Source organism: Centrocercus urophasianus, unplaced genomic scaffold (assembly GCF_019232065.1).
Source record: "Centrocercus urophasianus isolate 14NV4802_14NV808 unplaced genomic scaffold, USGS_Curo_1.0 seq_14, whole genome shotgun sequence".
Classification (NCBI taxonomy): Eukaryota; Metazoa; Chordata; class Aves; order Galliformes; family Phasianidae; genus Centrocercus; species Centrocercus urophasianus.
The window spans coordinates 9,864,541-9,925,488 of record NW_024884586.1 but is presented as its reverse complement, the minus strand read 5'-3'; the positions used below and the strand labels follow the sequence as shown (position 1 = coordinate 9,925,488).

Here is a 60,948-nt window from a genome sequence, read left to right as displayed (position 1 = left end):
AAGTTGTTCTTACGCTAAAAGCATCTGTTTGTGTTGGCTTGGTGGCTTTTCAGGACCGAAACAGCTGCTTCAGTGTTGTATTTTTCAGTTTCGTGTTAATTGAGTTAATCTTCAGTACTGCACATACTTGTTTGGTCAAGACTTATTTCATTCCCTTTTAGGATATCTAAATTATCTGGAAGAATAGTGGGATAGAAAAATTAATGATCTTCAAGTAAATAAGACGCACCTGACTGTCTGCCTGTGACTATGGAGAATCAAATATTGTTTGACATAAGATCAGCTACAGATGATGGATTTCTAACTGAAATATTACATCAGAATGTTCTTGATAGTTCTGAAAACTTCAGTTTGGAAACCACAGTAATTAATAATCCTGTTGAAGAAGGATTGCCATCCAGTCAAGGCAATCAGTTATACGCTATAAATGTGGAAGAGTCTTTGTTGGATCACTTTGAGAATCCTCTTTCCACTGAAAATCAGAATACAATAGCAGTTGAAATATATCCGCATGGAAACAATAGCTGTGACAATGAAGATCTTGAAAAATACAAAGCATTAAATCTTCCAGAAGAAGCTGATTATACGCATTCACCTTACCTGCCTTCAGATGGTGACCATTTCCTTTCTTCTGTAGTGACACAGCATAAAAATGGCAGTGTTCCAACTTCAAGTGTTTTCTCTTCAGCAGGAGCAGTCAATCAAAATGTTGGAGCCGTACCTGTAAGATGCATAAAATAAGTATTTTTGTGTATGCTTCTTTGTAGTTTATAGGTAGAAGATCACCACATTAAAACTTGAGATGGGATCCATGTGATCTTTGAAGTAATGTCATAAATCTTGTACTAGAATGAACTTAGTAGTGCACACAGAAATCAAATTAGTTTGCTTGTGCTATAAATAACATGCAGTGAACGTACAGTTCTGTTTGCTGTTCTTTCTTGCCTGTATTTGGGAGCACTGTTTTTAAATGGCTGGGTATTTTGCTTATTGAGAAAGAAAGTTACCATGCAGTACCTGCTTCAGTTTTATCTATTACTGCTGATAGTAGCAACCATCTGATAGTTGGACAAAATAGAAACATAGTATCATAGAATGGCCTGGGTTGAAAAAGACCACAGTGATCATCCAGTTCCAACCCGCCCCCCGCTATGTGCAGAGTCATCAACCACCAGACCAGGCTGCCCAGAGCCACATCCAGCCTGGCCTTGAATGCCTCCAGGGATGGGGCATCCAGAGCCTCCTTAGGCAACCTGTTCAGTGCCTCACCACCCTCTGAGTGAAAAACTTCCTCCTAACATCTAACCTAAATCTTCCCTGTCTTAATTTTAAACCATTCCACGCTCTTGTTTTTATGCTCCCTTCAAATGTTGTAGTCACAGTGAGGTCTCCCCAGAGACTCTTCTCCATTATGTTAACTTTTGTTCTTTAGTTGTGCAGCTGACATGCATCTTGTCATCTTAGTGTAGTCTGAATGTGTTTGCAATTGATTTATTTGCAATGGTAAACTGTGGCCTGTGTTGTTAAATATCTGTAGAGGAAGTAGTTTTGTAAGTGGCGTGCTTTGAAGGTAGCATCATCTATTAATTAATTACTGCCTATAAAGACGTGCAGCATTAAACTTTCAGTGATGGTCAGGGGACCAAATCCATCTGCTTAATGCGGACTATTCATATTTTGAATACTTAGATGTGCTTGTACCTAAGGAAATCACCTAATTCAGCTTGTGCTCTGTAGGCAGCTTCTGGGGGAATACTGTGTCCTCTGGGAAGCTATTTTGAAATAACTAAGTGCACCGGTTTCTTTCCAATGTAAATATTTTAACAAACGTTGCTACTTTAATGTTCAGAAATTCAAAAAGGCATTAAAACTCACCAAAAATTAACAAAAATCACTTGGTTGAGAATGGGTCCGATGCTTGTTTCTTGCCATATCCCACCAAGGTGCCAGACTGAAAATCAGGTGGCAGCTGTAGAGCATTTCCTGGTGCCATTTCATCTGAAATTGTTTGAAGTCTTCCTTGGCATTAACCTTATGTGTTTTAGCTTGCTTTCTGAATTCAGGTTAAGGTTTACAGAGATCTCTAGCTTCAGAGATTCTTTAAATGCACGTCCAATAGTATCAGTAGTTCTTTAATAATCAAACTCTTCATTCTTTGGAACTATTAGTAAGTTTCAAATCTCTCAAGAACGTATATGATTAGGGTGTAATAATTCCTTTCTTCAAAGTCAAGCTGGGGGTAAAGAAAATGTGTTTGGCTCACTTCTTACTTCTACACAATGGTCTAAAAATGAAATTTGGAATCTCTCAACCATCTCTTTTCCTGTTATCCTTACAGCTTACCACACTGAATCAGTTTCCTTCATCTGCTATGTTTCCTGAAACTATTAGAACAAAATTATAATCATGTTATGAACGCTAATTTTGCTGAATTAAAGCCAGTTGGCTGTTCCTATACTGCTTGTTTATCCCCCTGAACTACTGTCAGTGTTAAGCAGAGGCAGCAGGAAACAGAGATGGAAAGAAATTTGTCTGGTTCAAACAATCTCAGCTCTAACTTCAAACTACAGAATAGTTGGTTTCTATTTGTTTCATTTCTGTTCATTTACTTTATCACGGAAAATTGAAATGTAGGTGTTAGATATGATGCTCTTATAGTTACCAAAGTGTTAGATCTAAAACATAACTGCACACTGAACAGAAGAAGTAAAAGACACTTGTCAATATTATCTGGTAATGCTGGTTGTTCTGCACCATTTATGTGCTTAATTGTAATTTAGAAATACAAATAATTTTCAACTTGAAGATCACTATAAATCAGTTTCTGTTTATCTCTGTGTTCTTGTTTGTTTTTTTTTTTAAAGGAGATGTGTAATATATAAAGTAGTTATAAAACATTCTTTTCTTCAGGCGTTCAGATCATTAATGCCTCCAGCTGAAGATGAGAATAACTGTATTTATTATGATCAGTTTAAAGGAATCCAAAACAGTCCTATGCAGTCAAAAAACTTGCCAGATTGCTTTAATGGTAAGTGCCACAGCTCTGAGTGGGATTATTTATTTGTTTGTTTGTTTGTTTTATTACTTTATTTTAACTCCTCTTACAGGGTTAGAAAAGGGTATGAATGTCTGAATAAAATAATTTCTGGATTTGGGAAGTTGCAGCATGAGCCCCTTCTGATAATGGTCACAGAGCTAAGAAAGTCTGAAAGGAGAAAGTTTTGAAACAGATCAGTGTTTGTTCATGTGTGTTCTTGTTGCTTCAGACACAGAGTTCAGGCGTACTTTTGATTTTCCCTTGCTCTTTATAATGCATTAAGTCTCCCAGCTGTCCTTTGTATGATAGCAGTACAGTTTTCAGTGGAAGCTGACATACACATCAGCCTCGCTAACGTACTCTCATTGCTAAATGACCTTTATCAGGAGGTCACGATTTACCTTTTAGAGGCATCAAACACACATGGAAGCCTGTATTTCCAAAGTCTGCTACAAGAGAATACTAAATATTGTAAGACTGTAACGCTGCGCTGACATCAAAATCTTCTTGATACTGTGAGCCAGCTCCTGGCATTAAAGCCAAGCAAAAGCAAACAGATGCCTTAATAAACAAAACTTTCTTTATTTCATGTACAAGAATGCTTCAGTGGTGTCTACGGCTTGCCTCAGACTAGTGCTTCTGTCTATGATGAAATAGTAAGTATGCATTTGATTTCTAAATTCATGGTATATGCCTGCAATTCAATGAAGATTTTAAGGAGTGCCTGTTAAAGTATAACACTTGTTTTTTCAGACTGAAGTAAGAGATGCAATTAGAAATGTTACGGAGAATCACGAGGACGGAGCAATTTTTCAGAGTTCAAATACTGACGAGTCTAACTGCGAGTTATTAGCACTGCATGGTGTGACAGAGGAATCTGGATATTTACACAGAAATTATTCCAGCCCCCTGGTAATCTATGTCTGGTAACTGATAGAAGAATTACATGCTAAGCAAATGTTAGCTTGCTTGTACCATGCATCCACCAAAATCCCACTTAGTAAGTTTTATGTCAACACTGATTAGACAGTGCTTTGCTCAGACTCAGAGACTAATTTTTATTTAGTCAAAGTGCTGTTTTACATATAAAATGTTATTTTATTACAGTAATATGAAGATTATTTTACAAAGGAACAGTCTTGATTTACAGTCGCATCTGAATAAATGACATGAAACACTGAAGAGAAATTGGGTTTGTTTTGGGTAGGGAATTGAATGTTAGGCCAGCATAGAAGAAAACTAGTTAGAATATGTTACACAAAGCCTCATAGAACAGTTGAGAGAACCAGGAGTGCATCTCACCCTAGGTTGAAGAGCTACAGTATCACAGATTCTTCCAAAACCAAACAAGTTGAAAGGGTCAAAAAGCAGACACCTTTGTGTACAATGATCCATTTGTCTGAGAGACTTCAGTGTGTGATGGTGCAGCTTTATGAAGCATGCTACTCTTACAAAAACTGTTCTGTCTATGCTTAGAGTTACAGTTTCTCAGATGGGAGGCTATCATTATTTACTTCTTCCAGATGGTCTGCCAACTGGAAGGAGGTACTCAAATGCTCTGTATAAAGGATTGTGGCACACAGGATCTAAAAACAATACATCTCATTCCACAGTATGAAGACCAACGTCATTATCTTCAATCTGGTAAAATCAAAGTTATCTCTAGCTTGTCAGATAGCAGACCGTAGTTAACTTGCAAGTGCACGTGTTTAATTTCTTATCAGCAGTGAGCAAAGGTGAGGTGAAGACAGTATAGCTATCACAAGTTATTGTTTCACTTTATTTTGTAGCAATTAAAACAAAATCTAGGCATTTAAATGTTATGAAAATGATGTAATGGACGTGTTGAATGTAATGATAATTTTTAATATACAGATCAACTTCTTTTATGAAAAGGCTTAGCAGAAAGTGCGTGCATACAGTTGCATTTACCCTAGCATACCACGAAGTGTCACTGTTTCACTATAAATGAGGAACATCATTGAGGGCTGTTGGATATCCTCCAGCCTTGGGATTCTAAATGCCCCACAAATGTTTCTGTTCTTCAGTGAACTTGAAATTCCATCCGTTTTTAAAGAAGGTATTTTCTGAGATCTCAAAGCTCATTGTTTATCTATTCAAATATTTAGTGGAACAATACATTTACATCTTAGGAGCAACACTACTTAAGTTTACTTAAATATTTCTTTACCCACATGTAGCTTCCACAGAAACATAAACATTACTTCCTCACTTATCAGTATCTCCTTATTTCAGTGGTGTGTGTCAATCTCGTTGTAAAATCAAAGCCTTTCGTTAGTGGGCACCATACAAGCACTGTTCGTGGTGCCAGTAGATGCTGAATGTTTGAATCTCAGCAGATGCCCTACTTATGGAGCATGTTTATTTCTGTTTATTGGAAGAGTAAATCAGGTACATTCAAATTACAGAAAATGTGCCTATAAAAAACATTCAAGCTCTCATTAATTTGCTGCAACATTAGGGAAGAAAAGTCTGAGGAGAGCACTGATTGTTTGTTTGTTTTACTTTTTATTTGCCCTGTCTTCATTTCATTTTACTGATCTTCCCAGTAAGTAAAGGATGTAGGTCCAGAAGTTGTATCTAAAAGTTTCTTTAAACCTAGATTAATCTTGTCATCTCAGTGAGACTGGTGGAGTAATGCTTATTTTTTTCTACATAGCCTAAGATACTGATTTCCTTAAATGCAGTGCCTCAATGGGGCTTGCACAGAACTCTATTCTTACAGCCATGGGTTTCTTCATAGATTTTCAGCTGTTGTTTCTTTGTCGTTTTTTTAACAGGCTAAATACCTCCTTTCTAGATACTCTGACAGAATTCTGGGAATTCATAAAAGAGCTCAGGATAAACATTTGCTTTGGTCATTTTTCATATCAAAATATTATGTCTATGCAGTTTCTAATTAGATGTACTTGATGTCATAGAGTAAAAGCATCTGTCCACATTCCTAGCTAAAAAACTGGTGAAGAGCTGAGTTCTTCTGTGAAGGAGTTGTTTTGTATTGTCAGTTTTCTTTTTCTAATTGAGAAAAACTTTTCTGAAGAATGAACTGCTAGGTCCTTCTTTGGTACAGCTGTGGAGTAAGTTTGCTCCCCACACTAAACTGAGTAGATAGTGCAAAAAGACACTGTCAGGAAAGATTGTGGATTAGATTTTTGTTTTTTATTAATACAAAAAGTTGAAGCTACCCATTTGCCTGTATGCTTAATTGAGAAAGTTGAATGCATAAATTAAGCTTAATACTTGTGAGCAGTCAGTTAAATGTCATCTTTTCAGATGTGGGCAGCCCTGTAACAGCTGTACTGGGGCAGCTTTTGCCTGTTTCAGGTAACCTGGATTCGAACAAACAAGAGGTAAAGCAGCTTTATTCTTGTCACGTATAAAGCACAGTATAAATTTTCCTTTTCTTAAAATAGGTTCTTGTGTCTAATGGCAGGAGGTAACAATTGTATGTATTTTCTAAATTCATTTTAGCTAGCTTAGGCAGGTCAGTTTTACAATCCTGCGTGCTTCCTGCGTACAAACTCTCCAATTTGAGAATTTTCTTTAAGTAATAACAGAATTTAAAAGTGCAATTCCAATTTTTCAGACTCAAATTTGGTATTTATATAAATTACATTATTTCTGAGAACCATTCTGTAACTCTTTTGAGAGGTGGAAGAAAACACATTGACTTTTACCAGAATGAGAATGTTTTCTTCCAGTAGGATTCCTTGCTCTGTATTTGTTGAGTAGGACCTAATAGTCAGTAAGTCTTTATCATTTTCTCAATTATTATTTGCTAGTGGAGTGATAGAACTGTATTTTAATTTATTTTTAAAAATGAAAACAGAAGACTAAAAATCTTTGTAGGTGTTTGATTTCTCTTGTCATTTCCAACAGAGCTGGTAGCAAAAATCATTGCAAATGTTTACCTGTTAACTTCTGATTTGTGTTAAAGGAATGTAATGTCAGTGCAAACACAGCAGATGGTTTGTGGGTAACAGCCACCCTCGTAAAAGAGGAAATTAAAAACCCAAGAGCCAGATGGAGCAATGAACTATAGAGTCTTTCATCACTAAAAGTAGAGTACTGACAAATTGGTGTCTAAATTTTCTAGAGATGTAGACAGCATTGCAGTTCTCTCTCTGATTTTATCCCCAGCCTGTTGTTCCTTGGATTTCTTCTCTTGCTTTAAATATATTAATTTTCTTCTTCCTTATTGGCAGCTAGGTTGATAACTAGTTAAAATAGCTATTATTTACAAGTACTCACAGCACTTCCTTGTACCTGTTTTACTAGGCTATTATATCATAGAATCATAGAATGGCCTGGGTTGAAAAGGACCACAATGATCATTTAGCTCCAACCCCCTGCTATATGCAAGGCCAACCAGCAGACCAGGCTGCCCAGAGCCACATCCAGCCTGGCCTTGAATGCCTCCAGCGATGGGGCATCGACAGCCTCCTTGGGCAACCTGTTCCAGTGTGACACCACCTTCTGTGTGAAAACCTTCCTCCTAATATCTAACTTAAACTTCCCCTGTCTCAGTTTAATACCATTCCCCCTTGTCCTATCCCTATCCACCCTCGTAAACAGCCGTTCCCCCTCCTGTTTATACGCTCCCTTCAAGTACTGGAAGGCCACAATGAGGTCTCCCTGGATCCTTCTCCAAGCTAAACAAGCCCAGTTTCCTCAACCTTTCCTCATAGGAGAGGTGCTCCTGCCCTCTGGTGGCCCTCCTCTGGACCCTCTCTGTCTGAAGAGAAAATAGATCTGCGTTCCGTTTCGATGGCCTGTAAGCTAATACATTTTATTTAAATTGTTTAGTCTTCAACCAATTAAATGCCATACTGCAGCTGAACGTAATGTACATCATCAAGTCACTAGCCAGTTTTTGTTGATTACTACAATTAAAAGCAACTGAATTTAGAATTATCAGTACACTGAAAACAGTGTGCAAATACTGCAGCACTGGTGGCTGTTCTTGATGCTTTACATTGGAAGAAACGAGTGTCCTGATGTACTGAGCAGTTTCAAAGACAAATGCATGCAGTTTTTACAGCCTTATGCTTCCATGAATTTTATAGCTTTACGTGGCAAACAAAGCATCCTCAGAACATTTTCTTTGTATTGCTTTTTTTAACTCACAGTAGTTTACTTCTAAAATTTAATATAAGCAAGCTGTATATATTTTATCTTGAACAGTTTGAACATGAATACTTACAATCAGTAGCTAGCACTTCCACTTTCCAACCAGAATCGAATCTGCAAGTGGAAATGACTTCAGCTGGGTAAGATGCTTGCAACGCTTAGTCCATTATGAGCTTTGAATTTTATACTGGCAAAGACTCTTAGACATTTTGTGTAATATAGCTGCTTCTCACACAATTTGGCAAGAGTGATTTGTGTACTCATCTTGATAGCCATTATTCCATTTACTGGTGGTCAAGGCTTGCAGGATTTCTTAGGATCAATGCAACTGTGCTGTAAATGTGTCCTAAAAGCATTTAATTTTCGGAGTTAATTGATATGTTTTAAAATATAATTAACATGTGTTTAGCTTGTATTTCTAACAATAATGGGATTCTTTTAATAAACCTTAATTGCAGATGGTTTTTAAATGCAAGGCAGATGCGAGCCCGGTGTGACAGATGAGAGTGTTTTGCAGTTGTGCTGCAGTTACTGGGTTCTGAGTGGTTGCTGACCTGCCCCTAGGAATGACCACTGGTGGATCACAGGGAGGGGGCAGGGAGAATTTTGCAAAGTTTCAAAAATATAGACCAATCCATGATTTGTATATTTATTTTCTTATTTTCTTCCTCTTTCAACCTGTGTAGCCAACCTTTTGGTTCGGGGATTACGAAGTCTAAGAAACCATGTAACTGCACAAAATCTCAGTGTCTTAAACTGTGAGTAATAGCTTAGCAACATTTAATAAATATTAATAGCAGTGTATTTTTGAAAGAATAAACATACAATAAGTGTATTCTAATGAACAAGCTATATGGGGCAAAAATTGCTCACCTGATCTTTAGTTAAAGATCAACGGTTTGTGTCAGCTAGTATCACACGAATTCACAAGTCAGGGTGTAGATGTGGATGACTAACAATTAAAACCATGGAAAATATGAAGAGAACCTAGAAGGCATTGTTCTAGAAAATCATTTATAGAATGAAAATGCTGTATATTGAAGTATCATTTCTCTATCTCACTTCTGTACAGCAATAATCTACATAACTACTGTGCAGAATCTTATTATGTATTTACATGCATACATAAAATGCACACAAGATGCGTACATGAGGATTAAAATTTGATCCATTTGTGGAGTGGGTGTTTTTAAAACAATGTGAAAATGAACGAGAGATAGAGAGAAGGTCTCTGAGTATTCAATCTGGATATGATTGAATAACAGAGGAGGGCTAGGAGCTATGAATTCTGCCTTGAAGTAGAGTAACATTTAAAGCCAGTTAATCTTTTCATTTCTGAAGTTGTGTTTATATGTTGATTGCAGATATTGTGAATGCTTTGCCAGTGGTGACTTTTGCAACAACTGCAATTGCAATAATTGCTACAACAATCCACTTCATGAAACTGAGCGCTTTAAAGCCATTAAGGTAAATAAATAAATAAATATAAAATACTGTATGTACCAATATCAGCTTTGTGTATGAAAAATAGTAGTTTTTTTTCCTCTAGTTACAATCTTTGAAATATGTTATTTTTATACAAAATATCACCAACTGCTGCTGCTATATTTTTTCTTACATAAAAAATAACTTTTTTCTCTTTTAATCTACTTTTAAGGAGCCTGTGATACTTTTGATTACAGCTAGTGGTATATTAATGGAATGATAATTTTCATTCTTGGAACAAAATGTGCAACTCCAAATTTAATTTCAGAAAATGTTTTCACTTGAAGGAAAATTTGTGTCCCAAAGTCAGAATTAGGTTGATGATGTTGGTTGATGAAAAACTCAGCATGAGCTGGCGATGTGCACTTGCAGCCCAGAAGGCCAACTGTATCCTGGGTCACAGCAGAGAAGTGCGACCAGCAGGTTGAGGGAGGTGATTCTGCCCCTCTGCTCAGCTCTCATAAGACTCTACCTGGAGTATTGCTTCCATTCCTGTGTCCTTCAACACAAGGACATGGAGCTGTTGGAACAGGTCCAGAGGATGTTCACGAAGATCATCAGAGGGCTGGAGTACCTCCCCTATGAGGACAGGCTGAGAGAGGAGAGCTGGGGCTCTTCAGTCCAGAGAAGAGAAAGGTCTGTGGGGCATTGTATAGGACCTGAGAGGGCCTACAGGAAAGCTGGGGAGGGACTTTTTAGAAGGCCGTGTAGTAACAGGACAAGGGGAAATGGTTTAAAGCTGGAAGAGGGTAGATTTAAACTAGATATTAGGAAGAAATTCTTTACTGTGAGAGTGGTGAGACACTGGAACAGGTTGTACAGAGATGTTGTGGATGCCCCCTCTGTGTAAACATTCAAGGCCAGACTGCATGGGGCTGTGAGCAACCTGGTCTAGAGAGAGCTGTCCCTGCTTATAGCAGGGGCTGAAACGAGGTGATCTTTTCAACGCAAACCATTCTATGATTCTATGAAATTATCATTTTCTGAATTATTATTTTAATTTGCAGATCCTTGGTAGTTGTCTGTGCTAGTCTTTCTGGTTGACTAAACAACAATGCAAAGCAAAGCTTGTGCTCATCACAACAGCACTGAACCCTTTACTCCTGAGAAGCAGTGAGACTCCACATTTGGAAGCTGATTTTATTAGTGGAATACTGAACAGTACAGGGGCTAACTTTTGAATGTTATCAAACTGCATACTCTGGGCAATTATTTATTTTATACTAATATGTATCTGTTATGTAAGGTTTAAAGTGAAAATGAAACATCTGTATCTACTGATACTCTAAAATAAGGATATGTTGGTAGCTTAGTGTTTCTTGTGTGCACCTATCCAGATCTCTTTTGTATCATTCACATAATCTCTGGACCGTACAAGAAGTTCATTTAATTAGAATTTTGCTGAATCCAACCAGGCAAAGCCTCAGCAGTTTTTGGTATTGATATGCTACAACTGGGTTTTGAATTCAAATGCTCCTCAGCAGTTGAATTGGTGAGGTTGTAGCAGTCCAAGCACTCCTTTCACTGCCGCAGATAGCATCATGATAGTGTGTGAGAGATTTGTCCTTCAGAAAAGCATATCAGTTTCTGTGCCTCTCTTTAATATTGTACATAAAGTACATAGAATCCCTTTAGTCTGACTTATATGGCATGATACAGTGAGATAGTAGGACCTGAAAAAAGCTAATGTCCAGTGGAATAGCCAGTGCTGATTTCTGAGTATCAGCTTTGTATTAGACCATTATATGGTTAATAACTCTGACATGTCTATAGCTATATACGGATGGGTTCATTTTTCTTTTTGTTTCTGGTGAAAGTAGTATCAACAGAGGGACAAAAACAGCCCCAAAAGAATAACAGATGTGTGGGTCATTTACAGAATTACAGGAACAGCAAGGTTGGAGAAGACCTACAAGATCACCCAGTCCATCCATCCACCCATCACCAATAGTTCTCACTAAACCACGTCCCTCAACACAAAGTCCAACCGTTCCTTGAACACCTCCAGGGTCGGTGACTGCACCACTTCTCTGGGCCGCCCATTCCAGTGCCTGACCACTCTTTCAGAAAAGCAGTATTTCCTAACGTCCAACCTAAATCTCCCCTGGCGCAGCTTGAAGCCATTCCCTCCAGTCCTATCACCAGTTGCACAAGAGAAGAGGCTGACCCCAAGCTCACTACAACCTCCCTTCAGGTAGTTATACAGAGCAATAACGTCTTCCCTGAGCCTCCTCTTCTCCAAACTGAACAATCCCAGCTCCTTCAGCCACTCTTCATAAGGCCTGTGCTCCAGACCCCTCACCTGTTTTGTTGCCCTTCTTTGAACCAGGGCCTCAATGTCTTTCTTGCAGTGGAAAGCCCAAAACTGGACACAGTACTGGAGGTGCAGCCTCACCAGAGCTGAGTACAGCGGGACAATCACTTCCCTGTTCCTGCTGGGAACACTGTTTCTGATACAAGCCAGGATGCCATTGACCTTATTGGCCACCTGGGCACACTGCTGGCTTGTGTTCAGCCGAGCATCAATCAATACCCCCAAGTCCATTTCTTCTACACCGTCTTCCAGCCACTCTGCTCTAAGTCTGTAGCGTTGCCTGGGGTTGTTGTGGCCAAAGTGCAGGACCCGGCATTTGGCCTTGTTGAACCTCGTTGCATTGGCTTTAGCTCAGCTCTCCAGCCTGTCCAGATCCCTCTGCAGGGCCTTGCGACCCCCAGGCAGATCAACACTTCCAGCCAACTTGGTGTCACCTGCAAATTTACTGAGAGTGCACTCAATGCCCACATCCAGGTCATCAGTAAAGATATTGAAGAGGACAGGCCCCAGCACTGCCCCCTGCGGAACACCACTCGTGACCGGTCACCAGCTGGAGTTAGGATAGTCCATAAAATCATGGTAGATCCCACTCAGCTCTGAATCCTGGAATCTTTGAATTGTTGCCTTCGCACACTTTGGGAAACTTACGTATGTTTCTCTTATCACCAAATGAAAACAAGAATTTCTTTGCTAAATACTGGGAGTCACTCAGATGCTATAAAACAGTCTTCGAATGTCTCTTAATGTAATGCTTTTTGGTTTAGGTCTGCCTTGATAGAAACCCAGAAGCTTTTCTACCAAAGATTGGACAGAGCAAACTGGGAGATATTAAACCTCATCATAACAAAGGATGTAACTGCAAGCGTTCAGGATGTCTTAAGAATTATTGTGAGTGCTTTGAGGTGAGTCTGTTGGATTTTCCTGTCAGTGGTTATCACATTAACATTCATTGTATTCTATAAACAGTAGTCTTTAGAAAGAATTACTCATCTCTTTGAATAGTTCATCATAAATTTTTTTGAATGCAAGGGAAGCAGTCTCTCTCTTGCCATGTCTTCTCATGACTTCAAGTAATTAATTCTAGCTGAAGTTGATCAGTTAAAATGTTCAGTATTATGAGCTCTCAGCCAGTGCTGTGCTCCAGTTGAAAAGAGGAATGTATTTCTGCCTACTCAGATAGTCTTTGCTCAAACCACGAGTTTATGGGGGCATTGATTTGTCCAATATACAGAGCAGAGAGAATCATCATTCTCCAAAAAGGATTCCTGCAAGGAACAAACTTGTTTCCTTACATTGATACTGATGGTCTCTCTCTGGGAGTATCCAAGACACGTGCATCTAGAATAAGTCCTGGAGATTTACCTCTAGTTGTTGCTTAGCTTATATTGCATTCAAGTTTTATACATTTTTATTCTAAGTATTCTATATTTGCCAGGCAAAGATTGCATGTTCCTCTATTTGCAAATGCATTGGTTGCAAAAATTATGAAGAAAGTCCAGGTAAAAAAACCCAGCTGACCACACTAAACTGCGTGGATATTGGAAATAATGATGAAAATAACCCATTTTTGACAACAACATTTGAAACTTCACCAAAATTGGAGAAAGACAGGTGAATATTTGGAAATAGATAATACATTGATCTGACTTCATTAATTTTTCAGTTAGCTGTTATTCATTTATTTTAACCTGCTCAGTTTGGAAAAAGGCCTTCAAGATAATTGAGTCCAACCGAAACATAACCAAACTACCCTAACTCTAACAGCCCTCTGCTGAATCGTGTCCCTGAGCACCACATCCAAAAGGATTTTAATTTGTAATGGGTTATTATTCACTAATGAATTTCTATTGTATTTATCTAAGAAATGGTGACTAAAATGACAGACAGTTTATATAAAAGAAGTCACAAAGTTTTTGCCCTTCTAAGTAAATAAAAAATATCTAAGGGGGAGGCTGTTCCTATCCTTTAGGAATATAATATGAAGAGTTCAGGGATATGAGTTCTGCTTAAAAAACAGCACTTATTTTTGTACTGTTCACGTACTCAGTTCTCTTCATGCCCTGCCTCCCATTTATTTCTTACAAAACTGCTCCTAGAAGTATGTTAAAAGGTTTGTGGATTTCATTTAAGGAGCATGTTTATACCGCTCCTCCTTCCATCTCTTCGTCCTTTGGCTCGCTACTTGTCAATTTGACTTTGGCCGTTTGCTTGCAATGTTTTTCAAGAAGACCATATTATCCTAATGTTATACTTAGTAATGCAGTTGTATTTTTGGTTGGTTGTTTTTAGTCATTGACTTAATAAAGAAAAACACCTGTTAATAAAAGTTCAAATTAATTAAAGCACCTTTTTTTTTTTTATCTTATTGAGATTTATTCTGGGCTTTTAAATTCTCAGTTTGCATTCAGTATTTTCTTTGCATTAACCACTGCCTTGAAATTCTTATGCCAATTCTGTTTTAAAAGCATTCTGATGATCTCTTTTGAAAATATTTGAATAATTTCTGCTGTGGGTAATATGCTGATTGGATAGATGGTTCCAATGGAGTGAGTGTTGCTATTAATGTAGTGCAAGGAGTTACGGTGTTAACAACTGGTAGTTTCAAGAGCTTTTTTCAAAGAAATGTTGGTAAGGTGCCATTCCGAGAACCCTTGAGAGTCTTGATTCTACTTCTTTCAACAGCAGTAATCTGATACAGTTAGTACCTCCTAGATTCTGACTAAGACTTTCTTTGTACATGATGTAGGATCTGACTGTGGCTGGCTTAACTAAAAGCTGTTTATTGTATAACCTTTCCCTGCTACACTTACTGGTCAGCATTTGTAGAGATCAACTCTGTGGTGTGAACACAGTCTTCCATGTGATTAATTAGAAAAATTCAGAAGCAAACCATTGGAAGTAAAAACTATTCAGTGTAAAATGGAGATTTCTACAGAGATGCGCCTCACTGTAACAGAGCAGCTGGTCTGAGTCAGCTCTGTGCATTCCAGCTCTTGGATAGGAGGTTTGCAGTTTGTCTTTTAAATTATTTTCTGTATTTAAAATGCATATATTTTATCCTAGTTTCTTTTTCCATGTCAGGGAACCAGCTGTATCTGTTTCTTTGGAAGATGTGAAAGCAACATGTGCTTGTCTTCTGGTGCAAGCTGAAGAGGCAGAAAAAGGAGGTTACTCTGTCCGTGTAGCTGAACGCATGATCATGGAGGAATTTGGGAGGTGTTTATCCGAGATCCTACATGTGCAATTAAAAGACTGAAAGTTGAATAATGTTCAGTGCATTATAAAGTCAATGAGTAGTAATACTGATATACTGTCATAGTCTAAATGATCTTACCTTGAATTTTCATAGGACTAATTTCACTGACCTCAGCTGCATTCTTTCTGAATTATGCTGATGTAAGTGAAACTTGGGGTTTTCTGGGCCAATTGTTCAGTCTTTACATAGACTGCAGTTTAAAGTAAATTTAACTTAGGATGAATTTGTTGAATGTTTATGTGAGTGCAGAGCCAGTAAGCACTGAGAAAGAAGTTGCTATCTTAGTTTGGTTGTTACTGGTTGTGAAACAGTTCGACTTCCAGCGATGGCTGGCAAATCTGCTGATTTAGCTTTGTGTCTTCTCTGATTTGGCAACTTATTTCTCTCATTGCTGCCATATCATTATGATTGCTGCCATGTCGTTTAGATGATATATAAAAATTATATAAAAATATATGAAATTATATAAAAATTAATGCTCTTTAATTTTGGATGTTTTGTGCTGGTTTAATATTTGCTTGGATATTTTTGGCTTTAAGCTCGAAAGAATAAAGATATTCTCTGTGTGTGTTGATTCATAATTCTTGGTAGGATAGCAGATATGATTGCATGTTATTTAAAAATGTATTTAATAAGAGGTTGGGCTTTTTAAATGAATGGTAGTTTATATATGAATGGATTGGATTATACATCTTTGTTTTTAACAACTGCTGCAGGGGATTGCTGAAGGTTGCTGGAGAAAATGGGTTCTCAAAGTGCTCCTAATGGGACATGGTATCATCTCAATGTATCACTCCTTCCTTGATCCTTCACTTCCTAAGACCATTCCCTTTTATTTTAGAGTTAATATCTACATAATGGCATTGTCTTAAAATGTTTGTTCCCAGAGAGTTACTATGGGGTCATGAAATCAGAAGAGCACGCACAGCTATAGAGTCAACAGACTCTAAATAAATAAGTGGAGAAATAAAATACATTAAAAGTAGGGGAGATGAGTGGTGGGGAAGGTAAGAAATTCTACAGCCAAATGTAAAAGGTAGAAGAGCAAGCTGGGGAGAGGTACAAATGTAGTGCAAATAGAAAAGTAAGGAAAATGAGTTAGATAAGACTTGACCTACAGCTTTCAGCAGCACCCTTAGGCAAGAGCTGTCTCTAATTTTTCTTAATATATTTTTTAAAAAGAATGAGCAAGCCCATGGGTTCATAACTCCATGAACTGATTACATTTTAACCCTGCAGATAAAAAAAAAAGTCTAGATCTTTTTGAAACTGCCAACATCTTTAGCCTCATTGAAAATAGCAAGAAATCTTCCTTTTTTTTTTTTCTTTTTTTTTTAATTCCTTTTTTTCCCTTTCTTTTCTTTTTTTTTTTTTTTTAAGATGGATAAAGTTGAGATTATTTAATGGCTACAACTGCAAACTTATTTAAAGCAAACATTCTCATCAAACATCTTTTTTCTATTTTAGTTTTTAACAACGGATATGTCAGAGTACTTCAAAGGCTTGGTAAACTGTTGTCAAGATTTCCAGTGCAGGGGCTTGGGGGAGGGGGGAAGGGGAGGAGGATGCAGTGGAGTGATAACTGAAGTTATGGCAAAGAATTGTATGGATTTTGATACACTGGGTAAAAAGTCCTGTGAACAGCAAAAATATGCAGTCTTGCTTTCCATTTTCATAAAGGAATTTGAGGATAGTATTCAAAAGTGCAAGACAAAAATAATATTTTGGTTTATTTGCAACTTCGTTTTCAGCCAACATCAATACACTATTTGCAAATTCTTGAGAGGAATGTTTAGAATTGCAATCCAAGATCTGATCATGTCTCCTTACCAGACTTCTATAAGCTCTCTCTTACCAGAGAGAAATATCCTTTGCTTTGCAGTCAGGCCTTATTCATGTCATTCTTTTGGCTTTATGTACATTTGTGAACAACTTTTTCAAGGGTGAAGCACAGGAAGAGTGGAAAAAAAAAAAAAAAAGATCTTTTTCATCAAAAATCTGACAAACACCTTGAGAACACACTTAGAATTGCAGCCACCACCATCAAACCAGACTGATGTTAGTTTTATTGCTTTTTTTTATACATTTTAATTTAAAAAAAAAACATTAAAATAAGTTTGTTACTTATATGCATTAACCATATTACATTTATTTTATGAAGGCTACTCTGAAAGTAATGCTTTCTGTTTTGTTCTATTGGCCCACAGTGCCAGAGGTGGATGTTGGTGGTGTGGCTCGAGAGGTTGAACCTTCCTGCCAACATTCTGTTACATCTTGTTGCTGAGAGACAGGTGGCAGCAGAGGGGCAGTCTGACAAAATGGTGTCTGACATCGAAGTGTACATGAAGCAAAGGTATGGAATTGGTTTCCTCCACATGGAAAAAACTGAAATTCATCAATGCTTGCTGAATGTCTATGCTGATGAAACAGTGATGTGAGCACAGGGAGGTGGTGAATGGTGTGCTTCAGCAGTGGCAACAGCAGCAGTGGCTCATCTCTGCTGGTGCAGATTGTTACAAACATGGGCATGTGGGCTCTTGTTCACTGCTGGTGAAAATGCATACCTAATGGTGGTGAGTGTACTGAAAAACAGTTTTGTAGCTGCGAATTTGCTCTAGTCGTGCGATTTTACTCTTTACATTGTTTGTCATTTCCATGGCAATAATTAAGAGGCATTACTTTCAGACCAACCTTTGCAGAATGCGGCAACCTTTGCAGATGAGTTCAGTGTGGCCAGGCAAGCCAAAAGGCTGGACACTCACAATGTAATGTAATGTCAGTGGGAAGATGGTCCAGCATTGCGTTTAGAAGTAGCCCTTTTATGTAGAAATAATTGCATAATTTAAGCATGTTTGATGGGGACAGTAAATTAGGTGTGTGGCACAGGAGTTTGGGTATCTGTGTTTTGGCATATTCAGGGAATTTTCAAAATGAGAGATAGTATATTATGCTGTATTTGTCTTGCATTAATCTCATACTTTACAGCTTTTATTAGTCATCAGTGGCACCCGGAAAAATATTTCCTCTCCTTTACATGTCATTCTTAGAACCTCTCAATGCTTAATACTGCTATATGCTGAGGAAAGATGCAAGCAGAGTGTATTCCCTTTCCAGAGATACAAATTCTCCTGTTTAACTGTGCATGCTCAGATTGATTGCTTTGGTATCATGAATGAATTTTCAACCACATAAGATACAGAATTCACTGGGAATTTTGAAAATTTTCTTTTATAACGTAGATCTACGTAGGACCATCTGTGAAATTTTTCATGTTCCGCCAGTTCCAAAACTTATCTGTTGTTGATGCTCTCAGTCTCTGATTCTTTCTGTATCACAGTTTTGTTTTGAATCGCTTGAGTTGTGTGTGAAATGTACAACAAACTGCTGGGAAGTGTTTGGGGAATGTAAAGCAGATGTTCTGTGGGCCCTTTGAAACTGTACACATCATCAACAAGGGACCGTGTCTGAAGATACACCTCTCTGTGCCTACAATCCACACCAGCAATGTGCGTAGTGCCTCAGCATGGAGAGCTCTTGGGACTAATAAAATGATCTGCTTGTTGCTTGGCAAGTCTGTAGTGATGAGGTAAATACAAAGTCAAACCAGGAATTCAAATAAGTGAGCCAAGATCAACATGGTTTGTAGGTGGGCATAGGTATGTCTGAGAAGTAGCACAGGAGGGAGCAAAACCTGAGTTTAAGGACACCTCCTGGGTGAAGGCGGAGGCTTCTCACAGCACTGGGATCCTCAGTGTGGTCAGCACAACAGGTATATTGTGCTGCTCCGGGTTGATTTGGTTAGGCAAAGATCTGTTCAGTAGGAAACAAATAGACAGCGTGTCCCCATTTTATACTCACCATCATTCCTTCTTCCTCCACTTCTTCCATCCTTGTTTGATAGTTTCAACCTTGCTGGTGACTGCAGTAAATCAGCCCGTGCTTTTTAACAATATTTTCATTTTTCACTCAAAGGGACTTCCTGGTTCTACATTTTCAGTGTTTTACATCTAAAAACTTCTCACGTTATTCTATTAGGTTAGCTCAGATTGTGGCTGGGCCTTTCCCTTATCTGCAGTATGTGGCAGTTTCTCACACTTCTACCCTACTGGGCTAAAGCTGGCTAAAGTTTGGGCATCTGTACCTTAACAAGTAATGAGTATTACTGAAAGTGACAAACTTCGAACACATATAAAATAATTAGATGAATTACGTGATGTTTTACTGCACTGACAATGTTAGCAATCTTACTGTACAATAAAACTCATAATTTGTCATAATTTGACTTCTGCCTTTAGGTGAATTTTCTTTGGTTTGGTTTTTTTGGTTTGTTTTTTTTTTTTAGTTTTTTTTCAAGATTATTTTTCTAAAGGCAGAAATAACTGTGATACCTGTTGCAATTAGGCTTTATGTGTATGGTCAGTATTTTGGGCATGTCTGTATTTCTGGTATGTGGCAAAACAACATTAAGTCAGCTCATTCTGTTGAGCTGCATGTCATCAGTAGGTCAGGATGCATGGAGACCATCTGTATCCTTTTCCAAATGTTGCAGCATGGCAACCTGCTGTGGCATACTTTTTTGTTTAGTTATTATCATTCCTTTTAACAATCACAGTCAGTAACTAATGAAGCTGTATCAGACCTGCCCTTTGAGATGTGCTAGTAGTTAGATGTTCCTAATAAAGTGAACAGCACAGAGCTCTGTGCTTTGTGGCTAAGGAGAAACATGAGGACTTCGGAGAACTAAGTTCTGTTAGCTCTGCTGCAGGCTTCCTGGCAGAACCTGAAAGAGATTTGCTGAACTTCCATGGCCTTGTTTCAAGGAAAAGGACCTTCTCGAATTGGAATTCTTGTCCATTCTATATAACAAGATGACTTACGCTTTTCCTGCAATCTTCCAGTTGTTTCAGGCTCAGTCCATAAAACATCTAGCCCATTTACTTAAACGGGATCTTAGTCAGGTCTTTACAACAAGCTAGAAGCAGCAGATCCTGAGCAAGTACCTAACACAATGGGGCTCTGAACTGAGCCCTCTACTGTAGCAGAAATTACAGAAATACTGCTAATATTTTAGGGAGAGCAAAAGGTATATGGTGAATTTGCCAAACCCTGTAGCTTACCCTATAAGCATACCCCCAAAATGATGCTTTCATATATCTTCTTTATAGTGTGGATGTTTGCCAGTCAGTATTACTCACTTCAGAGACCAAATGTGACTCATTATTGAATTACTACAATCTGTGCTGATGTAGAAGCACCCCTGACACATCTTGTTGTGAGCCATTTTTTCAGAGTAATTGCATTAGTAATAGCCGATTACACAGCAATCTTGTGTTCCTACAAAATTAAGGTAATTACTGTAGCTAGAAACACATCCCTCTGTATTCTGTCCTGGCAAGGAAGCTGGTAAAAGGCAGTGCAACGTTTCAATTCTTTGTAACAAGAGAAACATGAAGCTGTAATTACATTATTGGTGTGGGGGAGGGGAAGTTTTTACATTTGAAAGGAGCATGGAAACAAAACTGTGATTTGAAGCTGCGCATTCCTATTCCATAAAGGAAAAAAAAAATCTTTTGTATTTAGGCTTCCAGTATGGAAGAAATGTATTTGAAATACATGAATGAAGTTGTGTTCTCTGTTTCGAAAGGCACAGATGTTTGCCTTTGAAGTAGATTTATTGTGCAAGAGATGTATTCTTCTTTGATCTGGATGGTCCAGCAAACCTGATATGGATTTATTGTTATATTGAATTAAATAGTTATTAATTTGTTCATATGGCAAACCTCATGAATACTGGGGTCAGCTTCTAATTAGTCTATGTGCAACAGAATTTAATTTGTGCTACAGCTTTCACCTTTTCTTGTGTCTTGGGGGAAAATATGATATTTCACATTCATGCAGTATTAGGTGTTTAATGTATCAGCTGAGGAAAAGCAGACAAACCATCCTCTGTAAGCTTCGTTAAGTAATCTAGAAAGGGTATTAGTCTTTTCACAGCTATTATGCAGCATCAAAATTCATAGACAGAAGGTGCCACTTGGCACCCACAGCTTGTGTTTGGGTTTGAGCAGGTGAAAGGGTGTTGCCTGATGCAAGTTTGCAAATTTTACTTTCTGCTGCCTTACTGTACCATATTTGAATTGCTGAGTGCAAGCTGATAGCCTTGGAGTAGAAAGAATTGCTCATCTGTTTTCCTGCATTATAGGATGTGTAAAACTGATAAGAATAACATAGTGCTCCAAATTGTTTTGATTATGAAGGTAAAGCCCACCAACTACATATGGATTGTTCTGTCAACACAGCAGATGGAAAAAGCATCAATTTAAGCTAAATTCATTTGATGCAAGTGTTGTATGTAGTTGTCACCTATTAGCAATGCTTATGGTGAAAGAAGTGGCTCTTTTGAAATGATCAGAAATCACACGGAATCAGAGTAGCTACTTCAGAAACATTTTTTTCATAAAGAGTTATGATGAAAGAAAATACTGCGTTTCTCTGGTGCAGGGCTTCTCCCAACAGGACTGGGGAAACAGAAAACAACTACATTGTGAAGCTGTTCCTATTTAGTGTTTATTCTTCCCCATTTTCATATTGCTCTTCCAGCCTTACTTCATCACTGCATACATTTTCTCTTGTGCCTGTTTCAGAAGCCTATTAAGATTTACATACTGTCAAAAGCAGAAACAGGCAATTCTTGAGAATACTGACCGCAGTGAATATAATCATCATCATCAGAGGTTGCTGCAGGTCTGCCGTGATTTGGAAACTGTCCATGCTACTGCAGATATAATTAAGGAAAAGGTACACATTGTTGTCAGAGTCCAGTAATAACGTTCAAATTGTTAATACAGCTTAGTTAGTCACTATTCTTTGTAAAATTCAGAGTGGCAGCAAATATTTCCATTTTCCAGACTTTTCTGAATTAAGGGGAATGCTGTTCTGTCTCTAGGAGTAAGATTGTTATTGATCTTTCTTTTTTTTCCCAATTACATGTACATATATACATAATGTGCACACACACGTGTGTATGCATCTTATGCAGAAATTATTTTTTCTGTCTTCAGTAGAAATGTATAGACAGATCTTTTTGTCACTTCTAGGTTTTATCATTTCTCCTTCATTTAAGAAATACTTGGGTTTCTTTAGAGCTTGAAACTACTTTTTACTGAGCATCTGTCTTGTAGAACTGCTTTGTTCAGTTCTGCAACTTTCACATAACTGTTCTTTGCTCTAAGTGCATATGAGCACATTTAACAGCTGTCTTCTTCATCAGAGCAAGAGATATAGAGTAAATGTAAATGGGGAGAGCTGGGAAGTGACCTCTCATCTATAAGCTGGGAGAGGTACAGGCAGTGGCAAGCTCTGGCTGCCCAGGAAATGGTGATACTTAACTGCTCCCTTCTTTTTGAAAATTTGAGTTAATATGACGTGTGCCTCGCTCCCTTAGGAATGGCATGGGCCCATATTTATATTCAAGGCCATGCTGGATGTGGCTCTGGGCAGCCTGGTCTGGTGGTTGGTGACCCTGCACACAGCAGGGGGGTTGAAACTAGATGATCCTTGTCATCCTTTTCAACCCTAGCCATTCTATGATTCTATATGGGCTGTTGAAATAATTTCTTCCATGGAGCCGTCCTTGCAATTGGAGCTACTAGCGAGATTTTCAGAGCTATACGTGGCATCTTGAATGTGCTCTTTTCTGCATTATAGTACTAGGATAAGCAATGAGGAAAAGTTTTCCTTTCTGATGCAGTCAGTTTTAAGCAATCAAGTGAAATTGGTGGGAGCGTTTCACTCAATTTCAGTTAGTTATGAAAGCCAGTGATACTATGCAGGGACTTGCTCATACCCTGCTTTGTCCCTCTGCACTTCACCCACTTCCATGACTTTGTCTCTTTCGGGGATAGTCTTGTATTTGTATAGTGTCATTCATTGTTTCCTTCAGTTCAGTGAAATGCTTTACTAGAGTATGGCTGTATTGTATAGGTGGCATCAACAAACTTCATTGAATGCAGAATTGTGACAGCCTATTTATCAGGCAGCAACATCAGACTATATAATCCTGGATAATTTCTTAACTTCACATGGAAGTAAATGGATTACACAGCGGTACATGGATTTAACTTTGCATGAGGCAGCTGCCCTGTGTTAATATAATGAGTGAGAAACTAAGTTGATTTTTCAATAGGTAAATAATAAGATCTACCATTTGTATAGAAAGGTCAGAAGCAGCTTTCTTGAGATGTTCGTGTTTTTCTAGATCTCAGGCAAGAATATAGCATGTTTTTAGGAAGGTTCATGAAATTGGCAGCAACAAAATCTTTTAAATATCTACTCAGATTTCTAAACTCTGTTTTAATGAAGCTGGAAAAGAAAGTATGCACTACAAATTCAGTTGTATTAAAATATCTGAAATATGATTTGGTAGATGGCTCTTCTGACAGTTAACGTTTCTAGCAATTTCTTGAGTAAGGGGCAAACACATTGTATCTGTGTTGAACTAACCTCTAAAGATAATGCAATCATTTCCGTGTGTCATGTCGTAGAAGATTCATAGCATTTGCTGTGAGAGTCACATCTGTATCTCCAGGGAGACACCTCGTTGTCTTTGGCAGACTGGTACAGGAGAGTGATAGGCTCGGACACAGGGAGAAGCTAAATACAGTTCATGAAGTTAGACGAATATTGCAGCATCACATGTGACAAGTTTTGGAAAGAGCTTCTCTAAGAGCCAAAAAAATGCTTATGTTTCTCTGCTTTCCACAGACAACTAAGGAAATTATAAATAATTTAAAAGCTTGTATATACCTTTATGTCATATCTTCCATATAACATAAGGAAAGAAAACAAGATGAGTTGTATTAGTAAGCATTTAGTTTTATTAACTTTCAAGTGTAAGTTTAATGAACTTACATCTTGAAACAAGATGATATAAAGCATGCACATCCTTAAAGAGACTTACATTGTGACATCTGCAGTATTAACATTCAGTTAAAGTATTTATTATTGTTTCTCAGAATGAGATGTTCGTAGTAAATAAAGGAAAGCTTTGTTTTGGTCCAAGTAAAGCCCATGCTTTGGGCTTTAAATTTTCTGATTTTCAGAATGTTCAGTGGTGTTGAACACAGCCTAAAGTTAAAGGAAAAAAAAAAAAAAAAAAACAGACAACACAAGGTCATATATATTATCTGGATATTCTGTAGGAAGCAAAATTTGGTATCTATGATTCATTTTCATAACCCATTCTAGCTGCACTGAAGATGAGATCTACTCTCTGATCTATTCTCAGACCTATTATTTGAGGATTCAGGTATTGGGTTTGGGTCCTGTACCTGTACTACAGCAGCTGTAGATACACATCTGTCAGTTTTAAAAGCCTAGAATATTGTTCTTGCTCATATAGAAAGTATGTGCTTAGCTAGACCTATAATAGGGTATTGAAAGCTTAACCTTGACTTAATCTTGAATGTTTTTCAAAGGCTTAACTGAACTGTGGCATTTTTCTCCACAACAGCAACCCAATGGTGAGGAAAGGGTTTTACCTATGCATAAAATCGCTTTTTTGTTACTTGTGGTCTATTTTCCATTAACTTTCTGTATAATCAATGAATATACAGATGTTAGAATTAAGAGATATCCAGGAAAGCTAGGCTAAGTAAGATTACTACAACAGGAACATAATAAATGGAAAATGCTTACCAATGTCATAGGCTTGCACCATTCTCCACAGAGAGCAATCTCCAGAAGAGACCTTCCTCAGTGGCAGTCAGCACTTAAACGGGGTCTAGGAGAGGTGCAGCCAGGCTCCATGCCTTCCAGTAGCACAGGTGAACTACCTTCACCTGTGCTCCCGTGGCTGACTGATTGCTTGCCTCAGGTGGTCAAACGGGTTCAAGTGTGATTCAGCAGTTCCCATACACTTTCCAACAATATCACCATGATCTAAATCACTAAAACTGCAGTTGTGTTCATTCTCTATGGTTGGCTGAACTGTTGCTGGGAAAACCCATTCTCTTTAGAGCTTTGTTTCCGCCACTAATTTTCTGGTAATATTTCTACAATCACTATTCTAGGAAGACCTTGAAGTGAAACTCTCCATCTTTCCTTTTTTCTTATCCCCAGATGTCTTCCTGCTATAGTCTTTTTCCTTTTTGGCTCTGAATGTGCACAAAACTGCTGCTGGCCTTTTCTCAACTCTGTTTATGCAGAAAGACCACCAGTGTTCTTTTTGTTTTCTCCAATAAATAGTTGAATTCTTAGAATACCAGTGGTTTTGGAGAGAGGGCAGTGCTGTGTGCTTGGTTTAAATTGTAAAAGGCAACAGGAACAAAATCATTCTTAGCACTTGGAAAAATCCTGACCTCAATCTACTTTTTCCTAAATTTAAGTCAGCGTATCAAACCAGGAAACAACGTCTGCAGCGTAAATTCTGTGGAGTTAGAAATACCCAGTTCCTCAAGATTTTGCTTTTGCTATGATAGAAATCAACAGAGAAATAGCTACAGGTAATACACTTGTAAATTATAAATGTTTTTCTTCAGAAATTACTTTTTAAAAATGCGCTGAAGTCCTCCAGGTTAAGCTTGTAATACTGTTCATCCTTTTCAGAGGTGTATCTCCTGCCATCTAGTGATAAATGAGAGAGAAAGAAAATTCAGAAAAATGGTTCCATCAGCAGCTGCATGCAGTCCAAAGCAACAGGTACAAATTTACCATATACATGAGGAAAACCAGACCTAGGCAGAGGAATACTTGTGCAGCTCCTACCGAACATAGATGTTGACTTTAAAAGGCAAGGCACTGGCCCTCGCTTAGTTTCTCTGTATAGCATAGTCAGACAGATCATTTTACACTGCCCTTTTCAAGCATCTGTACATTCTGCACAGTGCCTATAGGAAGTGTAGATACAGAGAAGAAAGAATGGGAGAACTCAAATTACTTGGAAAAAAAAATTTGGTCTGTAAACCTGATCAGCTTCATGGTTTGTTGTGGTTAGAACTAGAAGATGTCTGTCTTAAATGTCGGAGTTTCTTACTCTCCAAGTACCACTGTCACTTGTGTATTGTACAAGAGAGATAAAAAAAATTAAGAACATATCTCCCAAAATCATACAATGAGCGACAGTTACAACATCCACCACAATTGGTTATTGATGACTCATTCTCATCTTCAGTATACAATGGTTTTGGTCAGTACTTTTTCTGGTGTGATTAGGAGAAGAGTCTTAGTCTGCACACTCTATTTAGATTGCAGATGAGGTCAACATATCCGTTTGTATGATTGTATCTTCTGGCTAATTTAGATTTGGAAAGAAGTGATGTGATCATGGAACAGAAATTCCTTCTTGAGGGAATAATCCAGTGACTTAAATTAAAACAAATTTACTTCAGATCTATTGTGCATGCATCTCTGAAATATTTTGATTTCACATCAAATCACTTCAAAATAATTCTAATACTATCTTAGCCTAGAATGAAACTCCTAAATCCAGACGGACAGAAATTCAGAAATTACAAATCATAGGGCACATAGCATTACAGCAAAAAACTCTTGGACCATCAATCACTCTTTGAATTGTTCACTAAATACTGTACATATACTCTGGAAGTCAAAAGAGTAGATCAACGGCAGTCCTCAATCTCTAGAGCAAATGTCACCTGAGTAATATCTGAAGATACTGAGTAGGTGTGCTATAGAGCCTCTCTTCTTCAAGTACCTCATTAATTCAAATGTCTTGTTTTTAAAGATATTTTTAGAAGGGCTGCCTACTCAGTGACATTCTGTTGGCAAACAGAAGCCAACTTCACAGTCCTCTCACTTATTACTCACAAGCATTTGTCTTTTTCTGTTTTTTTAGTATAAAGAGATGATTGCTTACTGTGAAGATTCTTCTAAATTTCAACAAAGCAAAACACCGATTTGCTAGCTGGCTTTAAAAGTAATCAGAACAGGCATTTCAAACCTTGTAATAAAATGCATCATTCAGTTTGCATGTAGAAAGGTAAATCACTGTTTATATTTGGGAGGTTGAATACAATCAGAAAGATAAACAGCATATTTCAGCCCAATGCCATCAAATTACCACAAAAATTAAGTATATTTTAATTCTGCAATTAGTACTGTGTGGTTTGTTCATGAGAGGCATTGTAAAATGAATATATATCTGAGTAAAATATGATAGCATAAACATCTGCTAAAACAACTTATGTATAATGCAAATACGCTTACAAGAAGTTTCTTATGGCAACTGCCCAATATAGGATATTGATCTGCATTATTTCATTTGTCATAGCTGTCATGCCATAAGCAATCTGTTTAACATGCTTTGATTTTCAGTGACATTTGAAAAAATCCATTAACAAATTTTTAACTTCTTAGTCCAAATCAGCATATAGCTTCATTGTCCACAGAACAGGTTTTGAATATAACTTACAGCGTCCTTTGAGATATAGAATTGATTGTGGGCCCCAATTTCTCACTATGGTTTTACCCTGTAAGTTATAGAAAGAAACTGGCTGTTATTTCACAAGAAGCAAACCCTCTTATACAATAAAGACACCTTTAACACTGTTTACCTTTGGAGCACACCCGATTTCAACAATAAGAAAAACCATGAAGATGATACAAGCAAAAAGCACAACAGCTTTAGTTTTCTGAAAGAAAACAAACGCAATATTAGCTATTTTTTTCTTTCCTGCTGCAGTAAGCATAATGAAACAGTGACTATTATAAACATCTGCATGCATGCACTCTAAACTTCTTACCATTCTACCACGACTTCTGTCAGTCTCTTCTATCATCCGAATAGTCAATGATCTGCTTTGTTACTTTTTCACATACGAAGAGCTCAGTAGCTGACAATGATAAAATGTACAAATCTCAGTTCAGTCGGTCATGGTCCTTTACAGGTGCCTGTCTTGCAGGCAATAATGTATGCATGCAGATTCGTTGTGAGAATTAGGTATAAAGTATTTACCACCTTTTGTGATTAAGACTAGAAATTATGTCAGCCTCTTTTATACCAGAGTAGTTAATGACAGTTGGCCCCAGGAGATCTGGAAACAACCTGTACCTAAAAGCAAAACAAAAACAAAAAAAACAACCACAAGTTGACTAAATGTCAAGCATTCTTAGTAGGTGGTGCATACATGAAACTGCAATATTCAGTCCTCTTTTCTACTACACAAAACAAGTAACTAACGTAGTTTTTTCTTTTTCCTGACTCCACTACCAATGTAATTTTCTGTCACATTCTTCCTGTTTTCATTTATTTTATAAGTTTTGTGATGTCATAGAATTCATGTATTTGTAAAAATTTTATTTTACTTTCATGATCTTCTCATTAGATCATGAATTTATTATTATTTTTGTTTTTATTCTTTTATTGTTCCCTAGCTCATTACATAGGAGTATGTCTTCACTTTTTTGGTCTTCCTCTTTCAGGCCTTTACTCATTTGATTGCAAAAGCAATGACTGTATGCATTTATGTGATTACACTAACTGTAGTATTCACAAAGAAAGAGTTTTTTTGGTTTTTTTTTCTGTTTAAAGTTTTTCTTTTTAAAATGATGTGGTGATGTAGGGGAAATGCAAGTCAAAGCTTGAACCAGTGATTGAGCACCTGGTGGGAAGGCAGGGCCAAAGCTGGGGAGCTCAGCTGCATGTAATGCAATGCACCTGTGTGACCAGAAGGGTGGGGGAGGGGAGCCAGGATCCACCCCTTCCCAGACCTCATTTAAGAGTTGGTGGTGGAGGCAGGGGGATCACTGAAAATTTCTGCCTGCTGGAGGCTGCCTCAGGGTAAGTAGTTGCTTTGTTTCTGTGTGCTGGCTGTTGTATTTGAGCAAGTCCTCACTTGTTGCAGCCTGTGACTTTGCTGCTCTGCTGTTATTGCAGTGTTTTCCACTGTGTTACAGCATTATATATGTAAGGAAGTAAAGATTAACTTTTTATCCTTACAGATCTTTCCAAAATTAAAATGTGTTTCTACCACAAAATAAAAGGTTTTGTCTATATCTGTATATGAAAATCAAGCTAAGAACTATACCAAAAAATTTTGCCAGAGTAAAAGAAAACTAAACCGTAAGGGAGATAAAGTATTTAAAAGATTCTTGCTTTTCTGTATTTGGTAACATTAGAAACACAGCTTGAAAGGATGAGATTTGAGTATGATTGCTCAAATGTGTGCACTTCTGTGTCACTGACTGCTGCCCTCTGGGACTGGCTGTTCAGTCAGTTTTTGGTTCACCTCGGTCTGCTCATCCAGCCCATGCTCCAACAGTTTCTCTACGGGCATCTTTTGGGGTACGGCGTCAAAGGCCTTGCAGAAGTCTGGAGAGACAATGTCCTCTGGTCCCCACTCATACATCGGGTTGGTGATTTCATTGCAGAGGTTTATCAAGGTGTGAGTTCCCCTTGGTGGATCCACGATGACTACTTCTAAAGATTTTTGCTCTCCTGTGCCTGGAAACGATTTTGGGAACGAGCTGTTCCATCACCTTCCCAAGGTTCAAAATGAGGCTTCTGTAACTATAGAAAATAGAGTTGCTTCATTTTGTTTTATTTTCATATTTCGGGGGGGGGAAAAAGTACTGAAAGTTAGAGACCATCACTGCAGAACAATTAAGGTCTAATTGTTAACATTCGACATCTTTTTATGATGTGAATGTGACAGGAACTTAGGAAATTTAAAAGAGGAAAAGTCATGTCCCCAGGTGAAAACTGTGGGTCATTTTGGCTAACTGTAATGATTTAGAATTCGGGGAGCTGGATTATAGGCAAGAAACATCACTGTGGCTGCTGAGCAGTTCTTTGTTTAAAACAAAACAAACAACAACAACAAAAAAACCTGAGGGTGATATTTTATAAACAAGTCCTTGAAGGGATGAAGTCTGACATCTGACTTTCCTATGTTATGGGTGATTAAAAAAAAAAAAAAGTTGCAGGTGGCTTTTTGTGTATGCTGCTACTTCTTATGAGAGAGATAATGTCAACTTGGAAGCAGGTGTTACTTGTGTTCTCCAGAAACACTGGAGAATATTTTGCATAAATTTACTGTGAGCTGGATCATTAAAACTAGAGACAATTCACAGCTGTGGAGATTAACTCTCTTTTAACCCAAACCGCTTTCTCAAATCGGGAAGATATCTACTCTGTCCATATTCTACTTTGCTATGTGTTGAATCAAAATGAGGCAAAATCAACTTTCCTATTCATTCTGGCTAGACTCAGACCCCTCTTAAACTAGCAAGATTTTCACTGGTATCAGTTCTGATGAAGGCCTCTGATTTGCAAACTGTATTGGTTGTATTGGCTGTCATGGTTTTCCCTGAAGGCTTGTCTTTATGAAGTATCACGTTGGCTAAGATATTTGATATTTGGTTTTAGAATAGACTTTTGACATTTATGGCTGTGGAGAAGATGGTAAAGTATAATTTGGTGTGTTTTCTTTACATGAAGGATCTAGAATACCTTGCCAAGTCTATTTCTTTTTAGTTTGCTTTCTTGTAAGCGTAATTCATATTTGCAGTGGCTGCAACAATACTTTGATTACAGTTGGCAATAAACCACTTTATTTGATCTCTAGGCTACCATATCCTGAAAATAGGATAGTTTGTGATTTCTTCTTCATTAACTATCTCTTCCTTACTGTTTAGCCATGCACTACACTTTTCTTTGCCCTTCTCTGTAAGTACAGAGAATGCTTTCTCTGCTTGTTCAAATCTTCTTTGCTAGATTTGAACTCTTCTTCACTGCAACCACCTTGATAATCATATCTGCATGATGAACAAATATGAATTTACACACATGTGCCCACCTGATCAAGATTTGAGGCACTTACGTTGTATGAATACCTTCCCCTTGTTTGTGCAAATTTGCTCTTGAGGGTTTATTACAATGCCTGTTAATGTTTACTTGCAACTGTTTTCCTGTGTATGAGCAGGCAAAGGTCTCACTGCTATAGTGTTCAGCCCTTTAAATGCTTCAGTGAGGTACTGCAGAAAGTCTCCTCTCCTTCACCAAGAGTCTTTAATAGGTGTCCTTCTGTACCACAGGTCCCTTCATCTTCCTTTGCAAGCTCTAAACAAGTTTCCCACTTGCTTCCTCCTGAGTTGCAGGAGGGGATAGAGACTGTTGTTACAGTCTGCTTTTTTCTTTCCTGTCTTTTCTGAAGTAAACAAAAGGAATCTGTAGCAATTTGACCAAGGAAACTTCCATAATGTCATTTCAGTGGTTGCTTTGATCATTTATTAATAATTTAATCTTATTCACATCCACACATTAATGCTAACTTAACTGTAAAAGAGACTTGGCAGGTTTTTCCCCTGTACCTGTGTACAAATCATTTTTTCCCTTATTCAGTTTATTCTTCTTTCTTAGGGCTGAATTGACTGGATTTTGATTATCTGTATAGTAAATACAAAAGGGACATCAGGTGTGTTATGATAAAGGAAGATGGAACTTTCTAGATTGGTTTCTGTGAACTAGCTATTTCAGAACATCTGTATTGTGGTGACCATTCAGGACAGTAAGCACTCTAATGGCGTTAATAATGTAGCACAATATGAAATGTATTCACTGCTCTGAAGAAAGATGTGGCATTTGTCTATTCTGAATATATTAGCGTATAATACATGCTGATATATGACCTGAGGGCACCCATAGCCCCTTTAATCTCTGTCAGAAATGTCACATTTTGAATGAACTCAGCAAAGCTATAAGCTACATGAAAAATATTAAACCATCTTGAGTTTGTATGGCCATAATGAGGAATAATAAATAGACAGCTCTGCCCATTTGGATTCATCTGCTTGTGGCGCTGATTTCTAGGGGCTTATTCCTCCATAGCACACTGCAGGGCTGTGCCAAAATCATTGGACTGAGAAGCAAATCTAATTGACTTATGAGGAACAGATGTCTCTGAACAGCATTTCATTGCACTATGCGGATGAAACTTTAGTACCACAGAAAGTCAAGATTTGTTCAGTGTTGAGCCCAGAGTGCAGAGCCCAACACCTCCTGAGAATTGGGCTGCTTTCAATACCTGGGGGAACACTTTACCTAGGAGGAGCTTTTCAGCTGAAGCTCTCACACAGGCATTTGCTAAATCTGTGTTGCTGTCATTGCAAAGCCTGCTTGACACTGACTTTAAAATGCATTTATCTCACTTTGTCTCAGACTGCTTCATCCCTCCAAGTTTGGCAGTGTGGACTGTTAGCTGAACCTAGTTATCATCACTGTACCTGCTCTGCCTCTCTTTCTTAGATATTACAAAATTTTGCCCTTTTTGGTGTGGAAACTGCATCTCTCTACCTTCTTGTCATCCTTAGCTCCCAGCTGCTTTCATGGGAAAGTTAGCTTCACTCCTGATTTGCTGGAAAGCTGCAATGTGACAGGACTGAGAATTTTAACTGCACTTCACCCTGAGAGTGTTCCCATATGACAGAAAAATTAATCCTTATTAATGGTCTGCTACTTTGCTACATAGGAAAGTGCTTATACAGACTGGATGCCAGCTGTAGCAAATTGACTTGATGGGTCAGGAGATTGGTGCTTTCTGCAGTCCTTGAAAGTAAATCCTTTAACCTTACTGTACTAGTTTGCCTGCTTATTGTCCAGTATTGGTGTCTACTCTATACTGACCTGTCCAAAAGCAGTTTATTCATGCTGCAACTGGCAAATCAGCCTGGTTGTTCAAACTCAAATGCTGGACACCACATGTAATCTATTTTCCCTCTGTTCAGTTGTATAGAAGCCACTGCATTCTTACCTCTTCTACAGGAAGAGGCACGGATTTATTTTAATACTTAAAATTCTTGATTTATGGGTCAGTGAGTCTGGAGGAGGGGAAAAACAGCAAAGTTAGAAGATGATTAAATTTTACCAAAGAAAAGATATGATTAGATAGAAACAGTATACGTGAACTCTTAAAGAACAGGAGGAAAAAAAAAATGCAGAAAGCCTTGTGGAAAAGGAGACTAGCTGCTGTCCTGTTGTATGCTTAAGTGAGAATCTTCTTGTGCCAAGCAAAAAAGAAAGTGCTGTGAGGCAAGGTAGTGTAATTTGTTTTGTGGCTTTCTTCCCATTTCCCCCCCCAGATCTGCTTCTTTCTTGAGAGATGACAAGCATAAAATCCACATCATTACATAGACTTTTTCTTCAGACAGTGAACTCCTATGTGAATAGGGGATGATTTATGAATTGATTCCCAATGGTAAAGAGTCTTTGAAAAGCAGTCATTAACCATGAATTAGATAGCTAGAAGATGAGTGAGCTACTAATCATGTGATCCAGTCACTGGCTTATCACAGGTAATTGATGCAGTCATTCAACATCATTTAGCCAAGGTTAAGAGGCCTGGTTCTGATACTTGCAGCTGAGATAATCTCTAATCGTGCAGATGGTGCCTTGACTTCAGAGGAAGGGGTTTGCACAACTGGCCTCAGAAGAAGTGAATGATCTATGCTGATAAAACTTAGGTTCATAATTTTTTGTTTCCCTCAAATCACAGAATCACAGAACAGCCCAAGTTGGAAGGGACCACAAGGATCATGGAGTCCAACCCCCCAGACAGGGCCACCCAAAATCCCAACCATCCCAACCCTATGTCTGATAGAATGCTATGCTGTCAACAGTTCCATTGCTAGCAATTGAATGGAAGAGTTAAAGATCCAAATTCCCACACACCTACTGATCTAGACTAAATTTTAAATTGCAAGAATATTTTTTCTTACCATTTTTGTCTGTAAAACCTAGTAATAAAATTGCTTCCCCTCATAATAGTTGCTGAAGAGCATGATTAAAAATGAAGCGTCACTTTGTGTGGTTCATAACCCCATATATATGCATACCTTCATTTCCTAGAAATTCATTTTTTCCCATCTAACACCAATGTGGTTTTGGAGTCCACAGACTTACATAATGTTTCAGTAAAAAATTTCTGAAATGTTCATTATGGAATTCAGAGCTGCTTTTTTTTTTTTTTTTTTTTTTTCTTAATTATCAGACAGACCTATTTCCACTGCCTCAAAACCTGTGTCTTAATTTATGATTTGGAATGCTCAGATTTGCCCTAAGATCAATTGAATGTTTATCTGTACATGTATTTGTGCACATTGGATTTTTTTCTAGTGATTTTGAACACTAAGTATGCTCATTTTTTTTTTTTCTGTGAGAAGGAAGATAACACAAATATAGCATTTTATACAAGTGTTTTGTTACTTCTATTTGTAATTAATTTTTGTAAAAATTTATAGGCAACTTTAGAGACCAAATTGTTCCATGCCTCCTCTTTTCCTAGGCAAGGAGTTGAAAACACCTTCACCAGGTAGCTCAGTGGTGGTTGAACAGCAGTCTGGGAGTCTGCAGGGAGTGCAGTCTGCATCTGGTCTGTCTCGTATTCCATTTGTATGTCAGTCTTATTTCCATACTTGTGGTACTCTTGTTACTGGGGTTTTTTTACTCTCTTTTTGCAGGCGTTCATGTTTTTCATACCTTTGCAATATGCCATCCACGTATTTTTATTTAGTTCAGTGTGCTTTGAACACTGTGACAATAAAGCTTTGTTGTAATATCGCAGTCTCCAAATCCTCCGGCAGGCCATCACTTACCAGATAGTTGTAGGGCAAAATGGTTCCCAGAAACTGAAGTTCTCTTTTGTGCTGTTGTTAGTGTCTGTGTTGGTCAACCACAAGGGTAAATCCAGAAATCCTTTGTGTGGAGAGCAGCAAATCACAGAATCACAGCTGTTTGGCTCTAATCGAGTATGATTGCATCCAGCTGACCAAGTTGTGAGATATGCAAAAGAGGAAAGCAGCTGCAAGTAACAACTTTGCCAAAGCTGTGCCCAGTGATCTCTTCAGAAAGTTGCGGCTGCTCTCTCAATGTCCTGCACTTCAGTTTTTTGAATGAACACAAAATACATTTTCAGTGTTGCATAATTTTTTTTTTTTTTTTCTGTTGAAATCCTGCTTCAGCAGTCCTGAGAGTTGTACTCCTGCCCACTTACATCTTTCTTCCTAGCAGCTGTGAGTGTTACCCCCCCCGGAGCTCCACACAGACTGCTTTACACTGGTCTTTCAGAGGAGTCCACCTCTAAAAGAGAGTTGCCTCCAGAGAAATATTGATATTTACAGCTCTGGGCTGTTGCAAACATCCAAACATCCATAAAGATCGTCATCTCTTTGGGGGATGTTTCTTGAATCCTGAAAATAATTTATTTTTTTTCCTGTATAATTTTTTTTTTTTTTTTTTTACTGTAGCATATGTAAACCAGTTATCTGATCAGCAAGATAGTGTAGCTCTCTGTATTCACGTGCAGGCACTTAATGACAGATTTAAAAGAAAGCTTATTTACAATGAGAGATTTTCACTCTGAAGTTTTGGAAGCTGCTGTGTTGCTTCTTAACTGGACTATTTTTGCAAGCAGCAACTATACTGCCCTCTGAATATTACTCGAATCTTCCCTATGCATACTGTAAAATGCAAGTTTTCCTCCTCACTGAAGCATAGGTAAAGCATTCTTGTTTTCATTGTCTTTCAGCCAATGATGTTTTCAGTTTTTGTCACTCTAATACAAATGTAATTTAATAACAATATTCAGTCAAATACAGCTGGTGCATTTTGTGCTGTTAGCAAGTACAGAATGTTTTGTTTGTACTTGCAATTCCAAGTAAATCAGCCATTTATATTGATTAAAATGTTAAATAAGCAAGTTTCTTTTTCAAGTAGAGCAACACTTCCACCTTGCGGCCATCTAATCTTCTGTTTCATTTGGAAGCGCAGGACTTCCAAACAGTGCAGTCTGCCCAGCTGTCAGCCTTCTGTGCATTCAGGTGAAAGCGTGTATTAAAGCACAAAAATTATGGCACTTAAACGTTTTGCATGGAACACCCTAATGTGTTCTGTATAGTCTAAAACTCAAACCATTTATTCAAAACAGGGAGGAAAAAAAGCTGTAAACCTTGACCCTGCAAATACTTAAACCTTTTATTCTGGAAACCCCTCTCGCAGAACAGCTTGGGTTGGAAAGGACCTGGAGGACCATCAGGTTCCAACCCCCCTGCTACAGGCAGGGTTGCCAACCACCAGATCGAGTACTGGATCAGATTGCCCGGGGCCTGTCCTAGCTGGCTTTAAACACCTCCAGGGACAGGGCATCCACAGTCTCACCGGGCAGACTGTTACAGCACTTCTCCACTGACAGATCTCTTCTTTGCTGGCTTGTGTTAAGTTTTTCATGGGCCAGGACTCCTAGGTCCTCAGCATTGCTGCTCTCAAGGAGTTCTTCTCCCAGTCTGTATCCATACCTGGGATTACTGTGACCCAAGTGCACAACCTCACACTTTGCTTTGTTGAACCTCATTAGGTTCAGATGGGTCTGAGAAAGGCAGAAATAAAATTATTGTCCCATACCTGAGAATGCTTTTTGGTGGTGAAGAATTTATTGACTAGTTTCTTACAGGGCTTGAGAAATCTATAATTAGGTGTGAGTTTTAACTTTAATAGGTGCAAGTCTTTATGTTTTTATTACAAATGCAAATGAAGGCTCAGCAAAAAAAGTATTTTTCCCAAATTCTGTAGCATAAGAGCATCGTTCTCAGTGGATGTATTTCAAGCCTGTTCAAAGATGTGATTCCACTTTGAATTTACAAAAGGCAAAATGTCTTAAAATATATATGCATAATTTTTTCTGTAAGGGGCATCAGCCTTTTCGTGACTGAGGAGAAGACTAGTGCCTATGCATAATAGCTATTACAGGTCACAGAAAAAGTCTATTAAATCTGCTTTTTCTGCTCAATAAAGAACACCTGGCTTGCCAATGTTGTCATAAATACAGTTTACTGGTAATTAGTGTGCATTATGCTAATAGGCAACTGGAGTGGGGAGAAGGATATCAAAACAGTGATTGACACAACAAATTTGTAATGTTTAACTAAAGTTAATTTGGAAATAAATGTTGAGTGCTGTAACCAGGGATAAGATACTCTATGATGTGTGGTGGAAAAGGGGTTCAAACGAAAATGCTGCAAAAGACAAAGAAAATGTAAATATTTTGGGAGAAAAAGAAACAGTTTGCACTACATAAACCTAATTAAGATTTAATGGACATGGGGATATTTCTAAACATACAGAATGGTATGATTTCTTTAACAGATTGAATCAGATGGTTTTGAAGGCACAAAATGAAAAGATTTCATGGGTAATCTGCATTGCAGCAGGCAGGAAGGAGGAGAATTGTTTAGGGAACGAGAATGGCTATAGGTTTTATTTTGAAATCATATTAATTCTAAGCTATGAGATCTTAAAAATGAGATTTTATTATAACACTGCTCCACTGGATGTGTCAGATCTTAACTGATATACATAAACCTATCTGAAAGTCATCAGTACTGCTTTACTAAGTTTTGGTAGGCCAGGATTTGTCACATATATGCTGACTTTATAGAAGTGTATTTTTAAATATTAAATAAATGCATAACTAGCATGAAGGCCAAGCAGGCACAACTTTGAAAAACTGCGTTTTGGAAAGTAATAATAAAAAAAAAATATAATAAAAACTGTAATCCTGAGCTTTAAAATCATGATGATTTTTCCTCCTTGCTTTTGCTTATTCTTAAGTCTTTGGGCCGAGGTTCCTTCAGCATTTGCCGAAGCTAGCAAAAATGCCTGTTGTTCTGAATTCAGTCAGGGCCCATGCTTTTGGCTAGCTGAGAGCAGAAGATGATACAGCTCTTCACTTAGCACAACTGCCCTCTTCAGTTTAAGTACCTGAAGTTGCTTTAAGGAATCCTAAAAGAAGCTGCCTAGCATGAGTGTCCCCCAAATACTCATTTCTGTATACAAAAGAAGTGCATGCAGCTCTTGCACAAAGCTTTGGAGTCTACACTGTGAATGGTTTTAGTAGCAGTGAAGATCAGCTAGTGTGAAATCCACCCCAAAAATGCTGGTTCCTAAATCTTTGATCTTTCAGAACAGGGGTGCTTAGTAAAGCAGGATATAATCCCCCATAACCGAAATAAGACTAAAGGGCAATCATAGGAACTTATAGCAATGTAAGTGATCCTCACTCCTCACCGAATTAAGTATCAGAGTTGTTATTATATGCATTACAAATTTAAAAGTAAATGATAGGACACAAAATAGTGACAGAAAAAGAGCTGCAATTTACTGATGAACTTCACCAATTGGTGAAATTTCATTTGTTCTGCTGATAACGCTTAGCTCTCAACTTCCTTTCAAGCATCACGTCTGCCTTAGAAATCCCTTGAGGTAATTTATATCCTGGGTAAATTACAAACTATTCCCTGGTGCCCATTTCTGACTTGCTTTTTTTTTTTTTTTTTTTTTTTTTTTTTGTCCTATTCTCTGAAATTATATAAAACTAATCCATAGCTTTTGCTGTGAGTTATTAACATGTTACTTCATGTACTGTCTCACCTCGTTATCTCCTTGTCTTGTCTGAAAAGCAGCTAAGTAATTGAAAATTGTCTGAAAGTACAGCCACGAAATTGTCAGAGTTCTTTGTGAGCTGTCACGAGGTTCTCCATTAGCTTGGGAAGTCAGTGTGCTGGTCATATGAAACAGGGCTGTAGTTTGCTTTCAACTATTGCAACGTTAAACTTGAGAGCAGAGTTATGTCAATTCCTGTATAAAGCTTCCTCATTATTCTGAGTCCCTATCTAATTTTTGTATGCTAATTTTGCAGTCTGACCTTTACATGAGTAGACAGGTGGGAAAATGCATGTACCCTGTCAGCTGCTTAATGGTTTCCTAATCTGAATAGACTGTTCTGTATCAAGTGCACCATCTGGAAATACCCTTCTGCATTGAGCTGCTCTGCATTTAAACAAATATCGGTGAGACTGTCTGACAAGTGAAGCACTATATTAAAGCTATACCTTTTTTGTCTGAAGGAAGTCTTAATTCCTGTATCATTTTTAGCCAAAAAAAGTGGATTTTCCAAGTTTCTTTCGTAAACTGACGCTAGCTGCTATGCAAATGACGAATCCCTGCTTTAATTAAGCCCTGAATCGCAGTTGCAAGGGTTGTATTACAGCTCTGTACGCACACAAGTTGATTATACACTAAGGAGCAATCCAGTTAGCCTTTCTGAGCCAGTAGGTTCATTTGGAGCAATTGTTTTTGAGGGGCTTCTAAATGTAACTGCTTCTGCAGCATGGCCTCTGCAATGCCTTCTAGTACCACAGTTACACTGTGAAGTGCGCAGAGAAGTACTCCTTCTTCTGGAGTGGGGTTCTAAAATGTTACGTGATCATTTTATTAGGTAATCATTAATTCCTGGGTTACAGTACGGAATAAATTCATTAGGCACTGCAACTGTGATGGTTAAAGCTATAATGTCCCATTGTACCAATCTCTTCAGCTAATGAGTCACGGCCTCTTTAGTCTCTCTGCTTGTAATTGTTTCCTGCAGCTGAAGACCCTCACCACATTTCTCGACTGCTTTTCTGGTTCTAGAGTACCCTTCTTTTTTCAGTGCAGTGACCAGAAGTACAGCTGGTGTCAAAGATGGAATGGTAGGATAGTGATGTTTTTGAGTTTTTGCCTGCTTTCATTATAATTCCTAGCATTCCATTTGCCTTTGTAAATACTGCTGGGGTTTAGAATGACGTTTTTAGAGAACCATGCACAATGAGTCTAAGCTGTTTTTCTGGAGATAATTTAGACCGTGATTATGTGTATGCGAAATTAGAATTGTTTTCCTCTGTGCATATTACTTTGCTTGCATCAGCATTTAATTTCATCTTCCATTTTATTATCCAGTTGTTCAGAATCATGCGAGCCTCCTGTTCATTTTCAGTATTAAATTTGTATGCCAAATAATTTCATTGCATTAGCAAACATTGCAACAAAGTTTTACTTGTTTTTTAGACCTTGGCGTTTGTCTTTAGTGCAGACCAAAGGTTGATCTAATCCTCAATGGAAGTGAGATATGATACAGGGGAATGTGCAAGTGAATGAAATGTAGACAAAATGGTTAGGAGTTGGTTTGGGGTTTTTTGTTTTAAATTTTTGATTGAAACAAATCTTTCTGCCTTCTCTTTGCTGTGATGAAACAAATGGCTTTCAAATCATAGTTTAAAGGGCATTTTTAATTAGGTATTTTTTTGAGAGTCTGATTATGGAGATGTCATTCCAGCTGTCTGCAAAATTTATGTCTGAGTTGTGGAAATGTAAGCCATGCTTTAAATAAAAGAAGAGCAATAAAATAAGACTTACTGAAGTTGGCTGCAAAGAATACTTGTTTACAGTTCTGGCCCTTTGTATTTCCAAAGGCCAAAGCTCTGGAGAATGAAGAAATACTTCTAAAACTCCACATCTCTCTGTATTTTGGAGTATTATTACCAAAATATGTTTGAATGTGAGCACGTGGATTGCTTTGGGCAGCTAAAAGACAGCTTTTGTGGATATACGTATATAAATTTGTAATAGGTGCACTTAACTGTTTAGTGTGATGTGTAAGATCTTGTGGACCTCCTTGCCCAGACAATTCTGGAAATTTTAAAAGGGACCTAATCCTATGAGTCTTCAGCATTTCAAGTAATCTGTGCATTTAGAACTTCAAGTAGACATTCGTACAAAATCATTCCAAATTTCATGAGCTTGGTGCTGAAAGTTCCTCTTGATTTTAGTAAACCATGGTTCAAATTTATGACTGGAAATAAGGAAATTACTAGCAAAAATGAATTTTGAAGTGCTGAACAATGCTAATGTACACAAATTAGAGTTCACTGTATTGTTTTCATGTTTTGGAATCTCGTAAGTTTACCAGATAGTGTAGGGGGAAAAAAGCCTTCCCCGAAAGCCTTCCCCAAAAGCCTATTGAATGTGATGGAAAATACTTCGTATGCTTCCAAAGGTGTGTATCAGACACTGAATCATAGTCGGAGTGATTATTGGAGGAAGAGCAAAGATGGACTGACAGGGCAAAATGGCCTTGTGGTTTCGCGTTAGTCGCTAATGGCTTGGCATCTAGAACATACTCAGCTATGCTAAAAGTGAAAAACAGATTATGTAATAATGTTCTGCAACGTTTCTGTCAGTCCGTGTGCTCCAGAAAACAGCATTATGAAAGGATGATATTTCACTGTGCTAAGTAGAATGTCAAAGTCAAATGTGAAGAACCTTTATAAGACTCTTTGTACTCTAAAAGTTTTCCTCAATTCTGCTGTGCCATTTACACTTTATGGGCCTCACATCCTGGTCCTGCTACATCAAAACTCTTTGGAGGAATTAAACATGTCTTCAGGTGCTTTGCTAGACTCAAATTAAGGCACTTCATAACATGTAATTTTAATTCTGGAGTAGCCAGTAGAACCTCTTCGTTAAAGTGTACAGACCCAGTATTTGTGATGGCATAGGAATAGGAAAACTAAACACGTAGCTTGTGTAAACCAAGATACATTTATATTGTGTAAAAGTAAGCTTCAGCCTCTGGACTGGTTTATTACAGATGAATAATATGAAATACAACAGGAACATGAGCTCATTTCATGTCTGTAAGCAGGTGAACAGGAAGAAAGATTTCCATGAAGTATAGAAGTACAAGATGTGACCTAAAAAGACTGTATGACGGTAACAGTCTGAAACTGAACTTTTCCTGTGTTGCAGTAAGCTAAGATGTTCCATATGTAGTATTTATGTTCTATTTTATGAGTAGAGATGCAGCATAATCTTTTCGTTTAGCCTGGGTTTTGTATGTGAATTATCGTGTGCTTGTTAAAGGGAAACAGAACAAAGACGTTGCTGTTTATTTTTATTTTATCATTTACCTACCAAGCCAAAACTTTACACCATAACATTGCAGGAGAGAAAAACAAAACCAAAGAGGCAGAACATCATTTACCATTTCTCAGATTAATGAAAACAATACGTCTCATCTTCTGTTCTTCTGGATCTTTTGTTTAGAATTGAATCAGATTTGCACTACAACAGAATAAAAATATTTTCTTCTTCAAGACTGGTTTGTTTCCTCTGGTGAAGATAAATTGTCAAGTGCTCCCACCTCTTCGAAGAAGGAAAACAATGAATTAGCAGATGTGTAAGTATGCATAATAACATTGTCAAGTAAATCATAAGATCCAGTTGCAGTAGTACACATTTTTAAAAATATTTCCTGTTAACTGTAAGTGGCAAATCTTTGCACTTTTGATAGGTTACTTTCTGAACTTCTTATTTCTTTTAAATGTTAACAGCCTGTTAAATATTGTAATGTTACTAAAAAAAAAAAAAAAAAATTACATTGACAGATGACACTACTGATATCAAGCTTCAAAGGTTTTAATATTAGTGACAGCCACATGCTGTTCTACTTCCAGATTTACATGGGCAAGACTTTAAAACCGGAGGGAGTAATTTTCAAGAAAAATGGCTGAAGCCACTTTTTGTGATCTCTAAGGCATTTCTTATAGAGATAATACCTGAAACAGTCACTTCATCTTGTAGATAGGTAGAAATTTGTATGTAATCTGAGTATCACCATTCCCTGATGCTGAATTCCATGAGTGTGTTCACACACCACCTTCAAAGGAACATACCTACTTGAATATATTTAATGTGGTAAGGTGACATTTGAGGGAAAAGGTTAAAGCATCTCCACCACAGAGGTGTAGTATCAAAGTATGTTTTTCACCTCCAAAATTCACAAATCTGATTTGGTGTAAAAGTTTGTACTAGGTTTTGGCAATACCTGTTAGGTATTAGGTTAGGGGACAGTGTGACAATATTCTGTCTTTTATAACCTGGGAATACAAGAACTATCTCAAAGAAAAGCCATTTTTATATGTTCTGGAGATACCATTTTCCTGTATTCCAAGGACAGATAACAGTACAATCTTTTCTGAATAAAAGAAGGTGTTTGGCATTACTGTGCTAAATAGGGAATTGATAGTTACAGTTATTCTACACTTTTTTTTCTCATTCGTCCCAGGGAAGAAATAATTTGTATTTCTATGAGATGCATTTTATTTTCTTGCCCAACAGCTCAGTAGGTCTTAGCCTATTCACCACAGTGGACTCTCACACTCTGCATGTTTTGAATTCTTTTCTTTTTTATCCAGTTATTGCTTTTGCTTTCCTAGGCTCAGACAGCAAGGTATGGAGATAAATGTCTAGGGCTCCTTTTCAGTGCTAAACAAGCTCTTTATTTATCCACAGTGAATATACGTGCTAATAATGTTCTTTAAACATACGTATATATTTGAATTCTCTCAGGCCTTTAGCACTAGCTGTAAAGAGTTTTTGTAACAAAGGCAGATTTGATTAAGTAAGCATTGGGTTGTTGTTTTTAATAGTGAAAATTATTTTGGTTTGGTGAATGCAAATCATTTAGAAAATTATGCCAGAGTGCCTAGAATTTTATTTCCTAGGCATACAGAAATTTCATAGGTCTATTGAATGTCTTTTTTTATAATGAAAATGATATATAACACCTTGTTTTTTCTTACTATTCCACATCATATTCTTACTATTCCACACCATATGCACACGACAAAATTGCTTATAATTTGTTGTATTCAAAGGGAAGAGTATAGAAGTTATTGTTGTATTCAAAGGGAAGAGTATAGAAGTTATAGATGGCCTGCTTCCTGAAACAGAGAATTCTGCAATCACTTGCAAAGAAAATATCTTTTTTCTCCTCATTATGTTCTTTGCAAATATACGTTAACTTTTAAAATATTTCCTAGATGGTTTTAGGATGGCAGAAGACATTTTAAAAAATGTAGTTGTCTTTCTTTGTGTGGAAGTTTTTTTTGAGAAATTTATGAAGAAACCAAGAATTGTGATTAAAATGAACAAAATCAGAAGCAGACAGAATTCTGCTTTACCTAATGATATAATGAAACTGCTGTTCTGACAAGATCAGCTGTGAGCTCAGTTTTACAAACCTTGCCAGAGTTCTGTGACTTCCTATACTTTTGCCAGCAGCATTTTGAGCTGTTTGCTAACATGCAGCTTAGTGTTTTTGCAGGTTTATGATGTGGCTTTTTTGGAGAATGCAAGGAAAAAGGGAGATGCATTTCTTCATTGCTAGCAAGTCTATCTGAATTTCAGCCAACTGCTCTTGGAGGTAAACTGAGCCTTTCTTTAATTTGTTACTAAATGGTTTTAATAACTCGTGTATTGTCAGATCGTATTTACTTTGTTTTCAACTAGCTGTGAGCTGGCTCCGTAACATTTTAACAGTAACTTATTATTTTCACAGTGCTGGGAGTAATCAAGTAGTACTAGAAACCTCTTGTGCTGGGTATCCATTCGCCTGCATTTTGACAGGACTGCTTGTACTCATGAAGTCAGATGTATTCCTAGATATGTTAAAGGAGAACTGACTTCCTCTCCCTTCCTCCCCCTCTTGCTCCCAGAAATACAGGCAAATCTACTGCAGACTTGTACATGCAAGACTAGTCCTGAATGTCACAGGAGGAAGGCCAACAGAAACAGATCTTCCGTGCTTCTGCTAAAAGTAACTGGATTTAAAAGTCATTCACTTACCTTTGAGATGCAAGTAAGTCAAAAATTCGATTATTGTGCGCACAATGTTTTCGTCAGCCAGTGGTCTTCCAAGATTTCCTAAAAAAAATAAATTGGTCATTACTGAATATGGCGTAAGTGTATCTATTAATTGCATGTAACACTGTGACTAAATTCGTAAGGATCCTGGAAAGACAATCTAGGAAAAAAAAAATCCTTAAAATGGAACATCACTTTTCATGGAAGAGCAAAGCAACTTTCAGGTATGCAGCTGCAGTTCTCAAAATGGAAATTGCACACTTTGTGTGCCATTGCTGCAGAGGAACTACTTTGACAGCTTAATGGTCATGATTCTTGAGGCCAGTGAGCCTCAATTGTAGAGGAGAGTTATCCTTCGTTCTCAACTCCCTCTTTTGTGTCTGCTAGCTTGAGATGAAAGGGAAGGGTCAATGTAGCAAATTCATCAGTTTTACAAAACAGTTAAAAGTTCTGCATGAGGTCTGACATTGTTCCCAATGAGATGTTAAGTGATACAGAAGTGATTTGTAGTCCTAACAACTGGGTCTGGGGCTTATCTAAAAGCTCAGAAAGATGTGCTTTTGTATATGTATAACAAGTACTATTTACTCTCTTTAATCTTGTGCAAGTTGGCTTTTTGATACTTCTTAAAATGCTCCAATAATCAAGTGTTCTCAAAGCTTGTTGTTTACTTGGGAAAATGAGTTATATGTTGTGTGTATTAAAAACAAACAAACAAAAACCTAAAAAGTGGCGACATCTTGCTTTTTATCAACGAGGTGGAAGCTTGTTCCATATTAGAGAACAAATTGTAGTAATTTTGCAGAGTGTTTTACTTCTCTACGTATAGAAGAGATGGGTAGCAGAATCTGACTCACAGTCCATTATCACACTGGTGAAAATACTGTCCCTTGATGTTATCAGTGAGCACATGTTTCATCTCAGAAAATAGTCTGAAAGGCAGGTTTTGCAGCTGGTGAGTGCTGGGGGAATTCTTCCATGACCGTAGAAATGAGTCATTTCTGTAGTGACGTGCAGATCAGAGGGAGCTGTACAGCCCACATGAAAAATATTGATGGGAAATCGTAAAGCAAGAAAGTTTCTGATATAGTCAGCATTTAAGGATCTGTGTGGAAGTTTGTGTTTAGATGTCTTAGCTTCCAGCCTTTGGATGGACAGAAACATGTTAACTCTTATGTAATTAACACTTGTGTTTTCATTTGAAATTCTTAATTTCATTTTATTCTGATCTCATTTGTTATGGATTTTTATGATGATAAATATGACCATACTAGTCATCACATTTTATTTGTCATCTGATAATTATTGCATATATATATATATATTAGGGACTTGAGAATACACACATTCCACTGAGTATATATGACTGATTTTGTATAGCCAATTACTTGCAGACTCTAGCAACAAAACAGTTGTTTGTTTGTTTGTTTTGTAGCTTAAGGTTTTTCCTTAAATGTTCTCATAGATTTTGGTAGGGTTTGGGGGCTGGTTTTTTTTTTTTTTTTTTTTTTAGTCTAATATTATGTGACTTATACAGTTTATAAGCTCAAGTTTATCAGGAGAGCTTGCAGCATTTCTTGAAGAGAAAAACATCTAAAATACGGTTAATAACAGAGGCAGTTATATGTATTTTTAGGTCCCACCCAGACAGGTTTGGTTATGTTTTCTTGTAAGTTTGGGCAAGCAGCAGTTCCGTAGAGTTCCAAAATTGTTAAATATCATATAATTCAGTGAAGGAGCTGGCAGTTTATTCACAAATGGCAGCATTGCCTTGTGCACCATTCTGTTAGATTGCAAATGCTGCCTGCCTTTATTATCGTTTCTGATTGGCGAAGTATTACCTTTGTACCGATGTTGAGGAAATACTTCTTGTTTGGGTGTTGTTGTTTTAAAATATAACTACAAACCAGCACTAAACTGGCAGTCGTTTTGGAAACACAAAAACTGAGGTAAATATTAATTTAAGTTTACTTTAATTGACTTGCCTTAGCTTTTGGGCAAAGCCGGTTCTCTAGCTTTAGTAAAACAATGCAAATTGCTTAAATACAGAAACATTGTGAAACTTAACTTGGAGAGTGTATTTTAAATGATTGACAATCTTCTAACATAAGCAGTGCCATACAGTTTTAATTCAGTTGGTTTCAGCTCTGTAATATCAGAATCAAAAAATATTTGCCTGTTTCTGTTGATTTCCCTACTGGAAAGAATGATCTCACTTCTTAGACAAAAATGAGCTCTTGATTGTCTGGGGTGAAGTCTGACATACTGAACTGTGTATGCAGAAAGAAAAAGCAATGTATTTAAAGTGTAATAAATCATACTGCTTTTAAAGTAATACAATTATGGCACTTTTCCCAAGGCAACAGAGAGTTTAAGCACACTTGCAGTCTGAGTGGGTGAAATTTAAATTTTCTTGCTCACCAGTACTTAGTGGGATATCTGCAAAAGTGCAGGAGTAGCCTTATATCTAAGCAGTTAACTTAGATCAATGACAGTAAATAAATTAAGACATCTTAAAAAATCAACAGTACTAACTTTCAGAATTTAATTACCTGCTTTTATATCCTCATCAGGCTGTATTTCACGTTTACCAGTGAAACCATGTTTGTCATTAAAAGATCTGTGGTTATCTACTGCATCTGACAAATAAATTAGAAATCAGAGGAGTTAATTGACTTGGCAGCAACCTTTACCTCTCATGGACTTTAATGAAAAGATCACAATGAACACTTTTGTTAGATGCTTATGTACAAAAAAAATAATGTCACTAAAATAACCTTTCTTCCACATTTGTGGTTACGATTTTTATCATTTTCAGACTCTGTCCTGCATTACATGTACATACTTGTCAAACCTGTCACTGAATTCAATGGAAGGTCTAAGTAAAACATAAGTTTGTACATTTGGGTGTAATCTGGAAGGCTGTTTTTGCTATCCTTTCTCCTGCTATTAGAAAGTGTTGCTGAGGTGTTTACGTAAAGAATAAGCTGCAGATAAATTTTTGAAGATTATTCATGTAAACTATCTTACATGCCCCTGGTGCCTCTTCTCTCCCCCTTGCAATGGGCATTTCCTTTATCATTAAAAGGTGATCAATACGACCTGCAACAAAGGATGATTCCTATTACCCAGTCTTAGATAAACGGCATTTGAAAAGCACATTTCCATATTTGTCAGTTTGGTTAGATCTGCTGTGGGGCATAAATTTGCAATGCCAATTAACACACTTAAGATGCGTTAATCAGTTTTATGTATCCTTTTATGTGGTCTGTATATGGAGAGTTACAGTAGGTGCTGCAGCATTGGTCATGTGTCACTGAGACTGAGAATATACAAACATTGGTAAAAAGTGTAATTACATTAACCAGAAATAATGATGAAAGACAGATATTTGAGACAGCTTAGCACTGTATTTCCATTTTGCTTACAATGTACATGCATTTTCTTACAGATGCACACACAGCATCTATCTTTTTTCTTATAATCCAATGATCTTTCATCTTTGTGAACCAGTATGTGTGGCTGTATTTTGGATAGTATGTACCTGGTGTCACACAATGAAGTGTTACGGTTACAGCCATGACTTTGCACTTTGTTACTGTTTTAATTTGTTTGGATTATTATTATTTTTTTTTAATAGTAGTATATTAAAGCCATTTTCAAACAGATTTTAACTGAAATCTGAAATAAGTTGAGTAATGCCAGAATTTCACATTCTGTCACTCTTCCTCTGACATCTGGGATGCTATGATGTCTTGTAACACTTCCAGGAAAAAGGGAAAAAAGGTAAAATGAAGTATTTGCTATATGGAAATTACAGATCAGTAGCACAAAGAGTGCCTTAGATGTGCATCTGTGTATAAAGTCTCACAGCATGACTCTTCTTCTGAAAACAATTGTTGCCTAAGGCAACTCAGCTCTGTAATAGGCACGTAATAAGTATCTGAACAAGCATTCAGTCTTTGCAAGCTCAGTGTAGTAGTCAGAGAAGTGAGTAGCACACAACAAACAAAAAGTTTTACAAGAAGAAACTTCTGAGTTTTGAAATAGTACGAGAAAGAGCGCTTGACTTACGTGGCCCAAGTAGGTAACCAGCACTGTTCAAAGTCCAGCCCCTTTTTTCTTTTGCCTCAAAGAAAGAAAAATGCAAGTGGATTAGTGCTTGAGCTATGCTCTGAAGGCAAGAAGGCAAACAGCACCCAAATGGATGCTCTCTTACCAGAAGTGTCTTCTGAAGGTTTGAAATACAAGAAATATGGTGAAAAATAAATAATATAATAATATCAAAGCATTTACTACTGCTAGCTCCTGCCTCCTCTAGTGGTTTTGTTGTTGAAATCCATGTACTGCAAATATTTCCCATCATATAATTGAAACTGCAAATCACAGTTTGGAGGTAACAATTTTAACTTTGCATTTTAAGTTTGCTTCCTGATAATCATTTAGCAAACAGCAAAATTTTAATTGCTTGAGTTTACGTGACAGTTTCTGTAAAAGGTCCGTATCTGACCTTTTCTGAGTCAGACAGGGATGGGTACCCATTGAATTCTGCTCTAGACCTTTGTTTCTTATTCTTTGTGACTTGGGAGCTATTATTCAAAAGCCTGGTATTTAAGTAATTAACAGCCCCAAATGTATGAGTGCTACATCTTGTCTCACTGCTGTATCTCTAAACACAGGGTATATCATGAAAGAGCTCACTGTCGCTTGTCAGCTTTGGCACGGATGCTGCCCAGTGGAAAGGACCCTCACGGGAGATGAATACTTACAGACAAAACCAGTCCGAATGTTTCTGACAGGGCGGCACAAAGGATTAAAGACAGAAACAGGAAACCCGCACACCTCTGCATCTGAAAAGAAACCGCGCCAGGGTAAGCTTCAAGTCGCTCGCTGCCTGGCTTCTAGCTTGGATCCGCATAGCAGGTGAGCAAACTGGCCACTGATGAGGGGTGAGGATGAGCCTTCGTCCCGCGGGGCCCGATTCCCTCTGGGGAGCGGTGGGACAAGGCTGAGAGGTGGGAAGGGACTGAGTACCTTGAGCTGGGGCACAACGGTGTCTCACAGGGAGCTGGCAGGTGGCGAGATGGCTGTCCCACGGCTGATGCCGGAATGTCCCACGGATGCTGAGATGTCCCGATGGCTGCTCCCCGTGGGCACTCACTGCATGGCCCCGGTGCACGGACACGGCTCTGCACACCCTCCCCTCGTCCCCTCCGCTCTTTATGGGCTGCGGAGCCCCCCCACTCTCCGCCTCCCGTGGGTCATTTTACCTCACCAACCCACTGCATTAGGAAGGGCAAAAATTATAGCAATTCAATTAGAGGCTTTTGGAAGCACGACGCAGGCTGCAGAGAGATAACTGTCCGGGCAATTAGCCATAATTAGGGTGGCCCTGGGCTAGCTGGCAGTGAGAGGAGCTCTGTCCTGGGCAGTCTGGCATGTGCTGCAGCGTGCTTATCAGTGGAGACCAAGCAGACGTAGCTGAATTCAGCTCGCTTTTCACTGAATCGGCTATGGAAGCAGAACTAAATACAAACAACTATGTGTGATGCCCGCCAGCAAGATTTGCACTGTTTGGGCATTGCATTTGGGAAGGCAAAAGACTTTACGCACTCCCCATCCCACGGTCCCTTAAAATGCCTTTGACTCGCATGCCTTTGCCCCAGCATCACAGCAAATAGAGCTAAAGATTCTCAGTCATTGTACTTTCTTGCTGCTTTGTACTTCTTTGCTAGTTTTGGAGTGGGTCAGAAATATGTTTGTTTGTTCATTGCCTAGGCTGCAATACAGCAATGTTTTGTATCTGAGATATCACTTTTTTTCTTGTCCTTAAGGTCTTGCGTGAAGGATAGTAATGAAGCTCTCCCCAGTGACGAGGCATGCCTCAGCATTTTAATTACAGCCTGTGAGATTTCAGTTGTTTATCTTATTTGTGCTTATAGCCAGTGTATGTATGAGCAAAACCAAATTACGAGGCAAAGATCCCAACGTCATTTCCCAGTGTCAGGGAATATACCCTGCCAAGTCATATTTTTTCAGTGTAAGTCCCCTCAACTCTTCTTTCAGTATGAAGAGCCTAAGAGGTGTTGTACAGAATGTTATACTTCCAGCTCCTTTTTCTGAAGATGCTTAATATTCTTTGCAAACTTTTATAGTGTGTGTGTGAACTTGGATATAGAGTAAAGGCTGCTAGCAGGTAATACAATATCCTATCTTCTACTAGTTTAGAAGCAAATAGCATTTTTTACTTAATGTAATGTTCATATTACTGGCTAATGGCAGAAGCTGTGTCTTGTAGCTTTGTTTTCCAACTTCTTTTGTCTGAAGCCACAGCATTGCGATTATCTGATCATCACTGAATTCCAGATCTAAAACTGCTTGAATGAAGTTTATTTTATACAGTTGTTAAACGCTAATGTACATAAATGGGAAGCAAGAAATTTGCTTTGTTGTTTTGTATTATTTGTTGAGGATGTTCTGTCAGCTGTCACATTAGCCTTTTAATTCAGTATAGATAGATCTGGAAAACAGCACTGTATTTTTTTTGTGAAGAGTTGTTTTTCTTTATCAAAACTGTACTTCTGAATGAAATTTCTTAGCTTTCTTGACATCTCAGAAATCTTTGAAACTTGAAGCATCTCTGAGACACAAAGTGTTTTCTCTGTGTTATTCGAGCGTAATTACAGAAATTATTAAAGCGAAGTCAGAATTTGCATTCAAGCAGTATTATAAAAATGTATGAATTCTGTTATCTTTGACTACTGTTTGTTAGTTCAAGATCCGGTGAAAAGTACTTGAAACAATGTGTGTTAACCTGTGTTTTTTATTCCAACTTTGCATCACAATTCTTGCATCTTGTCAAATTTCAGGGGCAAATGACCTCTTCATCTTCACTAGAGTCAGATGGAAAAGGAAGCCTCTTTGTTTACTCAAGCGTTTAATCCATCATTTGCCCATTATACATTTTGTGTCAATCTATCTTTAGGTTAGTGTCAATTAAACAATTTTATCAGTCCTTCCTACAATTGATGTTCTCATTCCCACAATTTTCCCTGTTTTTTTTTTTCTTCTTTAAGAATTCTAAACCTTGCTGCTTAGAGAGAAGAATTAGAATTTAGTCTGAAGCCTGTCTTTTCTTGCTTAGCTTCCAAAATGGCCTTCTGCTCAGCTACATGGTTTATTTTCCCATTGAGATGGCTCTTCAGCATGCAGATTCCTCCACTGATGTATTTGTTGGTTTCATTTTGCGAAGAAGTGTTAAATCCTAAGATAGTATGTGTTGAACAGCAAGAATTTTTTTCTAGATGCAATGGATATGGTAATATGATTTATTTTATTTTTCATTGGCAAAAACCATAAGCAGCTATGAATGAGTGTTTATATAATGTTCTGGAAAAACACTAAAAAAAAAGAGTGGATTTGAGGTATGTTTTGGCAGGAGCTGGAGATACAGTAGCTTCCTTCCCTGTAGAGCTTGCTGAGAGATAATAAGTGAAAAAGGAAGAAATCATTCTGCTATTTCTTTATTGAAGCTGTACAGCCTGGATAAAGGATATAGTAAATAAGACACTAGAACTATTCACAGAGTGATGATCAGTTTCATGAAAAATGAGTTTTTCTTCCCAGGTGGTATCAAGTGTGACCATACTGTTAAAGATCATCTTCAGATATGTATGCAAAATCTCTAATTTTATATAAGCAATGAAAATGAATTCTAAACTTGAGAGATCAGTTACAAGACAAAATTGTTTCCCATATGGTGGTGTAATTCCAGCAAAACTTTGATGTTACAGGAAAAAAAATGCTTTATTAGGGGGAGGCCATCATCCAACTAACAAGAATTGATTCTTTTAAGAGCTGTGGAGATGTCTATCTCTGAGTCTATTTCAGTATGTACTAGTGGGCCACTGACTTGCAGTGCCACCAACAACTTGAGTTTTCTGTTTTTTTCTGCACTGGAAACTATTGTAGATTTTTCAGATTGGTGTTTTAACTCTGAGTACACAAGTGTACCATAGGTGAGTATGGAGGTCACAAGTGCAAGGCTTCAAAGGACTAAATCTAATTCTGAATGGGAAAGACATTTCTTTCCAGTCGAGTATAGACACTGACAGCTTTGGGTATCTAGGAGCAATGAAGAATTCCAGATGCCAACAAGACTGAACAGCTTCAGTGATCTAAAAATGTAATGATAGTTTGCTGGTAAATAAAGGCCGTGTCACAGAGCAGCAGTATTACCCCACTCTTTGATACCTTAGCTGCTTGTTATTAACCTAACAAGGCAGAAGCTGATGACATTGCATTTAACCTGAAAGTCATGTAGATCACACAACTGTATCATTTTTAAGGTAGCTTACTCTTTAAGTCTTTGAGAAACCTCTGGATTATTTTGCTCCTTCATTGTCTGGATGACGTGCTGCATGATATGGTTTAGTGCTAGTGGTGGCAATGGTGATGAGGAGACAGTTGGACTGGATGATCTTATAGGTCGTTTCCAACCTTGTGATTCTATGATTCTATGTGTAGAATTTGCTGCTGCTTTAATGAATATGGAACTGAAAATATGGTGGGGGGGTTTCTTTGTGGCTTTTTTTTTTTCCCTTAGGAAAAAGGTAGTAATAAGTGAAAGGTCATTTTCTTCATCCTTCCAGAGCTTTTACTATTGTTTTTCTCCCACTTTTCCAATTTGTAATTCCTGAAAAATGTAGGCAATTTTCACTGAGAGTATCTTTTACCCATTTTACCACCTGCAGCTCAGTGTCAAATAGAACTAAATATTATAGATATCTTCTGTATGAAGGGCCATTTTCTGTTCTGAATTACACTGATGTCAACTAATAATTTCCTGTTTTTACATCAATCAGTGTGTTAATAGGGCTATTATTCACACTACATATATCAATACAACAAAATTATCACATATTATATCTTTTAAAATGTTTTTTACTTCAGGATGCACATTGATTTTAGGCCACTTGTGTATTTAAGAAACAAACAATAGAATAAAAGGTTTGGAGGAATATTCTCAAAAAATATATGTTGCATGTTATTTTACATTATTACATTATTGCAATATTGCATATTGCTATACACTCAACAATACTGTGTAAAATCTTGATTGATGATTCTTAAACTTAAAGGGAAATCAAATATTTGTCAGATTTTAGGGTTAGCCAACAGCTTCAAACCATTTGAGAACAGGTTGCCAGCCAATGCAATTACGTAAGCTTAATTTCCTAAAGATGGCAGACTGAAATAGAAGCTATCTCGATGAGAGTTTATCTAATAACCTGTGAAAAGCCCTGAGATTCTGAAATAGAAATTCTAAGAAAATACCATTTGTCAGGGTTTCTGGTTCTCTTAGTTAGTGGATCAATACCTGTTGCACATCCTACTGTATTTTCTAGTCTCCTGCATCCCCAGATTACTGCTAGTTGGGTGAAGAGGCTGTATGTAGTAGAGCCTCTGCTCCACCACTGTCATTTATAGGGCCCCTCAAGGAAGGGAATGTTTTCAGAGACACTCCCTCTCAGTTTGTAAAAAATAAAATCTTGCATATGTTGCAAGTAACATTAGATCCTTATCTGACAACAGCATTATAACTGTCAGAATTTCTGCAGTGGCTTTGAAATCTCTTAAAATTTACAAAAAAAATTTTCCAGAAGTGGAAAGGATTTGGCACATTTGGTCTAACACAAGGAAATGTTAGCTGAACAGGGAGTTCAGCTCCCACATCTTCTCAGTGGAAAAAGAAATAGGGAAACAGTAATGCTCTGATTTCTCTCCTCTAAGTCTTTTCCCTGTCACACCTGAAAACCTTCAAAACACCAAACCAACCCCAAAGTTTCCCAAGCCAAAATCATTTTATCTCAGGCTTAAAACAATTCTCAGTGAGCCCACTTTCAAATGTAGCATTTCAGTTCTGATAGAAGTAACAAATCTTACGGTCTGTTGAGATACGTGGTTCAGAAGAGATCAGGCAAAGCTGAAATTTGCTTTAAAATGATCTTTGTTCTCATTTCTGACTCAGGAGGAGGCAAAACTTCTGTTACATTTGTTAGGATATATGCTGAGATCCTGATGTGTGCTGAGCACTCAACATTTCTGATTCTCAGTGGGAACACAAATGCTTAATAGCTTCCAAGATCCTAGCTTCCATCAAAACTTTTGACATATAGTTGGACATATTGGCCTTTTTTTTTTTTTAATTTGAAGATTGAATGTGGAGCAAGGGGGAGAAATGTCAGTATCTCTGTGCTGCATGTGCCATTTTCCATGGCTTTGCAGAATAAAAATGCCAATGATAGCACAGCATAGATTAAATAAGATACCCATGCAATGGTTTCCAATCGCTGAAAATGAATGTTTATGAATTCAATAAGGGGGAAAAAAAAAAAAGCTGCTTACTTTCTGTTTGAGTACATGGCTTTTTGTCTTTTGTGGGCACGAATAATGCTTATTCTTTGCAGCGGCTACAGAGGGAGCCCGTGCTCTTAATTTAGATCATTGCTCAGCCAGCGTGGGGTAGGCGAAGCTTATTTGCTTGGGAGAAATTAACAGAAGGCTGAAAGTTTGAGGCAAACCAAAACCACTAAGCAAAGGCTATTAAGGTGCAAACAGTCTGTTAAAATGGTGTATTAGAAAAAGGCACATGAACAAATTCCCCAACAAATCTCTTAAACAGCCCTAGCAAGACTGTAGTAAATTATGGTCCAGATCAGACTGAATTTTCCATCGCACTAACTTAATTTGCTTAGCACTGCCTCCTACCCAAGTTTTCTTATTACAGGAAAAAATGCATTTGAGAGTCTGAGATAATCACGTTCCCCAAGAAAACTCTAGAGAATAAAGAAGTATAGGACATACAGGGTAGGATTCAGCTTCTTAGCCTGAGGAACTTACTTATATATGAGTTAGATATCAAGCTCCTACGATAGGTGGAGAGGAAATCAATACGGTCAAGAGTGACACCACTTAAGCTAATATAACCATCTATTTGTGGTTGCAGTGACCCATTTGGCTAACTATCCATCAATTGCAATAAAATGCTTGACATGTAGCTCACCTTTAGGGGCCTAAATTAATGTCAGATAATTGCAGCCACAAATGATATTCCTCTAAACAATAAGAAAATTGATTATTATCCCTGTCTAATGGGAATAAGTAGGACTGGATTAATCTGCAAGAAAAAAATCTGCCGAGGGTGGCTATTAGGAAAGGCTTAATAGCTATATGGTAGAAAAGGACTCTTAAAAACCTAGTATTAGGGGATTTAAGTGGGGGCTTCTATAGAGAGCAGATTGAGGGAAGGTGTCATGTATAATGCAGGCCTACTTAATACTTCAGAAGTGAAGCATTTCAAATAGACAGTCTCTCCAGTCTGCCTGTATGCCTATCTGTGTGAACAAGACCTGTGCACAGCACATTTCTTACAAGTGTTTCCGGCCTATTTATGCTACGACATGATCTGCATTTGTTACTGCTGCAATTGATCCCAGCACATGCAGCATCTTTACTTGCCAGCTTCCCTTACTTGCCTTCTTAATCTCCTTTACTCTTCCTTTGTCATTCTTTTGCACTGCTGTAGAACCAATGCCCCTTTTCATACTCTCTGTCCTTGTCTCGTTTTATCTGTACTTTCTTTAGTCTGCTTTCCTGAAGGAAAATAGTTTATCAGCATCATTTTGCTGTCTTCTTTTTTCGTTTTGCCTCAGAGCATTTTGGAAAATGCTAGAAATGAAGAATGCCGCCAACCTTAAGTCATAATCCGTAACAAATCAGCTTTAATTAACTTAATACTTCCTGAACTATTGAATTTCTTTTGATTTTCGTAGGTTGATACAGTAATTAAATTGAAAACAAGCTGAAGAAGTTGTCTAGATCAGCTTCTGTAGGTAGCACATCCTCTGAGCTCTAACCTCAGAGCCTTACCTGAGTTCTGAGTGTTGCCAAAGGTGGAAAGTCCCCAACCTTTGTGGGACCCTGCTCCAGTGTTTGGCTGTGCTCAAGAGGACTTTTTTTCCAATTTGCTTTTAGATTTATTAGAATTTTCTATGTTGCAATATCCTATCATTGTACATGTCCTAAACTGTTTGTAGCTGCAACAGGAGAAAGTCAGGTCACTGCTAGTGCTCTTTGACACAGAGTTCGTATGAAACAGAATGCATAGCCTCCATTAAGCTCCTCTTGTCTTGAGATAAATCGCAGAATCACAGAATCACCCGGGTTGGAAGGGACCTCAAGGATCATGTAGTTCCAACCCCCCTGCCTAGCAGGGCCACCAAACACACACATTCAGATCAGGTTGCCCAGGACCCCGTCCAACCTGGCCTTGAACACATCCAAGGACGGGGCATCCACAACCTCCCTGGGCAGCCCGTTCCAGGGCCTAACCACTCTCCTTGTAAAGAACTTCCCCCTAACATCCAACCTCAATCTTCCCTCCTTCAACTTGGATCCATTTCCCCTAGTCCTGCTGTTGTCAGCCCTTTTGAAGAGTTTACTCCCCTCGTGGGTGTAGGTTCCCTTCAGGTATTGATAGGCTGCAATGAGGTCACCCCGCAGCCTTCTCTTCTCCAGGCTGAACAAGCCCAACTCCCTCAGCCTGTCCTCATAGGGGAGGTTGATAAATGTCAACAACAACAACAACAACAACAAAAAAAAGAAAAAGAGAAAAAGAAAAAAAAAGAAAAAGCAAATACAGTGTTTTTGTTTTGTTTTTTGTATTAGTTGGTACCTGAATCTGTACCATAAAAGAAGTCAATGGGTTTAACATTTGAGCACTTTTTGCCTTATGCTATTTGAACATCAGCAATTATAACCTGACATTCTAAGAACCATGACTATTTTATATGTGACTGTGAATTAGCAGTCATTTAGTGAAAACAGCAGCTGTATTTTGGAATAGTGATGCTGAGACAAAATCTATTCCAAAATTTATTCAGGATTTCTCAGAACCATCTGTCATCCTGTTCAGCATTATGCCCTATGCCTAATCACTGTAAATTGAAAAATAGAGCCTCCTAGCTGCAGAATAAGATCTACGTATTTAATTGAACGGATTGTTGAAGATTTTATTCTGAATATAATACAAGTTTAAAAAAAAACAAAGATCAAGGCACTATCCAGCCATGGTTATGGGAGTTGGTTGCATTTTACCAGAAGTCTCGCAAGCAGTAACCAGCTGCACATGCAACTCAGTATTTGACTCTTAGATTCTAAATGCATATTTCTAGTTTGCTTATCATTGCTATTAAAATTGCAGAAGGTGTAGCTTAAACATCTGCTAATGTTATAATAAACAGGAAGGTAATTACATTTGTAGTTCTTCCTTATCTTTTGTCAAAAAATGTCCATCTGTCCTTCCATTCAATACTGCATATTTACAATTTCTTGTACTTACAACGGAGCTGTGTAAGACAAGAAGATTTTCTTAGCTAGCAGTGTTGAGAAGTATTGTTTGCTTAATCAGCCCTTGGCTCTCGATGAGAAGTTCTTGCAAAGAAGAGGCCAACAGAAGCAGATGTTTTTTAATGAAAGCAACTCCATTTTATTCTGTCACTTACAGAGCAATTAAGTGCTACCGATCCAATCAAATACAATGAATATTCAGTACCTCTTTAACATTATCAGCCATGTTATTGAACCAACTGAAAGCATGCCCCTGTGGCACACAAGGATTATAAATAAATCCTCATTATATCCTTTCTTTAAAACTTTTGATAAAGACATGTTGTAAGGGCATATACAATTTTCCAAGGACTGTATTTTTATAGTCTAATACTTAAGTAGACATATTTCCTCGTATACAATTAAAGACTACTCGTATAATGCACAGAACAATTTCCAGTGATCTTTCCTCCAATCTGTTTCCAAAATTCTCACTATTAATATCTCTCAGGATTATATAGTGAGAGTTCTCCAGTACTTAATTTAAGCCCACAGAGGAGTCCTGAAGAAATCTTATGTGTTCTTATGAGAGTAAATATATCCTTTCACTTTCTTTTGAATTCCACCTGATCCTTTCAGTAGTATCTGGTCTCTTTTCCAAGGGCTATGCAGTAACAAAGGTCTATTTTTTTATTAGCAGTGCAGGCGGGCAGACCATGATGGTCCATTTTCTCTTACTGAGTCAGGAAAAAACATATTCTCTTTGCTTTGGCCTGCTGGTTCTAACAGATTTGTTCGGTTTACTTTGTTATTATCATCCTAAGAAATAAAAGTGAAGAAGCCTTCTAGCTGCTTCAAATTGGAGTAGTAGATGTCAACCTTTTAGTATCAAGTAAGAAAGAGTTTCATGGTTTCTACTTGTTTCTGCTCTCCATTGCCAAAGAAATGGGGAAATTTAGATCTTATGAGGGTCTTCTCTCATCAAAAGAAAAATAGGAAAGGAGCAAACCAGACGGATAATCGGAGAATCTGGAGATTTTGTTGTACCTGAGGGATTAGTGGCCTCCCATGGGGACAAAAGGCTCTGATCACTTGTATACATAGAACAGAAATTATTTATGCACTTCCTTGGTTCGGCTACACTTGCAATGTTTGATTAAACTTTATGTTTTAGGCAAACTTCCATAGTTTTCATACAGTTAAATATCAGTATGTTTATACATTTTTACAGTTAATAGCAGTACGTCTCCTTTATTTCTCTATTGAAGTTGCAAGAAAATAAAGGAAAGCTTCTTTGTGACCTGTAGGCCACATGAAAGCGCTGATCTTATATGTATTATGCAAAAACTTGAGCTCTTTTTCTTCTGAATGCAGGGGCTTAATCTGTTGAAGGGCACGTCCTGTGTAGGTTGATGCTTCATGCTCCTCTTGTCAGCTCCTACTCTGTAAACTCTTGGTTTTCATTTCATTTTGCTGACTTTTCTTACCATTCTTTTAATCAGAGAGATGATAGAGGTGACTGTTCTGTAAATACCCGAGATTCATTAACAAGAAGAAAAGCAGAGATAAATGCCTTCTCAAATTAAGATTTTCTTTCTTACATTGCTCAGAAGGCTATCTGCTTAAGGTGAGTTTTTTTGGTCTTTTAAAGTCTCCAAAAGATGTTAAGGAAAGCACTGATTGTGATTAAAGAGCTAGCTTCTTTTTTGTAATATGTAGAGGAAATAAATCAAAATTTTTATTAACTGTAATGACTTCAAAAGTTTATAAAGGTAAGTGAATGGATTAAGTCCCATTGACTTTCTGCATTGAAGACTGCCAGATTTTTCTCTCCAGGCTCTTTTCTTACTCAACAATGGGCAAAGAAAAAAGTGAAAGTTCTGGAGGACCTTTACTCTGGCAGTTCGTATGTATTATTCATTGGAAGGCATGATTTCTTTGACCTATAAGTCTCAGATGTCGGGCTATAGAAGGAGGTGCAGTTTGCTGTCATTCTGTAAAGATCATTGTCTGCAGATGCAGAACCTCGTGTGACCTGTTCTTTAGAGACTGCTTGTTGAAATGTTTAGGTAGTAGCAATTCTCATTCCTCTTTCCCAGATACTGTTGTGCAGCAGTGTTTTCCTTTCTTAAATCTGCTGTCCCAGAGAACATCCAGCATCACTATGGCTCAGCCGTGAACAGTAGAGGATCCCTTTGGAGCAGCTGGATCTGGCTGTGATCTGATGTGGAGCAGTGCCCTGTTACCAAATCTTGGCATGTAAGCCCACTACAGAGTAATATCTTCTGATTTTATGACTAGTTCCATCTCCAAATACAAAGGTATTTCTGTTTAAAAAAAAACAAAACAAAACAAAACAAAAACTACGTATGATGTACCCTTTCTGTATTATCAGACTTTAATAGAGCTGACACAGGGTAACTCCTTCACTACAACTGAACCTGACTTCTTTTTCATATCTTCATACCATTTTCAGTCTTTATTTCTGTTATTGAAATTTGTGTCTTTCAAAATGTCTTCCGTCAAGTAAAAGGTCATTTTAAAAACTTTGCTGTACAAAATATGAGATTGACGTATTCTGCTTTTCTTCATAAAGCATGGCTGAAGTGCTTTGACAGGAATTGCAAACATTCAAAACAGTAACAGGCTGCCTTAAGAAAATAAGATCACAGAAAGCTCTTCTGTCTTGAAATCCCTGTCTCCTCTAAGTCAGGGCAGCATGCCATCTTCTGTGGCGTGCGGACCAAAGTGTTTCCTGGAAAGAGAGCAGAACGATTATGCTTCAG

At 37.7% G+C, this 60,948-nt stretch overlaps 3 protein-coding genes across 5 annotated transcripts; 1 reads left to right on the top strand and 2 right to left on the bottom strand.

Moving 5' to 3' along the window:
• Positions 1 to 202: 202 nt before the first annotated feature.
• TESMIN (testis expressed metallothionein like protein) lies at positions 203 to 15,739 on the top strand. 2 transcript variants are annotated; one of them, XM_042814192.1, is made up of 12 exons: positions 203 to 723; positions 2,911 to 3,028; positions 3,635 to 3,693; positions 3,791 to 3,949; positions 4,561 to 4,681; positions 6,332 to 6,408; positions 8,243 to 8,328; positions 8,875 to 8,946; positions 9,553 to 9,655; positions 12,752 to 12,889; positions 13,423 to 13,598; positions 15,069 to 15,739. In XM_042814192.1, the coding sequence occupies exons 1-12, from the start codon at positions 250 to 252 to the stop codon at positions 15,241 to 15,243; spliced, it is 1,758 nt and encodes a 585-aa protein (XP_042670126.1). In that variant the 5' UTR covers positions 203 to 249; the 3' UTR covers positions 15,244 to 15,739. The 2 variants fall into 2 exon arrangements, with proteins under 2 accessions (XP_042670126.1, XP_042670127.1); XM_042814193.1 differs by lacking the exon at positions 13,423 to 13,598 and having other exon boundaries at positions 15,069 to 15,225.
• A 10,038-nt stretch (positions 15,740 to 25,777) lies between these two features.
• On the bottom strand, positions 25,778 to 28,040 carry LOC122157512 (spexin prohormone 2-like). Its single transcript, XM_042813209.1, has 4 exons — positions 28,005 to 28,040; positions 27,816 to 27,893; positions 27,674 to 27,731; positions 25,778 to 25,866 (listed from the first exon to the last, which is right to left on the bottom strand). Exons 1-4 carry the CDS (start codon positions 28,038 to 28,040, stop codon positions 25,778 to 25,780), a joined length of 261 nt encoding a protein of 86 aa, XP_042669143.1.
• A 13,865-nt stretch (positions 28,041 to 41,905) lies between these two features.
• On the bottom strand, positions 41,906 to 49,911 carry GAL (galanin and GMAP prepropeptide). 2 transcript variants are annotated; one of them, XM_042814473.1, is made up of 7 exons: positions 49,808 to 49,911; positions 49,543 to 49,623; positions 48,848 to 48,902; positions 47,804 to 47,875; positions 47,326 to 47,412; positions 44,756 to 44,833; positions 41,906 to 42,271 (listed from the first exon to the last, which is right to left on the bottom strand). In XM_042814473.1, the coding sequence occupies exons 2-7, from the start codon at positions 49,621 to 49,623 to the stop codon at positions 42,219 to 42,221; spliced, it is 426 nt and encodes a 141-aa protein (XP_042670407.1). In that variant the 5' UTR covers positions 49,808 to 49,911; the 3' UTR covers positions 41,906 to 42,218. The 2 variants fall into 2 exon arrangements, with proteins under 2 accessions (XP_042670407.1, XP_042670406.1); XM_042814472.1 differs by lacking the exon at positions 47,804 to 47,875 and having other exon boundaries at positions 41,909 to 42,271.
• Positions 49,912 to 60,948: the final 11,037 nt, after the last annotated feature.

What these genes read in the sequence shown, in the direction of transcription:
- TESMIN (XM_042814192.1), top strand. Translation starts at nt 250, where the DNA reads ATGGAGAATCAAATATTGTTTGACATAAGATCAGCTACAGATGATGGA. An exon ending in GTGGAAATGACTTCAGCTGG is followed by an intron (nt 8,329 to 8,874) that starts GTAAGATGCTTG and finishes CAACCTGTGTAG; the next exon opens with CCAACCTTTTGGTTCGGGGA. An exon ending in ATTATTGTGAGTGCTTTGAG is followed by an intron (nt 12,890 to 13,422) that starts GTGAGTCTGTTG and finishes TATATTTGCCAG; the next exon opens with GCAAAGATTGCATGTTCCTC.
- GAL (XM_042814473.1), bottom strand. Translation starts at nt 49,623, where the DNA reads ATGCAGAGGTGTGCGGGTTTCCTGTTTCTGTCTTTAATCCTTTGTGCC. An exon ending in AGAAGAGGCACCAGGGGCAT is followed by an intron (nt 47,413 to 47,803) that starts GTAAGATAGTTT and finishes TTTATTTGTCAG; the next exon opens with ATGCAGTAGATAACCACAGA. An exon ending in GACTTACTTGCATCTCAAAG is followed by an intron (nt 42,272 to 44,755) that starts GTAAGTGAATGA and finishes CCTTCTTCGAAG; the next exon opens with AGGTGGGAGCACTTGACAAT.
- LOC122157512 (XM_042813209.1), bottom strand. Translation starts at nt 28,040, where the DNA reads ATGATAGAAGAGACTGACAGAAGTCGTGGTAGAATG. An exon ending in ACAGAAGTCGTGGTAGAATG is followed by an intron (nt 27,894 to 28,004) that starts GTAAGAAGTTTA and finishes GTTTTCTTTCAG; the next exon opens with AAAACTAAAGCTGTTGTGCT. An exon ending in AAATCGGGTGTGCTCCAAAG is followed by an intron (nt 27,732 to 27,815) that starts GTAAACAGTGTT and finishes TATAACTTACAG; the next exon opens with GGTAAAACCATAGTGAGAAA.